This window comes from Vigna unguiculata, chromosome 3, assembly GCF_004118075.2.
Source record: "Vigna unguiculata cultivar IT97K-499-35 chromosome 3, ASM411807v1, whole genome shotgun sequence".
Taxonomy (NCBI): Eukaryota; Viridiplantae; Streptophyta; class Magnoliopsida; order Fabales; family Fabaceae; genus Vigna; species Vigna unguiculata.
The window spans coordinates 5,111,968-5,174,796 of NC_040281.1; the positions used below are offsets into that span (position 1 = coordinate 5,111,968).

General features: G+C 32.4%; 9 protein-coding genes across 14 annotated transcripts; 7 read left to right on the forward strand and 2 right to left on the reverse strand.

The window, feature by feature from the left end:
- Positions 1-3,058: 3,058 nt before the first annotated feature.
- LOC114175903 lies at positions 3,059-8,028 on the forward strand. Of its 2 annotated transcripts, XM_028060750.1 has the most exons (8): positions 3,059-3,200; positions 3,331-3,573; positions 3,906-4,020; positions 5,142-5,309; positions 6,081-6,124; positions 6,927-7,026; positions 7,377-7,443; positions 7,535-8,028. In XM_028060750.1, the coding sequence occupies exons 2-8, from the start codon at positions 3,385-3,387 to the stop codon at positions 7,575-7,577; spliced, it is 726 nt and encodes a 241-aa protein (XP_027916551.1). In that variant the 5' UTR covers positions 3,059-3,200; positions 3,331-3,384; the 3' UTR covers positions 7,578-8,028. The 2 variants fall into 2 exon arrangements, with proteins under 2 accessions (XP_027916551.1, XP_027916550.1); XM_028060749.1 differs by having other exon boundaries at positions 3,059-3,573.
- Positions 8,029-8,544: 516 nt separating this feature from the next.
- On the reverse strand, positions 8,545-10,939 carry LOC114175902 (ABC transporter G family member 5-like). Its single transcript, XM_028060748.1, has one exon. It carries the CDS (start codon positions 10,677-10,679, stop codon positions 8,739-8,741), a length of 1,941 nt encoding a protein of 646 aa, XP_027916549.1. The 5' UTR covers positions 10,680-10,939; the 3' UTR covers positions 8,545-8,738.
- A 3,751-nt stretch (positions 10,940-14,690) lies between these two features.
- On the forward strand, positions 14,691-20,487 carry LOC114179556 (histone deacetylase 14). 2 transcript variants are annotated; one of them, XM_028065937.1, is made up of 9 exons: positions 14,691-14,803; positions 15,038-15,231; positions 15,896-15,970; positions 16,748-16,849; positions 18,090-18,161; positions 18,330-18,386; positions 18,982-19,233; positions 19,634-19,815; positions 19,948-20,487. In XM_028065937.1, exons 1-9 carry the CDS (start codon positions 14,764-14,766, stop codon positions 20,246-20,248), a joined length of 1,275 nt encoding a protein of 424 aa, XP_027921738.1. In that variant the 5' UTR covers positions 14,691-14,763; the 3' UTR covers positions 20,249-20,487. The 2 variants fall into 2 exon arrangements, with proteins under 2 accessions (XP_027921738.1, XP_027921737.1); XM_028065936.1 differs by having other exon boundaries at positions 14,708-14,803; positions 15,035-15,231.
- Positions 20,488-24,387: 3,900 nt separating this feature from the next.
- Positions 24,388-25,885, forward strand: LOC114179297 (NAC domain-containing protein 104-like). The gene is made up of 3 exons (XM_028065585.1): positions 24,388-24,692; positions 24,980-25,248; positions 25,503-25,885. Exons 1-3 carry the CDS (start codon positions 24,530-24,532, stop codon positions 25,680-25,682), a joined length of 612 nt encoding a protein of 203 aa, XP_027921386.1. The 5' UTR covers positions 24,388-24,529; the 3' UTR covers positions 25,683-25,885.
- A 766-nt stretch (positions 25,886-26,651) lies between these two features.
- Positions 26,652-30,671, forward strand: LOC114177806 (50S ribosomal protein L7/L12-like). 4 transcript variants are annotated; one of them, XM_028063351.1, is made up of 4 exons: positions 26,652-26,737; positions 26,962-29,329; positions 29,920-30,087; positions 30,183-30,671. In XM_028063351.1, exon 2 carries the CDS (start codon positions 27,023-27,025, stop codon positions 27,494-27,496), a length of 474 nt encoding a protein of 157 aa, XP_027919152.1. In that variant the 5' UTR covers positions 26,652-26,737; positions 26,962-27,022; the 3' UTR covers positions 27,497-29,329; positions 29,920-30,087; positions 30,183-30,671. The 4 variants fall into 4 exon arrangements, with proteins under 4 accessions (XP_027919152.1, XP_027919154.1, XP_027919153.1 ...); XM_028063353.1 differs by having other exon boundaries at positions 26,993-29,329; XM_028063354.1 differs by having other exon boundaries at positions 26,666-26,737; positions 27,014-29,329.
- A 542-nt stretch (positions 30,672-31,213) lies between these two features.
- Positions 31,214-33,518, forward strand: LOC114177805 (extensin-like). Its single transcript, XM_028063350.1, has 2 exons — positions 31,214-33,146; positions 33,244-33,518. Exons 1-2 carry the CDS (start codon positions 32,022-32,024, stop codon positions 33,328-33,330), a joined length of 1,212 nt encoding a protein of 403 aa, XP_027919151.1. The 5' UTR covers positions 31,214-32,021; the 3' UTR covers positions 33,331-33,518.
- An 850-nt stretch (positions 33,519-34,368) lies between these two features.
- On the forward strand, positions 34,369-36,998 carry LOC114178473 (cation/H(+) antiporter 15-like). The gene is made up of 3 exons (XM_028064402.1): positions 34,369-34,593; positions 34,696-35,694; positions 35,766-36,998. Exons 1-3 carry the CDS (start codon positions 34,369-34,371, stop codon positions 36,996-36,998), a joined length of 2,457 nt encoding a protein of 818 aa, XP_027920203.1.
- A 2,516-nt stretch (positions 36,999-39,514) lies between these two features.
- Positions 39,515-41,988, reverse strand: LOC114175725 (mucin-2-like). The gene is made up of 2 exons (XM_028060511.1): positions 39,845-41,988; positions 39,515-39,752 (listed from the first exon to the last, which is right to left on the reverse strand). Exons 1-2 carry the CDS (start codon positions 41,969-41,971, stop codon positions 39,663-39,665), a joined length of 2,217 nt encoding a protein of 738 aa, XP_027916312.1. The 5' UTR covers positions 41,972-41,988; the 3' UTR covers positions 39,515-39,662.
- Positions 41,989-56,549: 14,561 nt separating this feature from the next.
- LOC114177521 (U-box domain-containing protein 26-like) lies at positions 56,550-58,462 on the forward strand. Its single transcript, XM_028062896.1, has one exon. The coding sequence runs from the start codon at positions 57,043-57,045 to the stop codon at positions 58,213-58,215; it is 1,173 nt and encodes a 390-aa protein (XP_027918697.1). The 5' UTR covers positions 56,550-57,042; the 3' UTR covers positions 58,216-58,462.
- The last annotated feature ends 4,367 nt before the right edge of the window (positions 58,463-62,829 follow it).

Genomic DNA, 62,829 nt, shown 5'->3' on the forward strand with positions numbered 1-62,829 from the left:
TTGGTGATTCAATGTTAAAGCGAGTTGTGTCTATGAGTACCTGAAATCGGAAGAGAAATATGTGAGTGTATTCGGTACCTGAAAGCTTCGTGGAGCGTGTGAGAAGTCATGAGAATGACAGAGTCAGAGCAGAGGATGTAAGAAGTTCATGTCCAAAACTGCAAAGAGATGAAAGGGGTTTGTTGAGGGGTAGGGAATGAAACCTCATCTTGAAACTGTGGAGTTTCAGAATGCCCTTCAACTTCTTTGAGAGATGAGATGTTAGCGTCAATGGTTCATGTGTGGGATCTTGCAACAACAAATGAAGGTTTATGGTTTCACTTAAAATCCTTAATCAGAATTACTTTGATGATGAAGCATTTCTTATAAATATACCTAACAAAAACCAAAATAGTTTTATTAGGTGTGGCTATTATTACGATGGTAATGTTGATGTCTATAAACCTTATGATGAGAATCTTTATGGTTATGATGTGAACTCTTGGTATCCTTATGTTATGAAATCTTACCCTATGCCCTCGGTTGATTTCTTATAACGGTTAATCTCTTCTTCCTTCCATTACTCCAACTATGGTAGCCTGACATGTGAGAGTGAGTGAAGATGAGTAGGGGTGGCAAAATGGGCTGGGCCCAACGGGTCAGCCCGTCAGCCCGTCCAGCCCGTCAACTTGACGGGCCAAAGTATGGGCCAGCCCGTCCTTTCCTGTTGGCCCGTTTTGAAAAAATAAAATAAAATAAAAATAATTAAAAAGATTAATTTTTTAATTATATATTTTAAATGTATAAATATATAATAATATTGTAATTTAAATCATTAACACCTACAAATTAAGTTTGAATTATTAGTTATAATTGAATATGTAAATTTAATAATTATTTTAACTTATCTAATTAAAAACATTAACTAATCAATTAAAAGTTAAAATAATATTTTATTTGATTAAATATGACTTTAATAATAATTTATATGTATATATAAACAAATTTAAAAAATAAAACAAATTAAAAAATTTGAAAACTAATTAAAAAAAAACTAGACGGACCAGCCCGGCCCGGCTCGTTAGCCCGTTCTATACAGAACGGATTGTGACTATTGGCCCGTTTTTGTTTGACGGGTCAGCTCGACCTGACCCATTTTTTGACGGGTCACATACGGCCAGGCCAAAACGGGCTGGACTGGCGGTTTGCCACCCCTAAAGATGAGAAAGAGGAAAACAGAAGGAATGGAATGTGTGAAGATCACAAGACTTTCAGGAAAAAATCAAAATGGTTGTCAATGAAATGTTTAAATCTTACAAAAGAAAATCTTTTACGGAGCATCGGGTATTCTGACATGGTAAGGATGTTAAAAATTAATTTTATATAAAACTAGTTAAATAGGTTCAGATAATATTAAAAAAGGTAATATATATATATATATATATATATATATATATATATATATATATATATATAATAGTGTGAATGTTAAAAAAAAATTATTACAGTTAATATACTAAATAATAATAATAATTATTACTATTAATATAAAATAAAAAATATATATTACTTAATAATAAAAGTTAAAAGAAAATATTATTGATATAAATAACTCTCGTCCAGTATTTCACTAAGAAAATTTAAACTTCACGAAATTATTTACTTAACCCAATCTATCTTTTTACTTAACCCAATCTATCTTTTTAACATGTGTTTATTTGTGGTCATTTTATATAGTTTTGTACATCAAAAAAGTCTAACACATGTAAACGTCATTTTTATACTTCATATTCACTTCATTTTCTCTTTCCATCCCCTTGTTTGATATTCATTTTTCCCTTCTGGTTTTTCCTTCTAGCTGCATATTTAGTTCATTCCTTTTCTTTTGGAAATATTAATTTTGTAGATTCTTTGATATTCTTTCGTTAAAATTTAAGTTTTTCTCAACCTATTTTAAAGTTTAAACTTTTATTAATTTTGTTTGGTCGAAAGCTTCAGTTTCACGCTTATTGTTGTTTTGATTTTCTTTGGGTTTTTTCTTTTTTTTTAACTTCCAAGCTTTTTTTTTATATTTTATTGGTTTAAAGTTAATTTTTCTTTTTTATCATAGTATTTTTTTATCTTTCCTATTTTTTTGTTATTCAATGTTATCGCAGTGAACATTTCTTTATTTATTTTGTATTGAAAGCTTGAACCTTATATTTTGTGATTGCTTTGGTTTTTTTTTTTAAATGTTATTTTGAAGGTGTTTAGTTACGTTTATTTTTTTATTTTAAAGTTAGTTCCTTTATTTTATTATAGTATTTTTATGTTTTAATTTTGAAATTTCAAACTTTCTTGATTTTTTTTATTTAATGCTAAAGTTTTGATGATTTTTTGGTTCAAAGTTTATTTTATTAGTTATATATTATATTTCGTGTTTATATATATATTTTTATTTTTTTATTAGTACTACAATGAAAAAAAAAACACAAAGATTCATATGGTTACTTATTTTTATTTGTGTTTTTTCTCCTTATACAATATATTTATATTTTATTTGAATGTACATATTTATTTTAATATAATATATAATTAAAAAATTCAATTATAAATTTTAATCATATAATAATGTTAATAATGTTATTTCATTAGATGTCACTGATGATGAGTGTGAATTTTATAATTTAAAACAAATAAATTTGTATTAAAATAAATTTTATTAATCTTATTATTATTACTATTTTCATCGTTTGTTAATAATAATAATATTATTAATATAATATATTATTTTTGTTATTATTTACAAGTATTTTTTATAATTTATTATTTTAATTTAAAGAAATTAATATTAAAATAATAATATTTTTTATTTATTTTTTTATAAAAAATGATAAAAAATTATTTTTTTATATTGTCAAATTTATTATTTAAATATCATTATATAAATAAATTATTTATTTAAGTATAATAATAATAATTATTATATTAATTTTTTTAATCTAAATTAAAAAAAAACATGGGTAGTTGAAGATAAAACAATAAAACACACTAAATAAGATATCCAGTAGCACTGTACTGTTATGGATAATAAAAGTTGAATGTTTAACCTGCAAATATGAAACAAAGCCTGTGTTTTTATTTTTTGGTGCTTTCTTCACCAAATTTGGTTTTAATCAATCATTCATCGTTCTGCTCTTTTCCTCCCTGTTGTTTAAATGACACACCTTGGCCCAATCCTAGTAATTCTTTTCCATAACTATTGATGTTATAATTTTAACATCACTCTTCATTTTCAAACCGGAGAGAAACCCTAGTTTTTTTCTTCTAATTATATGATAACAACTCAAGTTATTGTTTTTGTGTGTGAAGCTGGATCCTCAAGTTTGTAGCTTTGTCACCTTTGAAGCATAATCTTGACCTGGGATGGCGTTTGAAGGCTTTGATCCTATCTTTAGCAAACCCAAAGTGGAATGGACTTGTCGAAGTTCTTCTCCCTTGTGTCCCTTTTTCGTCCATGTTTATGCCCCTGATTCTTCTCACCTTGTAATTCATGTCACTAATATCTGTGAGGCCTGGGAAGCTCGTCTTTCACTTTCCATGCTCGAGGACATTGTGAGCATTCTTGATCTCCCTTACTTGCTTGCATCATTATCTGTTTGAGGAAGAGATGTGGGTTGCAGTGTTGGTTCAGAGAAGAACGGTTAAAAATTTAAACATAAAAAGGAAAATTGTTGATTTAGTTTAATAAAGAGGTCAAATAAAACTCAAATGCCTTTTGTTGGTTATTTTTTCTTTATGTTGTGATGTTATTGATCCTGAATATCAAATGTTTTTTTTTTTTTTCTTGCTTTATTAATGTTAGTTTGCTTAAAATTTCTGAAAAAAAAAGTATTCTTATAATTTTATTTATTATAGTGATTGCCATTTTTTGATCTTTTGTGCAGAGGGATATTGTTGGAATAGGGGGATCCTGGTCAGAGTTTGCCAATTATTTTATAACATCCCTTAAGTCACAAGATCTGAAGCTGGTTCTAGAGGCAAATTCAAATTCTGATGCTAGTTAGTATTCTAGCAACATCTACTCTTCGTTTTTTTCTGGAAATTTTAAAAAAAGAAACACCATACAATGTATGATATTTCGAAATAAATTTAACTGCAGAAGTGTGTGAGCACGACCTTACCCATTTTGGATCTCAGTCCTTCCTTGAAGATCTGGATCAATGAAGTTCTGAGGGATTTATGTTTTTTGTGGTCAGGCTATGATTTAGTAAAGACATATATATGTTCTGTTTTATAAGTGTGTATGCATAAACGTCTGTGAAATTTAAATAGGAAATATGGATAGTCTGAATTGAATTAATTAAAATATTTATCACCATCGAAGAAATTTGTGATCTTGTGTTTAAATGTTGTGCCAAATAGGCCCTATTAATTTTATGTAAGCGCAGAAAAGTTTTCCTATAGTTACCATCCCCATTTTTTTTTTAAGAAATTTAATGTTTTAGGTGCATAATTAAACTCTTTGTTGTGGCTGTTCTTTAAGGGAGTACCTATCATTAACCTTCATGATCATTTGTGGTATTAGAGTATGTCATTATACTTAATGAAGATGGTTTTGGTCACTTATAAAAAATGGTGGCTATGTCAAATGTGATTAAATGTTGCATTATGGGGGTAATCGCAAAGTAGATGATTATGGAGTGGACGGTCTAAGTTGAAAGAAAACAAAGAATAGAGTTGTTGCATGTATGTAGTTAAAATTTACTTGATTTTGATATTTAACATGATTTCTTGTTATGTTGCGTAGCACCTTGATATCATTTTCATTTTGATATCTTTCAATTGTGGTATTTTTATTCTATTTGTTGTTCTGCTAATGCTTCTGTTTGTGAAATGGAAGTTGACTTCTTATTGCGGATTACTTTTTGTCCTGCTTCAGTAATCAGTTAATTTATTATTTTTCATTTTCAATTCATATATTGACCAATATTTCAAGAGTTACGTTTGTAATACTTCTATATTACTACATAAATATCCTATCATTTTTGTATGTTCTAATTTATAAGTTCTCTGATGCACCTGATAAAGAATTCCATATTATAATTATTGGTTTTGTGAATAATTTTAACTAAGCATACTCATTGGTCATTGCTCTCTGTTTTCCAATGCTAATATTTCAGGTGTTAGTCATGCAAAATTAGTGGCTCAGAAATCAAAAGGGATGCCCTTGATCACCATTCCCCTTACCAAACTCGTGGACTCCACTGCTACGGAAGTTAAGTTGAATTTTTGCTCAAGCCTCTTTGATGCATTCAAAATGAAAAGTATGGAGTGTTCTCTTGTAAAAGGTGTGTCCAACGCTTTCAAATTTTTTCGATCTTTTGAATCTTAGGTCTTTCTTGTCTTTTGTTCTTTCTAATCATGTTTGTAAATGATCAATATATTATGTTTAATTATGTTGAATTTCTAGGCTATGTTTTTGTCATTGAAAGCTACTTTGTTGTAAAAAATGAAATTTAGTTGCTTAGTTGTCATTCTGAAATTCATTCTTTATGACTGGACCAATAATTGTTGTAGTTCATTCCTTTTATTCTTTGGTAAAAAAGTTTGGATTATTTAGTGGTAATCGGAAGATATGAGTTGCTTTGGATTTTAAGAACGGCCAATTTAAAAAAGTTAAACAATGATTGCCATGATGATAAGTTGGTAGGTCTAGGCTATGATTTTGTCATTGAAAGCTACTTTGTTGTAAAAAATGAAATTTAGTTGCATAGTTGTCATTCTGAATTTCATTCTTTATGACTGGACCAATAATTATTGTAGTTCATTCCTTTTATACTTTGGTAAAAAAGTTTGGATTGTTTAGTGGTAATTGGAAGATATGAGTTGCTTTGGCTTTTAAGAACGGCCAATTTAAAACATTAAACAATGCTTGCCATGATGATAAGCCGGTATGTCTATATTTCTTCTCTGATATTGATAATTTGTTCTTCATGTCTTTGATTCATTGTAACTCATCTAGATTTTCCTTCCAAAGATGTGGAGAAGATATATATAAACTTAGACCTAGACCTATATAGCTTATGTTCTGGAGTTCATTGTTACTTTTGTTCTTTCAGAGCAAGAGCACTCTGCCCGGACAAACATGTTAGCTTCTGAAAAGGTTCGATAGCCAAATTGAGTTGAACTTTTACAGCACAGGCTCTGTATATATTATAATTTTTCTGGTTGATATCTCTTTTGGTTGGGATTGCAAAGGAATTGATTTGCGAGTTCCTCCTTTGTGGCGGTGTTGAAGTTTTATTGGAAACTTTCAGCATGTCATTATTAATAATAGCTGAATATTATAGTGTTCTCTTACGTAGTGTGGAATTCATTGTTATATTATGAATTACAAGTTTAACAGAAAATGTCTTTATTGAAATTAAGTATGGAATCAGTTCACAGAATAAATGAAAGTATCAAGAAGAACTATCAGGCATTCAAGAGGCCCGAACTCTGCACTTTCCACATTTGCGCAGTCAGCCTTATAATGTGTCCCTTCCTTTTTATTCTCCTTAAGTCTACTTCTAACTAACAGTAGTTAGCAGCTATTGATAACTGTTTCAGTTGAAGAGGGGTCTCATCCCATTCTTCCTTTCCATTTCTCCTATTATACACCCTCTCCTAACAGGAGGTTGCAACTCTCCATCACAGTATATGTTTTCTTTCATTTTCATAGGCTAAGCGTGGGCTTTTTCTTTGCTTAAAATGTTATTACGCTTGAATGATTTATATTAAAAACTTAGATTATATTTCACCTTCCTCAACATTTGATTTGAATGGGATTTTGCTTATTCTTAGATTTCTGGGATGAAAGTTTTAAGTTTCACCCATCTGCTGTTAATAGTAAATTGGTAAAATTAGATTTTCCTCCTCTATTATCATTGTAAGTTTAACATGAACATTCTTTTTATACCTATCAGGAAAGAATTGAAACCATTCAGCTGAAACAGAGGCAAAAGTTTCAAAAGATTAGTGACTTAGACAATGGTGTTTCTACTGAGGGATTGCAAAACTCTCCAGGTAAAGGGTCGGTCTTTGTTGATAAAGTGTCATCTGGGTCAAAGCGAAGGGATGCAGGAAGCAATAGCCTTCTATCATTTCCATCTTTTAGTTGTTTAACTATTTCTTTCGGCTAAGAAAACGGTAACAGTATTCTTAGATCTATTCTCTTATGAATAAAGAAGAAAAACAAAACACAGGGAAAAAGAGAAGAAAGGCAACTTCTGGCCCCTCTTTGAATGTTTTCTTATGTTTGGGAGCTTCTGCTTATATTTTGCTGTTGCTTTATTGCAACTGTTTTGGATTGTATTCCATGTCTTGGATTTTAGTGCTTCAAGCATTAATGAAAAGAATTTGTGTTTGACATGCAGACAAGAAAGCAGCTAGGGATGGAGGTTCTACTAAAGTCAAGAATCGTAAGGTGCCAGCATATCGCAGGCAAGTTTTCTTACTAGCTTATTGCCTTAGTTCTAGTCCTAATGTGTACTGCTTTCATCATAGTAACACTCAACCTTTTTTTTCTCGGCAGGACCAAAGTAAGAGGGGCCCTCTTGCATGATAATGGGGAGTGAGTTATACTCGAGTTCTCATTAGACCAGTTGCTTAGTAGGAAGTGAAAGAACGAACAAAACGAAGTAGCATTCCATTGAATTTCAGATGTTTTTGCTTGGCTTAGTACATGGGGAAATGTGATGGGATGGAAGACTGAGACCAGGGAACAGACGAAGCAATAGGATTTGTGTTGTGCTCGTGTATGTTTTCAACTTTTCATGGTAAAAGCTGAAAGACACCTTCAAAAAAAGAAATGTTTTTGGTTGAGAGTTCTCATAGAAAAGATAACATAGTTTGGTTATGATTCACTTGATGACTAAACTCAAGACGGCCAGAGTGAATTTAAACTGATCTGACATTATAGTGGACATGCTTGTATATACTACAATTATTTAAGCGTGCACAATCTTTTTGGTTAGTGCTTTTGGACACCCGTGTTGTGAAAAAAAAATGATTTTTCTTTTCTTAAAATTTGGGAATAGGCAGGAAATTCATGATAAGTTGTCCACCCATATTGTGTGGTTTAGGTGTAGTGTAATGTGCTCAACCTAACTGCAGAACATGGAATGAAATCTTCTGTTGGTTAAAATCGTGGTCCATTGTTAATGATAATAGCTCAACTTGATTGCCAGAACAATGAGCTGAAAAAAGATTAGTGCTACGTTACAGAACAGATGCGTCTTCCATATATATTAGGTGTTAGCATTCGTGAATTTTAGAAATAATGATAAAAATAATCCTGAGACAAGTGACCAGGGGATAGTTCTCGTAATGTTTGCCAATTACTTATGCGCTACTGTTGTAAATGCTCGATAATTTTGCATGAAAAAAGCACCCAGTTCATTCATAATGAATAGTGTAATTGAAATTTGGCCTGCTAAACAAGGGATAGAATAATCCAATTTTGTTTGTTCTTTTTTCAGGACAAAGCCAGTGACATTGGCCAAGCCTGAGATGATTTAAAATGAGGCGAAGAAGGAATATAGATGATAAGAGAAACACAATGTTGTGAATTAAGTAATCATGTAAAGCAAAAACCAACATAATATCCTGTTAGTACAATTCGTTGGCACTGACCAGACCTATAATTCTTTATGCTTTTTTTTTTTTAGAATATCTTCATCGGTTCCTATCAGAAGAAAAATCCAAGACACGTGAACAAGAGAGAGAGTCACCATAGACTAGTTGGTGATAACCTTGCCAAATCTCCTTTGGGAACATCTGTATCTAAGAATGACATAAGAGATGAACCTGTAAACCAAGATGAAGCACACAGTGACCCCAACATTCTTCCATCTGTTACTCTCTCCTCCGTACCCTTCTTCTTCAAGGACATCCTCTCCGCTCTTAAGACATGCCCCAAACATGTGCTCCAAACACTTCCCCGAGTTGGAGAACTCGTTGATCAGGAACCCTTCAAAGGGATATTTGAACAAGGATATATAATGCATGAAAATCCAGTAGTTTGGAATTTCTTCCTTTGATATGAAGTACCCAGAGAACAAGAAGAATGACCCTATAACACCAGCAATCACTGAATTCCCAACAATAAAATTAGGCACCAGAGCACTAAAACACACCACAACTGAATTGGCCGTGTAAAGAATCAGCCATATCAGCAACAAAAAGTGCAAAAAGGCCAAGAAATTCCGGTTGAGACCAACAAGCCAGTACAAGGGCATTGAGAACAAAATGGCTAGGATGAGAAGAAATGGCAAGTAAACTAGGCCATTGGCAATTGCATAGGATGACACACGGTAGCTTCCACTAGATGTTTCCTTCATTAGAATCTCCCTTTCTTGCAGAAAAATGGGCAGAGCTTCTATGCTGCTTGACAACAAAAACGTTAATATGAAAGCAAATAGACCCACCCTTTCATAAGCTCCCTCTAGATCATCCTTAAGGTTACAAAATATGGAACCCACAACCAACCCAGAAACCAGCATCTGAATTGTCCTACAAGCAAATAGCTCTTTTGTGCGAAATATGTTCTTGGAAAACCTATGGGTGAGAATCATAGTTTCTCTCAATCTAGAATTAGCAAAATCACAAGTGAAATCCATTCCAACGAAGATGGTTTCTTCATCGATTACCTTGGATTGCTGAAACAGCTGTTGCAAGGTAAACTTACCGTTCCTAATCTCACCAGCTTCATCATCAATTTTTTTCTGTTGCATTGTCCCTGGCAATAGCCTTGGAGTTTCCACCTGAACTGGCTCACATTTCTGTTGTTGCTGAATGGTATCGATGGACTCAATGGCAAATTCAACTACATTGACATGAAGAGGAAGCTCCAAACCCATCAACCTTAGATTTACACTAAGCAACTCAGCAGTTCCATGGTGCAAAACACTTCCATTGGCCAACAACAACAATGAATTGAACAGCTTCACTATTCTGAACCCGGGTTGATGGATACTAAGGATTATAGTTCTCCCTCTTGTGTCAGCCATGACCTTAAGCATGTCAATTATTTGCAAAGCCGAAGTACTGTCAAGCCCTGAAGTTGGTTCATCAAGAATCAGCACTTTTGGTTCATGTATGACTTCAACACCAATGGAAACTCTGCGCCTCTCACCACCAGATATGCCTCGGACCCTATCATCGCCAATTCTAGTGCCAGCAACGTGGTCAAGTCCAAGCTCCTTAATCAATGACTTGACCCTGGAACAAAGTTCCTCCTGAGAAAGCTTCAGCCTCAGCTTTGCACTAAACATCAGGGTTTCTTCAACTGTAAGCAAAGGAAACAAAGTGTCCTTTTGTGTCACATACCCTGAAAGCTTCCTGAACTGAGCTTTGTCCACAGGCTTGTGGTTCACCAACACAGTACCACTTTGAGGGCTATGTTTGCCAGCCAGAATCTCAAGCAGTGATGATTTGCCAGCTCCACTTGGCCCAACAATTGCTAGGATCTCCCATGGTTTGGCTTGGAAACTCACTTTCTTCAGCACATGTCTTACTCCACTGCAACTTTGTTCAGCTTCTGCTTCCCCTTCTGGCTCTTTACCATCTTGTTCAGTATCAAGTTGTGCAGATTTGCTGAAGATTTTAAAAGGGTGCTCTGATTTGTGTGTGTGGATGGTGTAGTCTATGCCAATGGCCTCAACCTCACAGCCTTGCATCTTCGTTTGAATAGATTGCTATGCCTCCTTTTTCTATATGTTTCTCTCGGTTGTTTCTACTCTCTTCTAGTTCCCCCAACCCATTTTTCTCTCTTCCTCTCTGTTCCTTATTTTTTTTTAAATCAGCGGTTTTGGCCTCTGCTACTGACAGTGAAACAATGTGTGGCTGTAAGGGATTTAGCTGCAAAGACACTCAGCTCCTCGAACTCTGTATAAAAGGTTCACGTGCACTTCTTGCTATTTCTTCACCAATTTACATATTTGGACACCAAGATGCTCGTATAAATTTAAAATAACTAATAATTTAGACGTTACAACTCAACAATATAATAGTGTTTCTCTACAGTTACTAATGTTAGTGGATATAACATGTTTTTGTAAGAATTAATACTTTTTCAGAGATAATAATAAGTTCTTTAACTAAAGATAATCTTTGTTGATTAACTTACCAAATTATTGAATGTCTAACATTTTATCTCTGGTCTAAACGCGGAACATTGAATAATTCACGTGAATCATTTTGGTTTCTCGTTGTTTAATGGACAGCTATGCATTAAACATAACTTGGATGTTGTTGCCAGTTGCCAATGGCAACTGTGAAATGAAGGATGCTAAATCAAAACTGTGAATGGTTTTGGTCTTTTGGTGCATAATTGATAGATATGAGATTAGATTCGTTCATCAACGTGCAGACATATTTTTATTCATTACAATTCAGTTTCTCACACTGTTTATTACATAATACTACACTGTTTTACCTGCACCATGATGTTTGCAAACAATTTTTTTATCACTTTGATCTTGTGTCCACTTACGCAGCGATTAATCTAATTCATGAAATAATAACAACGGAACCTTTTAGCAGTGATGTATATGTAAAAACAAGGGTCAAGTTTTAGTTCTATCACTGCCTCTTTATATTTGTGTTTGCCTTGATCAAATTAACTATATCAAAATTAAGAACACTGTTGAGAGTATAACAGAGTACTGAAAATTTTTGTGTATTTATATGAAGATTGATTTCAGAAGTGATGTTTTTGGAACAAAAACTATGAAGGGATAATCATGGAATTATTGAAAAACACTTAAGTACACATTTGGACTTGCATGAAAGGACAATACGATTTGGCAATTACCAAAGTGGTGGACCCTTGGTCTTCAAATTTGTGGCTGAAATATCATAACGCTCCACAACGAATCAAAATCTTTCATAACTGTGTAATTTGATAAGCTCACAGATTTTCATCTTTGTCATGAAGTTCAAGCAAAGCACTAACTACATACAATTATCTTCTGCCAAACACAGCTTTCTCCAATTCTATCTTGAGCATACCGATAAAAAGTATTCTCTAGAAATGTAAATGCTCATGAGATAATCTTATCTGTCTAATTATTAAAACTAGAAAAGAAAATATCATTTTCTAATCAAATTGCTCCAATACCAACCAACCAACCCTTGTGTGAAGTTTGATGGAGTCATGTGATCACTCAAAAAACATTAAGAATTTGTTGAATGTAATGTGATCATATCTCCTATATATAAATAATTTTGTTATTGCACCTTAGATTTGGGGTTATGTAATATTGAATGTTGTTACCAGAAAAATCTTTGAAACAAATTATGAGTAAGATGAAGTTGTGTATTTGGTTCATCACCAGACAACATCATTTCTATTCTGTTACAGGTCTCTCTTAATTTGGTCTAGTACTGTGACCACTTATACCTATGGAGCTTCTAAAACGTTACCAGAAATCCAACACGAAACTCTTTTGAAGTTTTTCAGATTGCTGTAAGAACTTTTCCACTTTTTTATTTATTTGTTCAAGAAAGTTTGTCTGGATTCGAATATCTAATTCAGTGTCATAGAAGAAGCTGAAGGACCCGTGAACTCTTTCTGTGGTCAATTGGGTACACCCTGTATCTCTCACTTGGCACTTGCCCCACCTACAACAACCATTTTTACTACTTTGGATCAATAACAAGAAATAAAGTCAAGTTTTTAATAAACAAAATAAACTAATTAGTCTAATAAAAAAACACTTAGCTTGCCCGTGAACCCCTTCCCTTTCACTGTTCAATTATTGAAAACATCACTCCTCACCACACAATCAAAATCTGCACCACTAAAGTCCAATTCATTCTATGATGTTGGATTTTGATTTATTTTCCTTTGAACTAGTTAAGGAATAAGGATGTTTGCTTATAATAAAGCTAATGGATTCAATCATTTTCACTATATATTGTTGTGTTATTATTTTGATCATATGTCACTTTTTTTCCTTAGCCTTCATTCATGAGGTGAGAAGATGCTATGTTATGGCCTTTTCTTTTTGTCTTTCCTGAGAACAGTTTTATGCTTTTGGATTCGACTCTGCATATAATACACTGTGATTTTCCTTCCACACAGGATCCGATCTAAATCCCAAGAACAAGAAAATGTTGCAGATTAATGCATATTGTCTTTTGTTGCTTAGTGAAACTTATGTGAATTAGCAGTGCTGCAGTTATAAGAACACAGTAATATATATAATATAACAGTAAATTATATACAGCTTTCATAATCAATCTTCTGAAATTTTCTTAACCCCACTTAACCTACTCTTTTCATCTTACATTTTTCTTTAATTTAAACATAGAGGGCACCAATTCCTCGCTGAAATTCCTTTCTTTAGAGAGATTAGTTAAAGAAGTTATTGGAGGGTAAAGTGTATGGTTCATTTGATAAACTTAATCCATTAATATCCAAAATAATCCTCTAAAATCATGATTATTTCTTTTTTGCTTGTTTATTAATCTGCGTGCTGTGTCAGGTTATTCAGGAGCATGAGGCCTAAAAATTGTGTCAATTGTTTTTGAAATTCAAAATGTAGATCCAAAACCAGCTATATCCAGTAATAAAGCTGTTCTTATTAGCACACTGTTAACTGAACCTGTTGTCACCTGTTGTCGGTTTTAACATTTAAAAATATTAATATATAGTAATCAGATAATTAACTAGCCCTTCAAATAATTCCAGAACTAAATGATGATTGTATTCATTTTCAGGGTATTTAGGTAAATTCATTTGAGTAAAATAAACACATCCTTAGAAATGATAATGTAAGGTTTTTATGTTGAGATAGTTAAATAATTAAAACAAATTTCTATGATTTTTCTTAAAGAATAATTTAAGAAAAATATGAAGCATTTGTTTTCTTAATTTTAAATTCAATTTTCTATCAATTATATAGACCTTTTTTACCATTTTAACTTTTAAGACACATTGACGGTTTCAATGAATATCATAATACATTAAATAAAAATTATTTTAAACAATGAACACATTTTTACTATGATTTTTTAGCTGACAGAAATTCTTGTTATTTTTTATACTTGCCTATTTTTTATGCTTGGCATTAAATTTTTAAAAATAAACTAAAAGTAAATATTTTTTTATCATGTGTAGTTATGAAGTTTAAAATTAGTTAAAATTAAATCATAACATTTATGATATGACTTTAATGTATAAGTGAATACTTTTTACCGGTTCACTGTTAAAAATCGGTGGCCTCTTAAAAAAAATACTTATCATATCATATGTAGTCTTGCCATTCTTAAACTTCCTTTTCTAGCTTTATTTTTACATCTAAATTATTTTGTTTGTAATTTTTAATTAGTGAAATAATGTTATATTACAATTAAAGTTATTCCTTTTAAAATCATAATATAATTTTATATAGCTTTAAAGCTTTACATTTCAAAAAATAATTAAGGTGTTGTTCCAGGAATAATATTTTGTTATCATGTGTATCATTAAGACTTTTAGTGAAAACTTTCTATTTTTAAATTTTATTAGCAAGTGTCTTATGTTCTACTAATTGTTTATTTAAAATAAATTTTAATATATACTAATAAAATAAGAAACAATTATTAATTTTATATTTTCATCCAATAACAAACAATTATGTGAAAAATTCAAAATTGTGACTGCTAGAAATTTGCTAGGGGAAGTATAAGATATGAATTTGTCTTGTTATCCTATGTTTGTGATAACTCAACTGATGAAGTTGTGTTTGTGGTGGCAACATTTTCCAACTCTTCTCCATGCACCTTCACAAGCTTTCTAGCATTCCTTCCTCTTTGGGTACTATTCCTCCTTTCTTTCACAAATGCACCATCACATCAACTTCCACTTCAATTTTCAATACAATTAGTTTCCACTCATTTCAATATGCTAAAGGGAGGATTTTTTTACTTATCATAAGACCATTTTTGCAATCTTTGTGTGAGGCGAATTATGTTGTGGAATTGGGATTTAGGATTATCAAAATTGAAACTTAAATGTTTCCCAGAGCCTAAAACTGTGCTTGTGTAGCAGGGAATGCGTTCTTTTTGGTGGGTCACCGAGTTTTGGACATAAGAACGAGTAATGATTGTTTATTCCGGAAGAATCGGAGGTGGGTCGGAGCATCCATTTCGTGTTCTGGTGTTAGGAACGATTTGCCTTCTATTGAACAGCTTAGTGATGCACGGGTTATATACTCCGTCGCTGCATCTATGGGGCACAACCAGGTATATCATTCCAACTTTGAATCTCTGTTGAAAGGGTTCAACTAGATCCTCGACTCTTTGTGATTCTTATGGTTTGTTTGGAGGAGAGAAAAGAATACAGAAAGGAGACAATATGGATAACAATGAACTTTCTTTTATTTGGTTGGAAAAAATGGGGAGAACTCTAATTTCATTTTCTCTCAAATTCAATTTCAAATTTCAGTCTTTTCCCTTCTTTGGCATAGGGAGTTAGAGCATCTTTAGATAACTCTTTCCATTAGTATGTAAAAGAGAGGGAAAAATAAGTGTATTGGCTTTTGGATTTGGAAATGAAAACAGTTTTTATAAAGTTAGATGCGTAAGTTGATTTTAACTTATACGCTCAATTTATTTTAACTTTTATTCTTTACTTCTACGTGTGCTAATGGAATTAACAAGGTCTTAAAGTTAGTTTGCAATTTTTTCTTCTTCTTTTGAACTTCTTAGTTCGTGCATGTTCTTATTTTAAATTAAACTTTTGTCGGGGGATTGTGTACTTGTATTACAGTGTGATATCTGCTACTGTTGTACTCTAATTCTGTTTTGGTTAGAAATACCAGCAGAGATTATATGTGCTGTCAGTTGCCACTGTGGCTGAATTCATCGCATCTACGTGATTGTAATTTGGATGTACTATTTGTTACAGGAGGCTCATCCAGAATCTCATTTTCGAGTTCCTGCAATTGTGAATGCTCTAGAAGAAATGCAGCTCTCTTCAAAGGTACTAAAAGCTATGGTGCTTTTGAAATTTTGCCTGTCATCTGTTTATGCCTTGGTCATATATTCTTTTGAAAGCTTGATATCATGTAGATATTGACATTTGAAAACTTAGTTGTCTGAAATTCAGAAAATAAACAAAGTGTCTTTTCATTCAAATCGCTTTTGTTCAATGTTCGAAACTTTGATTCAGTTTTTCTTTTTTAGTGTTTAGAGACTATTTTATAATCCGTTCCCAGAAACTAATTTTTGGATAGTAGGAATAAGGGAAGAAGTTGATGAGTATTATAAGAAAGAAGACAAGTACGAGAAAACTGAAATAAGGGTTCTAGATTTTATAAGAGCTGAAAAAAAGGTATTAGTTTTGAAAACAATTTTCAAAGTTTACTCTTAGCAAATGATTTTTTTTTTCTTTAAATAGAACATAGTTCCCAGAAGTAGAAAACAAACAAACAAACACACACTAAACGAATGATGGTCTTTTTCTGGGTACAGAAGTAGGCTGCATTTTATCCTCAATAATATATCACAATCTACTTACGTTAATTTGCAACGTTTTCTATTTGATTGAAAGACAAATCAGCTTCTCGAGGGCCTAGGAAATCTGTGGCTGTAGGGTTTGTGCGGATGTTGTCAGCCACAAAAAGGCTTGCTAATTTAAGAAAGAGACAGGCTCAACTGGATGATAATGTGAATTGTCTTATGATTTGTCATTCTGGTATAGTGGCATTATATAGTATAGTATATTAATGTTAACAAATTCATCTTATGTATGATTCAGTTCCGTGGCTCTGAGTTAATTGAACTTCAAAATTTTGAGCCTGCTTCAGTAGATGATATTGCAAGTGTGCATGCAAGGGCCTATGTTTCTGGACTTGAAAAGGTAATATTTTTTCTTTACTGTTGGGTTTTCAGATAGAATCCTGATATCTTATTATGAAGAAATTGGGATAAACTCACAAGTCCAGAATTACAAAGGATAGAACACTGCAGAACTTTGAGGGTCTGTGTCTCACAATGCCGAAGGCCCTAATTCTCTCGCAAAATTTCAAGATGATCCCTCTTTAGCTCCCTTGTTATTTATTGGTAACTTTTTTTTTTCCAACCAACAAACTAAACTATCTATGTAACTAGCTAACTAATGAGTACTGTATATATCATTTTGTTGGAAATTTGCCTTAATGAAGGTCTCCCCTAGCTCATGTTAGATGCGGCCTCTTTGTGCTGCTAAAATTGCAGCCTCTAGAGTTCATAAAACTAGTGTAATCCTCATGTTACAAGCCAATTTAAAAGCATTGAGTCAGTCACTAAGTCCAAATTTTAAGGTGATATTAAATTCTATCCTAAATCCATTATTGGCCACCGGCATTTGCCCATGTTCGATATATCTTATCTTGGAAGTGAGGGGTGTTGTTGTTGGTCCAATCAGATTTGCCCATGCTCCAAATGTTCAATCGTAGGGATGAGGATGTGTTGAGATTCCTCATCAACAAAGGATATGAACAGTGTAGTCCTTAGAAGACTTGATTAGTCTAACCAATTTCGTGGAGTTAAGTGCCCTTAGCCAAAACTCTTAAAAATTCCTTTGCTTCAATTCTTTTTTTATGAGATGTTGTGCTTTTTAAATTATAATGTTTTCAATTTGACATTGTAATGAAGAATTTGTGATTTGGAAATACGCTAGTTTCTGTTATATTTGTTCCTCTTCTGCTATACATTCATTTATGCTTTGAATTATGTCTCTTAGTCTTGCTGTTGTATTTCAATTAAATATGTTACATCATAAGAATTATTTAGTTGCTGAATTTGTTATCTGCTTTTGCATCACTTTTGCCGATTACTTCCACTTGATGTGTGCTAATGCACAATGTTAATAAAACAACAAATCAAGGATTTCTGCTGCGCACTGAACTGTTCACTGGGTATTTATACTCAATATATGTTTACTAGTGTCTTCTGAATTCTGATCACTCCAATTTCCACCATCCTAGTTTTTAGTTGAAGTGTTCAGCAACACTGACCATGTTGTAGCTTTTCATAACTTGTATTGTATTTGATTTTACCATTGCACTGGAATTTTCTTATCTAAAATTTGTCATATTTACTCTTCTCAATCCTTATAGGTTATGGATCGGGCTGTGGAGAAGGGCCTCATTTTCGTTGAAGGTTCTGGACCAACATATGCCACTGCCACTGTAATTTCTCTGCCAAGAGCTTTATGATTCTTTCCCAAGCTCATTGGTTTTTCTGGAAGTCATTCTATGCTAGAAACATTACATTTTAGTTTACTGTGGTTGCAAATACATGAAAAATATAATGTATATTGTGGTTTCCGCATTCTTATGGTGGTATTCATGATGCAGACCTTTCAGGAGTCAATAATTGCAGCTGGTGCTGGATTAGCCTTAGTGGATTCAGTGGTGATCTCTCAAACTGGCATGTCCATATCTTGGTAATAATTTGTGTGTTTTGGGGAGGGGTAAGTGAGTGGGTATGGATATGTTCATATCTGCTTCTTCAAAAGGACTATTTTGTTCTTCTAGGAAATTTGGGTCTTTCTTTCATCGGAACCTGCTATTGATCGATTTTGCGTATATCTATCTTGTATCATAAATGTTTGGGGAGATAGGGAGTCACAAATATAACAAGTTTTGGAAATACATTGTGTGTCTAATATATTTCAAGTTGTTAGGGATAAAAGAAAAAGCATTCTTGAGTCCCCACTTTCAAGCTTAAGCTTTTAGAAACATGGTATCAAGGACTGTATGACCAAATGATCAATTTTTTTATCTGTCATTCGTCATGATTAAGTTCAATTACTGTACATTTTCTATGCTGCTTGTTGGCTCTTGCATGAGGGGTTTGTCATTGATACGAAAATCGTGGTCCTCCAATTAATACAACTAAGGTGTTTGGAATAGGTAGTCTCGGTCATAAATGTTTAAAGACGTATAGTGAACTGGGTATATATTTCTGATTTGGATAGAAATTTCTTTTGTTCAATTTCATATTCAGGTTGCAGGTTCAAAGATAAAGAGTGATGCACCCACTGGTTTTGCTCTGATAAGACCGCCAGGACATCATGCTGTTCCGCAGGGACCTATGGGCTTCTGCATTTTCAGCAATGTGGCCATTGCAGCCCGTCATGCTCAGCGTGTCCATGGACTGAAGCGTGTGTTTATTATTGATTTTGATGTTCATCATGGGAATGGAACAAATGATGCTTTCTATAATGATCCAGATGTATTTTTCCTTTCGTTTCATCAAGTAAGCTTCTAAATTAGTTTTAGCTCTGGTTATGTTTTCTTGCGTTGTTGTTGATTTTGAAATGCCATTCAATGATTCTCGTTTCTTTTTCCAATGTTACTTACTGATGTTTTAGAAATTAGAAGTCATGACAGTAGAGGTATCTTCAGTGTGAATTTGCTAAGATTCTTGAAAATTTATGTCTCTATTAAATTAAAATTTTAGATTATTGTGCAATTTTGTTTTATTTTACATGAAGATGATGCCTTGTGGTAGAGGGAAAGTGTTATACTTGTATATTGCCGCTGACCATATTTTTACTCACTAAAAGTATTCTTATTCAATTCAACATTTTTATATATTAAAACATTTTACAAATAACTACTTTATATATGCTATTCTAATGCCTTCCGTGACTCAGGATGGAAGCTACCCAGGTACCGGTAAATTTGATGAAGTGGGAAGTGGAGATGGTGAAGGAACCACATTAAATCTGCCTCTTCCTGGAGGCTCAGGTGATACTGCTGTTAGAACCGTTTTCGATGAAGTTATTGTACCATGTGCACAAAGATTTAAACCAGACATCATTCTTGTTTCTGCTGGGTGAGTCTTTCTCTGAATCATGCTCATAAATGGAAAAACACTGATAAACTTTTGAGACAATATTCAAAGCTTCTTCATACAAATTGTCACCAATCTCATTTTTACATGTGGAATTTGTTGTTCATTTGTTAGATATGACGGGCACGTGTTGGATCCACTCGCTAATCTTCAATATACAACTGGAACATATTACATGCTAGCATCCAGTATTAAACAACTAGCGAGGGATTTATGTGGTGGACGATGTGTGTTCTTCTTGGAAGGAGGATATAATCTGAAGTCTCTGTCATATTCAGTGGCAGACACATTCCGTGCTCTTCTTGGTGACAGAAGCTTGGCATCTGAGTTCGATGACCCTAACATTTTGTACGAAGAGCCATCTACAAAAGTTAAGCAAGCAATTCAGAGGATAAAACACATTCATTCCCTTTGATGTCGAAATCAGAAACTGACATGACAAGTATATATATAATCTATCTAACATTAATAATTTCATGTTCTGTGGGTTCCATCCACAAGTGTATGTCGTTACCTCCTTAGGTTGTCTCTGCCCCACTTATCACATAGAAGCAAAACCAATGGTACAGAATTGCTTGTGTTGTGATGATCATGTTGTCATAGCCATGTCACTATATACAAAGGAATAAAACCTTGTTTTATATATTTACATCACTGAGGAGTGCAAGCTATAAAGTTTCTAAACACTCTTCACAAATTAGTCTCACCAAATTGTTTTAAGTGGATTTCACTTTCTATTCAGTGAGCTTATTGTGAGGATCACTATGAACTGACAACATATTACTTGTTTGAGACATTTTTGCATACAGCCACTGGTAGAATTAAGGTGTGTTTGGGAATGTGGTGATTGGGGCCAAAAAGCACGTTGGTGGAAGGAACTGAAGTCATCTTTTTGAGTCAAAAGTAATGAGTTTCCAAACATGCACTTTGTACTAGTGTTGGACTGTGCAACTTTAGCCTATTAGATCAAAAGCTTCCTGTGCCAGGGCTGTAGTGTCGTCGACCTGAATCATAGATTAACATTAATCAGTTTTATAATGTTTTGTTCATGTTTTATTTTAATTTATTAAATGGTCCTCGTTATTTTAAAATTAAATATTAATCAGTTTTATGTTTTTTAATTACTATTTTAAAGATACTAATTAGATGTCTTCATAAAAATATAATCGAAATAATATATCAAAATGGTCCTTTGACCTTTGATATACATTTTTTTTTCAATAAAACTTGTCCTTTTATTCCCAATCCATCTTATTATACGGATTAATTTTTCAAAAAATTGATTCAATTATGTTATTAAAAAAAATACTATAAAGATTATTTTATGATTCATTATCATTCCAGCATATTATATGAAGAACCAACACCATTTTAGAGTACATCTAAATAATACAATATTTTTTAATTAAGAAAGAAGAAAGAGGCTTTCATAGATAGAGAGGTTAGCCGAAGGAGCTTGTTAACCAGAGTTTTTTATTTTCTTCTATAAATTTTAAATAATGATCAAACTTAAAAATTATAAAATTAACAATTTTTTTTTTTTTTGCTTCTGCCAATTTATTCAAGCATTTGTGGGTTTAAATGTTGCATTAATAAATTAAAGGAAACAAAGTTATACCCTTTAAAATATTCACTTTCAAATTGGTTAAAATCCAATATGTTATTTCCACATGTGAAAGTCTCACCCACATAAATACTAAACCATTTTAATCTTCTAAGCAAAAAACTTGAACATCAAGATTTATTGTATTATTAAACACACTGTAAATTGTGTCAATATTCCAAAAGGATATAGATTGATGTATGAGAAAACAACAACCTCTAATTAGTTACCCAAATGGTAGGTTGGAGGTAATAAAATGAAAAAGAATGTGAACACGTAAAAGTGTTTCTAGTGGAAAACAAAGTAAACAACAAATCCTCCTCCTCAAAATTTGAAAAAAAATAAAAATCTAAGCTTTATGCTTTTTATGTTCATATTGCTAAGTAGAATTTCCATTCACACATGTAAGGGGAGTTAAGGTAATAAAATCAGAGTTAAATAAAAACACTTGTTTATTTATGAACGATATAGTGGCAGAAAAAGGTGTGTGACCTACCAACCACTGCATGACGCAAGATCTCATAAACTTTTATCCTTTAGTGAAGCGTAATGATGATTAATGAATCAGATACTAAGAGCAATAAAACCATCCTCCATAATGCAACAAAATTATTTGTGTTTGTTATATTTGCCTCACTAAGTAGCATACCAGAATAACGTTAATTTGATAGAATCAGTGTTGCTAAAAATAGATGAAGAGGACAAGTACCAGGAACCAAAGGTGCTTCTTTTCATAATTAAGAAGCGGAAAATAAGGGGATAAAAATGAAGAAAAGGGACTTTATTTTTCAATGTTCTATGAATATGCAATGCCTCTAATTAAGCATTCAGAGTCTTTAATTAGCACGTAATTTAATCCTCCTCTAACGGTGCAAATTGCAATAATTAAAAATTCAAATGGGTTGCCTTTAACATTTTGAATGATTTTATCTTTTTAGGGTTTGAGTATGAACTATATACCCGTAACACTTGGTCTATCCATGGTTAGGGTTAAAATGATTCATGCCTGGGTGAAGGTGAGCAAGAACACTTATGACACATGCTATTCAAACCATGTAAAGAACACATTTTTAGATGTCATTGCCCCACCATTCACCATATACTAGTGCTTACTAGATAATTATAATTAAAGTTGCAAATTAATAAACATATTCATGCCCATCTTTATCCACTACTTAATTATTTATACCATGTCATATCCATATCATAGTAAGAGTGGATACACATCCAAATTCATCTCATACTTTTATCAATTCAAACCAAATAAAAATCAATTTAGATTGGTTTAGATTTTTTAAACCAATTTAATTTTATAGTATTTAAAAAAATCAGAATTTTAACATCAATTAATTTAAGGGTTAAATATATTTTTGGTCCCTTAAGTTTCAATGAATTTTGGAATTAATTTCTCTTCGAAACTTTATACTAATTTAGTGTTTCATATTTAGAAATGCGTGTATTTAGTCATTCTTACCATATTTTGTTAAGTTTATTTGACATTTTAAACGTATTTTATCATAATATTTGAGTTAACATTGAAGCGAAAATATGTCATATGGTATAAACAATTCAAATACTATCATGAAATGCACTTGAAACATCAGATGAACTTAACAAAATTTGGTTAAAAGGACTAAATTCACGCATTTTTAAAGATGAAAGATTAAATTGGTAAAAAATTTTAAAGAGGAGACTAATTCTAAATGTCACTAAAACTTGAGGGACAAAAACATATTTAACCCTTAATTTAAATATCTTCACTAGTATGAACTCAACCCACTCGTGTCCAACCTTGATTAGATGTGAATAAGTAAGTAATAAAGGTTAGCCAATTTTTTTTTTTTTTGTGCAGTAATAAATTTAAAAATTACTTTCACCATGGTTTAAGTGAGAAGTCAAAAAGTAAAGCCGAAATTATATGCACATGACACTCCAAATTTGACTAGTCCCACTATTTGTGATGAATATCCTCTTTTGAAATTATATTTTCCCTTTTCATTTTACTTTGAGACTAATTTAAATCTTGGAACATCTTTCGAGATGGAGTAATTGTTATCACATATAATCTTGTCATCCATGGAAGTAGCACTAGCAAAACTCTAGATTATTCAAAACCACATTCCCTATGTTCAAATATTATGAATTAATTGAGAATAGATAATTAAGAAAGCGAAATTAAGGTGTTGGTGATGGATTGTGGTAGCAAGTGGGAGGAAACTAGAATTGACAGTTAAAAAAAAAAGGAGGAAACATGCATCATGCAGATAAGGCAGGTCTTAATATTCCCGTAGTGCTTATCCTTGCTAACTCAAATAATTATGCACAATAATGTGATGTTAAATTATGATTCACAGTTGGAAATTCAAAGCCTGAATACGAGTTATACATTGAATAAAGAAAAAAAAGTTGAACATCTACCGCCCTTTTGCCCTTTTCGGCTCTGATACCACTTGTCAGGTTTTACAGGAGTTTCATTGGGGAGAACAACACCACTCTCAACCAAAAATCTTAAAGCATTAGGTTTATGGGTCTTTATTCTTATATAGTGCTCTACTTTCTCATTTCTGATCATTGTGGGACTTAGACTCACACTTAGATTCCTAAGAGTAGTCTTAATCTTCTCGTGAAAGTCAGATGAATCAAGTCAAAATTAAAATATACTATTTGAATTATTACGCTCTTAAGTAAAAAAGTTGTGTCCAGACTAACTGTTATAACTTTTGATCTAACAGTAAACGTTCAATTCTCGATGGACAAATTGTTATGGCAGAAATTGTTACCAGTGACATCAATTATCTTGTGACATATATCAAATAGATGAATCACAATCATATAGTGTGATTTCGGGTGGGTCATTCTCTTTAAAAACCCATAACTCACAATAGAACAGAAAAGAGCTTCCTTTGTTAGCTATTTTTCTTGACCCTACTCAATTTCTTTGCACAACGCCGACTTTGATCTTGCAACTGAATTCTTTTTCTGAATTATAATCACTCAAAATCTCTTTCTTACTTTAATTAACAATATATATAGTATATACTTTGACAAACTTGACCTAATGTTGAAGTCCTCCACACAAACTAAAATAACCAAATGATGGCTTGTGGAAGTGTCAACCTTCCTCCTGGCTTTTGCTTCTCTCCAACTGATGAAGAACTTCTCCTTCACTTTCTTTATCCCAAAACCTCTCTACCATGCCATCCCAACATCATTCCAGACCTTGACCTCTCTCTGCATCATCCATGGCAGCTAAATGGTATCTCTCTACTTCATTTCTACATATCTAATAACTTGTTCAATCATATGCATGCATGTATGGATGGATCCAACTACATGTCTTGTTACTATAAATTCAGATGCCTGAACAACATCATCAACATGTGTCTGAGTTGTGCTAAACTTTTGATATACAAGTTTCACTTGTTCTTTTTAGTCAAAAAAACAAAACTACATGACCCAAATGAAAACAAAAAATCATATATATTTGTTTAGTTTTATGTTTACTATACCTACATATTTGTTGTACATTTTATGTATGTTTAGGTAAAGCGTTGTCAAGTGGAAATCAACACTATTTCTTCACCAGAGTGAAGGAAAACAGATCCACAGAAAATGGGTATTGGAAGGAAATAGGAGTGACAGAAGCAATAGTATCTGCATCTGAAAAAGTGGGGTTTAAGAAGTACCTTGTGTTCAACCATGGTGAAGCTCCACAAGCCACTGCAACCAGTTGGTTCATGCAAGAGTATCATATTTGCTCATCCAGTTTTAGCACTGCATCTTGTGGAAGTACTCGAGGAAGAAGAAAATCTGTAAGTGGTTAATTATTAATCATAGGTTTAATTACTCGGATGATACTCACATAGTAAAACTGTGTTAATATGACATTCGCTTTTAAAAAAAATGTCAAATGTATCCCAACTTTAAAAAAAGTGCTTCGATTAGGTTTATATAATTTAAATTTATTAGTGTTTTGTTTGTTAGATGATTCTTCCTATAGACCCATCAAGATTAAAGAACCGTTCATTAATTGTGCTAATTAGTTTTCTGATATCGTTGAATACAGGATCAGTGTAGGAGTAAATGGGTTTTGTGCAAAGTCTATGAGAAGAAAAGTTGTGAACCCAAACAAGGTGTAAACTGTTACAACGATGAGAATGACAATGGAACTGAGCTTTCATGGCTAGATGAATTTTATATGTCACTAGATGATGACCTTGAAGAAGTTATGAGCCTTCCAAATTAGATTAAATTTTGAATAGCAAATGTTAGGATATTAATCTATATATCTGCATGCTAGAATTTTAATTATATACAATTATACATGTATTTTTAATGGCAGATTACGGATTCTGTAGTTAATTAATTAGGTAATGTCTTTTTTCTTGTCACTTTTCAAACGTCCTTATGCATCATAGAGAATATACTTTGCTTGTGAAATGCAGCTTATACAGAGTTTTCAATTTTTCTTTTATTCTTTCTTTTTTTGTTTTGAAACTTCTTTTATATAATGTTATTTTCATCTTTGTATTATACATACACATACGTACACATATATATATATATATATATATATATATATATATATATATATATATATATACTTACAGTTTATACAGTTTACAGAGAATCAGAACTACGTGGGTCCCACCACTAGCCACTCTGTTATAAATAAGCGTTGTCTTGTCTCGTAACTATTTGAATGCATTTTTCATTGTTACATAAAGACAGAGATAAATGTTGCCAATTAAGAAATTGAAGTGGATAATCCAACTTTTTACAGTAATAAAAGAAAATGTAGTCAAATTATTAAAATTATAATAATTACTAAAGTAAAAATATTATTAACATTTATTTTAAAATAATAAAAATATTAATAAAAAACATAGACAACAACAAACTATGAAAGCAATAAAAGCTTTATTTATACTATTATATATACAAAGAGCATAGGCACTTTTTTTCCTATCATCTTTTAATTAGACAATTTTATGTTTAATAAATAAAAATATGATTTAATTGTTTATATAATAAACAAGTTTTTAAATAATTCTTTTACTGTAAAATAATTAAATAATTATCTTTCTAAAAATAATGATTACACAATTTTAATGTTAATTTTATACAATATTTTATTTATTTATTTATTTAATAAATAAATAACTTCAATATTCATAAAAATAATAAAATTCCTATTATTTATCTGGTAACATAACAATTATTCAATTTCTCACACATAAGCGAACCCAAAAGCGTGGGCGACGCACTGCATAATCGTCCGGCGCCGGAAAATCTCCCATTGTATGCCCTTCCATCTTCCCATTCTCTTTTCTAACTTTCATTATGTTTAATATATTTAATTAATGATGCTTTCCACCACTTGTTTTATTAACAATCTTGTTCTTCATCTCAACACAAAACTTGAACTGTTCTGATCTAGGAGTAAATTGAAGTTCCCTTATATAATTTTTCCGTTAGTTCTTAAACAATATTTTCACTTGTCGTTTGTTGTCTCATATGATTAGGTTGTCGATTTGTGTGTGCATTTGTATTTAGTGAAAATTTGGTGTGGTGAAGGGAAAGGCAATGTCTCACCATGCCGCAAGGTCTGCCACAAGGTTTGTGAACCTGACGCGTGCTCTCTCCACGGAGGCGCGTGCGCAGAAGGTGGAGCGTATTGCCAACGAGCTTCTCCAGCTTAACAGGTTTGAGAGACACGACTTCACCGTCCTCTGGCGGCTCAAGATGGGTCTCCACCGCTATGGCGCTCCGGTGGCCGGTGTTTTGACACCGTCCATGGCGCCTGCCGGGTCTCCTGGGTTGGAGGCCAGTGCTGTGGCGGAGAAGACAGTGTTTGATATGAAGTTGGAAAAGTATGATGCTGCTGCCAAGATCAAGATCATTAAGGAAGTGAGGTCCTTCACTGAGTTGGGGTTAAAGGAAGCCAAGGACTTGGTGGAAAAGGTTCCCTGTGTATTAAAGAAGGGGCTCACCAAGGAGGAGGCTAATCCCATTATGGAGAAGCTCAAGGAGTTGGGGGCTTCTATCGTGTTGGAGTGATTACGAAGTTTTGTTTTAGTACTCCAGATTTTTGTGTTAGCTGTAGAACCATTGGAACCTGTTTACGAGTATAAATGATAACTTACATGTTTCAGTTTATTTTATGTGGCACTGTATCAGTTGAAGTTTGACAGTGGTAACCACTTTTAAAGGGCTAATGTTATGTTTGATCTTTGGAGAGGTGTGTGTGGTCTGTTATTGCTGGAATGGTTGCTGATTGGTGAATATGCGGACTTGGACACTGGGTGAATAAAGTGCTTTGGTACGAGAAAAATGGCCAAATTTCACTGAGGGATGGTTTTATATGATATTTGAAGAAAATATGCCATGGCCGTTCAGATTTGGCGACGCTTCTAGCTGAAATTCAGAAGTTTGAGCACTTTCTTATGTTGTAGAATTTGTTTATTTGATTAGGAAAAAAGAAAGCTTAAAGTATATTAATGATCTAAACATGAAACATGTTTTAAAATAACTGTTTAGAATCCCCATAGAGCACACAAACTTCAGTTCGCTTCAAATCAGAATTCCGAATATAAATGAGATCATTTCTAGTCTTATTGCTTTCCCGATTCCTATCCAAATTTTTCCTTAATTTCTTAACGACTCTGTTGTTGACATAATACTATTTTACGGCTAATTATGTGTTTTGCTGTTATCTGCTTTTCACATGCACTGACAAGACAAGGAAAAGGAAATTGGTTATGTTTGCACGTGTAGTGATATTCTTCTGTTGCAGATGGGTTTATGTAAATCTGAATTTTATAGTCAATTTGTTTTGTTAATCTCACTGGTTCAATCATTAATTTCCTATCCCTAGGGTTGATAAACAGGTTTTGTTTTGTCAAGGATGAACGTATTTTTGTTGTTAAATCCTTGCTAGCACATTATGCGGCTTTTGGCAGGTAGAAAAGGTAATGCTTTAACACTAGCATTGCAAGGTTTTTATACCATTTTCAGTGATCGACATATTTATGCATATGATATATTGTAGTCTTGTTTTTGATGTTTTCCACGCTAAGCTATACGTTTCAGGTTGCTGAACTATCACTTTTTCACATTGGGAGGAAAACAAATCTATTGGAGAGAAATGTGAATTCATCTTATAGACCTAATTTACAAGTCTGTGAGAGGAAAGGAAGGAGATAAGATGGAGGAGAAGTGAAGGAAATAAATGGGCTGCTGGACCCTTCGAAGCTCTTGGGTATATGCAAGTAGAGGGGAGGCAAATGGTAGCAGAATAAGTGATAAGGGAGGAGAGACAACAAAGATAACAGAATGAGCATTCGGTCTAGGTAAATTGGTGGAAGGTATTAAAAGAATCAGGCTGGAAAAGATCGGAAGGAGGTAAGGGATAACTGAGAGGAGAGGGAGGAGAACTAGCAATTGGTCATTGGTTTGGGTTGAGAATAGAGAAGTGGTCTATCTCAGAACTGTTAAATTTATCTGGTTCAATCATTTTACATTAAGCATTGCTTCATTCAATTGTTATTCAATTTCTTCATAGCTACTGATATTACCTTGTAAAGAAAATTTCTCTTTTTCAATCATTTTACTATGAGCATAGCTCCTTTCAACTGTTATTCAATTACTTCACAGGTACTAATATTACCTTGTAAAGAGGACTACTTCTCTGTACAGAGAAGTTATCAATACATATTCTCGTTTTCTTCTATTTTTTTTTATTCTGCCTTTTGTCAATTTAGTGTCGTCAAAGCTCCTCGAAGGAGGTAATGGTATCAGCTCGAATGGAAGCAGCGGAAAAGATTAGAAGATCTGGTTGCTATTATCAGTTGTTCTTCAGAGAAAGACTCAAGTACATCTAGGAACTTGCAGGTATTTGTGGTCACATCTTTGCTTCAAACATTTTTTGAATATTAGGATCACTAGTAGCATGGTGCTGGTGGTGTTCAGAAAATTATTTATAGTTGTTGTGGCTATATCTTGCTCTCAGAAAAAAAGTAAGTTTTATGTAATTGTTTGCGATACCTATATTGGGTGTGGGTGGGGGAGGAGGGTAGTTTCATCTTCTTTCCTCTTTTAACGTTATATCAGTGAAGATATTCTGACAATCCTCTTCAAGGCATATAGATTAGTATCTAAATGATGTCTTTGGCTTTGCATTAGTGCAATCATATTTTAATATCACCTTTTTCCCACTTTGATCTTCGTCAAGATCAAACTTGGTGGAGTCTACCCATTCTTTTTAAGTTGTTATAAACCTTTGACTTTTTTCTGTCTTCTCTGAGCAATGATTCCGGCCATGTTGTAGCTTGAGCCATGTGAACACATTGTGATATCTGCTCTTGCTGCAAGTACACTTAGTCCTTCCATATCCATATACTACTCCTTGTAATGCAGTTTTAGCAGATTGGAATTATTATTCGCATAAATATATTTTCTGATTGGTTTGCCTTGTTTAACAGGTAATACTTCAATAGCCTTCTACTTTAGCTGATTGGTTTCATATTCTGCTATACTTTATAGCCGGGACTCATGATTCACGACTTCATTGCCCGTGCTTGTGCAGTTGTAACGCTAATGTCTAGGTGATGCTTGTTTTCAAATTGTTTGTGAGAAAGTTTTATCAAATGGTAATATTTACAGATTGGGATTTTTTTAAATTTATGTGGTGACATGTATATACGGTGTAATTATTAAATTTATATATACCTTGTGTACCTTTTAGGACAAAATTTGAAGATGGTAAGTTTGAGAAGAGTCCACAAAAAAGGCTTCTAGAAGTACCTCTTCTGCTTCCTTGTGGATATGCTTCAACATTTGCAGTATCTATGGGGACTTGTAGAGGTGTGGTCTTTCTAAACCTTTGGAAAGTTGACTGTGATGATTTGTGATAAACACCCAAAAACCTTAATTCACTGGCAGCTTTTTTTTAACATGTTAATTTCCTTTTCTTTTCATCATGTTTTTAGCTCATTTTATATTCTTATTAAAATAAACTTAGAAAATAGTAACTTAATGTGCTTTTACATAATGGAATATCCCATTGTTTGTAATTTTTTTAATAAATTTCCTTGGCATAAGCTAAGCAGACACTACATAAAAGAAACAATAGAATATTGTTGATTAATTTCAATTAAACCAAACACTATGAAAAAAGAAAATATATAATTAAATATTGTTTATTAACTTCAATTAAACCAAAACTATAATAAAAGAGATATGAAAATAAATTTCATTAGCACTGGTTGCAATGTAATATTAAAAAAATTATAAAAATACATCGTTTGAATTCATATTAAATATAAATAATGATTTATACTTTAAGAGTATAGGGCTAATTATTAGTTTTGTATTGGACACGAGCATGAACCAGAATTAATAAGAGGTTGACTTTTTCAAGACTTCTTCTAACCAAACAAATACATTGCAACTCCTGAATATTTATGATTCAAACCCTGTCCTGCTAGTTTAAAACACAACAAATGACTATTATTTATGATAATTAATTTTGATAATATAGAGTGGTGTTATATTTACAATTTATTTAAATATACAACCATATTTCATTTAAATATATAACCATATGACAATCTGATTTAACATATCAATCATTTTCTTATATTATTATAATCCAGTTGTTAAATGGTTTTATTAGTTATTAAAGTATTAATTTTTATATTTTAAAGAAAAATAATCTTTTAACATCCAAATAACGATTTAATAACCTGTTTTCAAAGATAACGCGATAATTAGAAAAATAAATCTTTATAGAAAAATAGAAAGAAAAGTATAACATAGTGAAAATTAACTAGTTATATAAATTTTTTAGGAAATATCAATGTATCATTGCCCTGTTTCTCATAGCTGAAGAAGGAAAAAAGATGAAAACCTTGAATTAAAATAATGGATGCCTCGACTTGTAAACATGCATTTCGATTTAAGTATAGAAGCAAAACATTTTAAAAATTTCAGTGAGAATAACAAAATGAAATTAACGAACAGAATCATTTCTACTTATAACAGAAAAGTTATGGAAATAATTATGCAGTAAGTTCATCAAACATGTAGTTCTAGAATATGAAACTAGTTGACCCTACATCCTCTATACTATGGTTTTTTATTCCTTAATGAATTCTAAGCAGTATCATCTCCAACATCATGTTGATTTTGTTTCTTTTTCATTCTTCTGAGATTTCCTGTGGGAAAGAGAAAACATCTAAATCACATTGGTATGTTGGTTCATCAGATATTAACAGAAGGCAATGACTCCTACTAACTTAGGTCATGTGTATGGCATTTATAATAGGTAAACTTGTGTTCTCATAGCATGCAACCATGGAAAGTTAAATCCAAAGAGAGAGTTTTGGTTGCGTAGGTCCCTTATTACAAGATATCCTATGCCTTTTCTGTTGTTTACATTAATGTTGTAATCACACGAAGGCTACATCTCCTCTTACATGGTTACTATGTCATCTACATCTCAACCTTCTATCCAATCATAGCCATAATCCACATGCCATAAATAGCAATCTAAGTTTCCCTACCAAATCAGTTCCAACACACAATGGGTGCAGTGTTCTTGGTTTTGGCTTTAGCTAGTCTTACCAACCCTCTACCCACAATCATTGCCCAAACACCAACACCCTCCAAGTTTCAACCTTCAACATTGCCAAACACAACTCCATCTGCACCATCAGTGGCTAAACAACAAGAAGCATCTTCTCCAACTTCAACTAGCAAGCCAACACCAGCAACCACATCTTCACCCTCCAAATTGCCAAATGCAGCTTCCCCCTTTTCTGCTACAAAGCCTCCCATTGTCATAGCAACCCCTCTTCCCTCAAGGAAACCACCACCAGCAACAACCTCTCCCACTTCTAGTAAATCACCACTTCCCAAAGTTTCATCTCCAACTTCATCTGCACCGGTGAAATCACCACTTCCTAAGGTTTCATCTCCAAAATCATCTGTTCCTGTGAGATCACCAGTTCCAAAAGCTACATCTCCAACATCTGCTCCTGTGAAATTACCAGATCCCAAGCCTTTACCCCCAATCTCCTCTCCAGTGAAGCCACCAGTTCCCAAAACAACACCTCCAAAGATAGCTCCTTTGAAACCACCCGTTCCAAAAACAACACCCCCAAAAATAGCACCAGTGAAACCACCTGTTCCCAAGATTACACCAGCATCAAGTCCGAAACCCCCATCCCCCAAAATCCCACCACCACAACCACCCAAAAAAGCTCCTATTTCACCACCACAACCACCCAAAAAAGCCCCTATTTCACCACCACCACTGCCATTATTGCCTACTCCAAAAGTATCCCCAACACCGGCCGAAGCACCAACAGCGCCAGCACCAGCCAAAAAGGCACCAGCACCAGCACCTGCACACAAAAAGAAAGCGCCAAAACCATCACCTGTTCCTTCACCACTAAGTAAGACGCCAACACCTGCACCAACGCCTTCGATTGAAACACCAACCCCAGCACCAGCACGCGAAGATGACACCCCAGAACCTCCTCCCCACAGGCACGGGAGAAGAAGACACAAACACAAGACACATCACTCGCAATCTCTGGCTCCAGCACCAACCATTATTCGGAGGAGTCCACCAGCACCACTTGTTCAAGATATCACCACAACCCAGCCAGAAGAGACGCCTGCACCGGCACCAAATCCCAATGCGGTAAATATATTGTCTTTCAACGCTCAAATTTGATTCACAATTGTACACTTTTCTAACGTAATAGTTTTGTAATCATGTTTTTCATTTTTGTTTACAGAATGGCGCGCAAGCATACAATAGGCAAGGGAACACATGGCCCAGTGTTGGAGTCGCCATTGCCATTTTGTTATCTGTCATCACATGACACTTTCAAAGTTTCATATGAAGAACATGGATTGGTGGTGTGTTTGCAGAACATATAAAATCAGTTAAATGTGTGAAACTGAATAAAGAATTATTATACCCATATATTTTTTTTACATTTTGTTCTTTCTGTGTTTAATTGTATTCTTTGCTAACATGTATAAATACGCTCTTTATCTTTTCTTACTATCATCTTAGTCCTTTGATTCATAGATTATGAATAATATTTTCATAATTTCTTTTTGTATAATTATAACTATTTTTCAATAGAAATTTCTAATTACTTTTGACAATACTAAATTTCTAGCTGTAACCTTTTAATTAACAACTATAATCAAAATTTTGTGAAAAGACTTGAAACATTATATTTGTAAGCTGTATTCTAAATAAAATAAAAATGACCAAGGATGTGATATAAGAATATAGGACATACGTATTATGCATAAAATTTATTATATATATATATATATAAGTGAAATGAAGAAAAAAAAAACGATTTTAATAACATCAGTGATGTAAAAAAACATGTCAAATATCTAAAGTTTATTTATCTATTTTAATAAAGATGTTGGGTGATTTAATCTTATTTTTACTTGGTAGGAGTTATAAAAAATAATTTTAAAAATAGAAATAATGCACAATCCCACACATGTGGCTCAAGTGCTCAAGTGTCTAGCATCATTGATCTTAAAATAGTTACCCCAACATAAGCCATGAAAATTAAGTAGAGCTCCCTCTTGAATGGATAACCATCAAACATACGAACATAACTTCTCTCATTACATTCCTCTCATTTCTGTGTTTCATCCAAAAAGAAAATGAAGAAAAACACCTCTCTTTCATTTTTCATCTTTTGAATTCATCAATCACCCAAACCACACACTCGATTGTATTCGGTTTTTGCATGCAAATTAGGTGATGCATGCTTATATTCTGCTGAGTGAGTGTTGGTAAGACTCAGGCAATGAATGTTTGAGGAAGCAAAGAAGCTAGATCGGTATATATATATATACATTGGGATTGAGTAGAAGAGGGAGTGATGGCAAAGGAAACTGCATTGGCGTTTGATGTAAACGAAACGAAACCTATAATATGCTACGCAGCCACCATGATAACATCAGAAGGGGTTTGGAATAAGCAAAACCCCTTGAACTATTCTCTGCCTCTCTTTCTCTTGCAATTAGTGTTAGTTCTCGTTGTCACCCGTCTATTTGTGTACGTACTCAAGCCCATTCGCCAGCCACGAGTTATTTCTGAACTCATGGTTAGTCCCTTTAACATTTTCTACTATGAATCCGGTAAAAGTTTTACATCATATGTGCTTAATGTTAAGTTGTTAATTACATGCATGCATGTGTGTGTGTAGGGAGGCATAATATTGGGTCCTTCGGTGCTTGGGAAAAACCAAACATTTTCTGATGCAGTTTTTCCTCAAAGAGGTGAGATCTTGCTTGAAACAATGGCAAACGTTGGCATCGTATATTTTATGTTCTTGGTGGGAGTGGGGATGGATGCAGCATCGTTGAGACGCATAGGGAGAAAAGCAGTGACCATAGCAGTTCTAGGCATGATCCTACCTTTCGCAGTTGGAGCTGTGTTCTCTGCGTATTTGATAAAATTCAACGGAGTAGCAGAAAGAAGCACCGCTAACATCCTATTCATTGGTTCAATTCTTTCTGTGGCAGCGTTTCCAGTTCTTGTGAGAATCCTTGCAGAGCTGAAATTCATCAACTCTGAGTTGGGAAGGATTGCTCTTTCATCTGCACTGGTTAATGATCTGCTTTCATGTCTGCTCTTGGTTCTTTCTGTTAATTTGGCACAGCGTAATACGCCTTCTATCACTCTGTTGCCGACTTTCTTGGCAAGTATAGGGTTTATTGTTTTTAATATTTTTGTGGTGAGACCTTTGATGTTGTGGATGGTGAGGAAAACCCCGGAGGGTGAAACCTTCAGTGATTTCTATATGTGCATAATATTAGCAGGTGTGATGCTCTCAGGTTTGATCACAGATGCTATTGGAACACATGCAGTTTTTGGAGCCTTTGTATTTGGTTTGACAATCCCACATGGACCTCTAGGGCTCTCTCTTGTGGAAAGGCTAGAGGACTTTATAACGTTGCTTTTGCTCCCTCTATTTTTCGCCTCCACTGGCCTAAAAACTGATCTTGGACTGCTCGATAACTTCCAAGAATGGGCAACTTTGGTCACTCTTGTTATTTTGGCTTGCGTTGGCAAAATCATTGGCACTGTGATCGCTGCACTCTATTATCAAATATCAGTTCGTGATGGAGCAGTCCTTGGTTTGCTCCTCAACACAAAAGGCGTTGTTGAAATTATTGTCATTAACATTGGCAAGGATCAAAAGGTACACCCACTTCTTCTACTACTGCTACTATTCCTATAATGTTTCTGGGATTGCTGTTGAATTCACTACAGGTTTTGACCAGCGAATCCTTTGCAACCTTGATGCTTATAAGCGTGCTAATGACAGCAATCATTGTACCTGGGATGTCACTTATATACAAACCAGTAAGGGGAGTGATACCTTACAAAAGAAGAACCATTCAATTGTCACAAAAGGAATCAGAGTTCAGAGTCCTAGTTTGTATCCACACTCCTCGAAATGTGCCCACAATGATTAACCTCCTTGACGCCACTAACCCTTCAAAGAAGTCCCCAATATGCATTTACATGGTCCATTTGACCGAACTCAGTGGCCATGCATCTGCATTAATCCTCGTTCAGCATCATACCTCCAAGGATTCAGACCATCCAGCCTGTAACAAGACTCAAGCTCAATCTGAACACATAGTCAATGCCTTTCGAAACTACGAGCTTCAAGCTTCCAACGTCTCAGTGCAGCCCTCGACAGTAATCTCCCCTTACTCCACCATGCACGAGGACGTATGCAACCTGGCTCAGGAAAAGCGTGTGGCCTTCATCATCGTCCCTTTCCACAAACATCAAACGGTTGATGGTGAAATGGAGCCCACCAACATGTCACACCGCAGTGTGAACATCAATATACTAAGCCAAGCACCTTGCTCCGTTGGGATTCTAGTGGATAGAGGCTTTAATACCAGCACCCATCTGGGTCCAGATCAACAAAAGTCTCACAATGTGGCAGTGTTGTTCTTTGGAGGGCCTGATGATAGAGAAGCCCTGAGCTATGCATGGAGGATGTCAGAAAATCCAGGGGTAAACCTTACTCTGATGCGTTTTGTTTATGCGGAAGAAGTATTGCATCAACATAGTGATCACAGCCCTGACGAAAGTACGGTACTGACAGTGAACACGGATAAGGACAATCAGAAAAAACTTGATGACAGGCTTATAAGTTGGTTTAGGACAAGCCGTGAGAATGATGCCTCAGTTGTTTATATGGAGAAAATGGTGAACAATGGAGAGCAGACAGTAGCAGCAATAAGGTCAATGGATGATGTTCACGACCTTTTCATAATTGGGAGAGGCGAAGAAATGAAATCACCACTCATAGCAGGACTCACTGATTGGAGTGAATGTCCTGAGTTAGGGGCAATTGGGGACTTGTTGGCTTCATCAGATTTTGCAGCCACTGCTTCTGTGTTGATAGTGCAACAATATCTTGGGGAAGGAATGGAAGAAGATATTTTGGAAACAGACCAGGATGAGCAGACATTAACACCATGATGACGATCACAAATGAAGAATATGTGAATCATGATAGCCTCCTTCTATGCCATCATTCAATGGATGACATATTCCTCATTCATTGGCATCATTCAAATATATATATGTATATATATATGTATGTATTGATATCCAGTGAAGTCCTACAATAAGAGAAAAGCTTCCACAAACAATTTAAAATTCGCTCAGTGTAAAATTATAGAGTATAAATTTGAGATAGTTCAGAGGTAGATATCCTTTTAAATCATAGAATACACTTATTAATAATATACAAATGTTAAACAACTGAAAATAATAACATTTTTATCATTATATATTTTTTAATACACATAATTATTGTGTTGTATGAGACTGAAATGATATCATCTTCCCAAGGTTAATAGTGGCAACGTACACTAAGACTTTCTCAGTTTCCTAAAACAAGGTTAATAGTTAATCAAAGATTAGATGAACAAGTCACGTTAACACAACCCAAAAGCACCAAGGAGGGGTCCTAACCTATGTAACCTAAGTTCATTTTAGTAAAAGCACACAAAGGTCATTTTGGTAAAAGCAAAAAACAGAACTATAAATGGTACCGTTGACGAAGTAAACTTTATACATTTAGTATAGTATTTATTATTGTCTTACATATATATTTGAGATGTGAGTATAGTGTCTTTGTAAACATTTCAACACTTTGAATCTAGAGGTACTCGGAACCAACATCTCAACCTCCAAAGTAGATAGGTCTAATAGAACTTGAATTGAAGAGAAGTTAGGGATGAATAACCGTTACATGTGACCATATTTTTCGTGTTTTAGGTTAATAAATCATAAAATAATTTAAAACTTCTTTTATAAAGTTAACATCAATTTACTCACCTTAAATATTAAGAAAAGTATATGAGAAAGCTTATCAATTTCTAAGAAATTGGTATATTATTTTAGAGTATCGATAGATGTACATGATCAAAATTGCATACATCAACTTGACATTATTTATTTAGAAGGTTGGCCATAATTATAGGGATTTTAGAAGGTTTTTAAATTGTTATTAAGTGATAATTAATTTCTCATATTACCACAAGGTTGGTGATGATTATAACTAGGAATTTTAAAAGGTTGTTTAATTATTATATAATGATTAGATGTGTTTTTTTTTTTTATCAACAAAATATAAATATATATATTTATATTAGAGCACTTGGGGTATTCCAACCCATTACAAAATTATGTACTTGTTTTTCAAATATATTGTCCCCATGATATAAGATAATACTTTATATTTGCAATCCAAAAACTTCTTTCCTATATATTCCAATCCTAACAATGGTATTTATAATTCTTTATATCAAATTAATTACAAAAGTTATCTTTCTACATAATGTATTTACTCTTCATTGTCCATTGTCTTGTGTTATTAATACCATGTAACCGAACATGGCCTTAGAAATTTGAATTTCTCTCACCAAATTCTTGCACTTCAAACCTCTTTCATGGGATGTTCTGCTCAATCACTATGTATTTGATTAGTTTTGTTTTAACCAGATTTTTCTCTTGGGTAAGCTTTCATTCTCTATTCATTTTCCTACAAAAACAATCATCTAGACTAAATCGTTTGAGATCTGTTAGTCCGGATTAATTATGTTCTTTATGTAATCTTCCATTATATTGTTTTATTATCTAAGTGTCTACTTACAGTTTTTGCAATGTAATTTGTTTAGGCATCTTATAGCAATATTTTAATACAATGCAAAGGACATAAGCATATGCATATTGGTTCAAATAAGAAGATAAATTACTATCATACTAATTTAACCAAAACACTAAACTAGTTTAACCAACATGTGAAAGTGCAAAATAGGTATAGAAGGTGTATAAGTTTATCATTTTCATTATTTTATATGGTTTAAATGTAAAATTCGTTTTAAAATAAAAATTACTTTTTTAATTATAAGTACTACTTGCTTATAAAATGTTCACGCATGATTTCATGTTAAGGGTATTCTTATTGGATTTGATGTAAGTAATGCTTAGTGAGGAAGTGATTTACTTTCAAATCCTATTATGTATGTTGGTTATGGCAAGCACATGGAAGATACAAAACCCATGAGAACCGAGTGTAACTAGTATACATATAAAATTTACACTCTATCCAAAATTTTAAATCAATAAATTTAAAAATCTTCATTTTTATATATTTATTTCATTTATTTTAATATAAAATTTAGATTCATACTTATATTCCAACCTTATGAAATATTAATTTTGTTAGGGTTGGATGCATGATATCCGAAATTGGGATAGTGTTTTCATAAACATGATAATGTTATTGTAAAAGGTTAACGTATCTGTATGTTATATATATATATATATATATATATATATATATATATATATATATATATATATATATATATATATATATAGGTTGATAAATTTGTTCTTGTTAAGTACAAGATTTTGGATTCAGAAATTCATCAAATTAAATGGGAAATATATAACACTTTTGCATTCTGCTTAGCAGTGTCTGGTTGTTTTAACAATTCAAAAACTCGTATCATTAATATTATTCGGCAAAGATCACAACACAAAGAAAGAAAGTAAAAAATAATATAATTTCTGCAAACCACACCACCGCTTAGAGTGAATCAATGTTCTTCATATAGGATTTTGAAAGTGTCATGTGATGACAGATAATAACAAAATGGCAATGGCGACTCCAACGCTTGGCCATGTATTCCCTTGCTTATAGTAGGCTTGCGCACCATTCTGTAAACAAAATGGAAAATATGAGATGAATGAGACGTGATTAAAAGTGTTTAGGACTTCAAATCTAAGAGTTGAAAGATAGTATATATTACCGCATTGGGACTTGGTGCTGGTGCAGGCGTCTCTTCTGAGTCGGTTGTGGTAATATCTTCAATTAGTGGTGCTGGGGGACTCCTCCGAATTATGGCTGGTGCTGGAGCCAGAGATTGCGAGTGATGTCTCCTGTGCTTGTGTCTGTGTCTTCTTCTCCTGTGTTTGTGGGGAGGAGGTTCTGGCGTGTCTTCTTCGGGTGCTGGTGCTGGGGTTGGTGTTTCAATCGAAGGCGTTGGTGCAGGTGTTGGGGTGCTACTTAATGGGGAAGGAACAGGTGATGGTTTTGGCGCTTTCTTTTTGTGTGCAGGTGCTGGTGCTGGTGCTTTTTTGGCTGGTGCTGGCGCTGTTGGTGCTTCGGCTGGTGTGGGGGATGCGGTTGGAGTAGGCAACAGTGGTGAGTCAGCTGGCGGTAATGGCAGTGGTGGAGGTGAAATAGGTGCTTCTTTGGGTGGGAGTTTTGGAGATGGGGATTTTGGACTTAATGCTGGTGTGATCTTGGGAACAGGTGGTTTTACAGGTGCTATTTTTGGAGGTGCTGTTTTGGGGACGGGTGGTTTCACCGGAGTGGCGGTTGGTGGTAAATCCTTGGGAACTGGTAATTTCGCAGGAGCAGATGATGGTGGTAAAGGCTTCGGATCAGGTAATTTTGCAGGAGCAGATGTTGGAGAAGTGTCTTTTGGAATTGGTGATTTCACAGGAGCAGATGTTGGAGATGTAGTTTTTGGAACTGGTAATTTCGCAGGAGCAGATGATGTTGGGGATATAGCTTTGGGGACTGGCGATTTCACGGGAGATGATGTTGGAGATGAAACCTTAGGAACCGGTGATTTCACAGGTGCAGATGATGTTGGAGATGAAACCTTGGGGAGTGGTGATTTCACAGGTGCGGATGATGTTGGAGATGAAACCTTAGGAATGGGTGATTTCGCTGGTGCAGATGATGTAGGAGATGAAACTTTGGGAACTGGTGATTTAGAAGAAGTGGGAGAAGTTGCGACTGGTGGTTTTATTGAGGGGAGAGGGGTTGCAATGACAATAGGTGGCTTGGTGACAGAAGTGGGGGAAGCTGCAGATGTGGTTGCTGGTGTTGGCTTGATAGTTGAAGTTGGAGAAGTTTCTGCTGGTGGTTTCTGTGAAATGGCAGGGGTTGCAGCCACAACAGGTGGTTGTTTGGCTACTGATGGTGCGATTGGAGTTGTTGTTGGCAATGTTGAAGGTGCATTTGGTGTTGCTGTAGGCAATGTTGAAGGTACATTCGGTGTTGTTGTTGGCAACGTTGAGGGTGCACTTGGTGTTGTAGAAGGCAATGCAGAGGGTGCATTTGAAGTTGGCCATGTAGAAGGTGTATTAGGGGTTGTAGTTGGCCATGTAGAAGGCGTATTAGGGGTTGTAGTTGGCCATGTATTTGGAGTCGTAGTTGGCCATGTAGAAGGTGTATTTGGAGTTGTAGTTGGCCATGTAGAAGGCGTATTTGGTGTTGTAGTTGGCCATGTTGAAGGTGTATTTGGGGTCGTAGTTGGCCATGTATTTGGGGTTGTAGTTTGCCATGTAGAAGGTGTATTTGGGGTTGTAGTTTGCCATGTAGAAGGTGTGTTTGGAGTTGTAGTTTGCCATGTAGAAGGTGTGTTTGGGGTTGTAGTTTCCCATGTAGAAGGGGTGTTTGGGGTTGTAGTTGGCCATGTATTTGGAGTTGTAGTTGGCCATGTAGAAGGGGTGTTTGGGGTTGTAGTTTGCCATGTAGAAGGTGTATTAGGGGTTGTAGTTTGCCATGTGGAAGGTGTATTTGGGGTTGTAGTTTCCCATGTAGAAGGTGTGTTTGGAGTTGTAGTTGGCCATGTAGAAGGTGTATTTGGGGTTGTAGTTTGCCATGTAGAAGGTGTATTAGGGGTTGTACTTTGCCATGTGGAAGGTGTGTTTGGGGTTGTAGTTGGCCATGTAGAAGGTGTATTTGGGGTTGTTGTTTGCCATGTAGAAGGTGTATTTGGAGTGGTAGTTGGCCATGTAGAAGGTGTATTTGGGGTTGCAGGTTGCCAATTGGAAGGGGTACCTTCTGGTGCTTGGGCATTGATTGTGGCTAGCGGATGGCTGAGGCTAGCGAAAAGCAGTACCCAGAACACCACAGCCATGGTTGAAGATGGTTTGAAAGTGAAAATTAGGTTGTTATTTATAGAGGCGTTAGAAGGTTGAGACGTAAATGACATAGGATGTTATGTCATGCATTTTCGGACCTTGGAAATCAGAACTCTTTCTCTTTGGATATAAGTGGCCATGGTTGATAATACAATTTTACCTATTATATCTACATACAACCTATATAAGTAGTGGGTCGTAAGCTTCTGTTAAAATCTGATGAACCCCGTACCAATGTGATTGAGATGTTTTTTCTTTCCCACAAATTTTATAAAAAGGTAAGACTTAAGCTTTGTCCCAAAAGAAACCAGCTAAACTGGATGATAGGGAGTTCACAACCCTACTCAGTTCACAACGATGAAAAACCCTACTCACTTACTTTGCTTCAATATTATGTTAATTGTTGCAATAAAAAATTGTTTACATGATATAAAGTGATAAAAATAGTTATCTATTATATCCAAATAACAGCACAACTGTTCGAATAGTCCAAATGAATTAAAAGTCTCACATCGAATAGAATCAACAAAGTTAAATTTTATATAAGAAAAAAGACCTATAACTACATTATCTTAAGATTTTTGGTTAAAAGTCATGTCAAATACCTTATATATATAAAACTAATATCATATACATAAAACCAAAATCTCTAACCGAAAGTTTTGGGTGAAAAATAATATTAAATACCTTATATGTATAAGATCAATGTTATATACATATAATGTTAATTTCTTAATGGTTATAACAAATGGCTATAAGACATATATCATAAAATATAATCCCAACACTAGCTTTCAAAAGGTAAAGTCATTTTGTTAGGAAAGAAAAAAGTTGTTAGATGAAAATAAAGCAGGAAACTCTTTGATGATGGTTGCACATATATTAACTTTGTTTGTGGAGACATATCATAGCCAAATATGAAACATCAAATTAAGTTTTGTAGTTTATGTTTGAAGCAGGCTTTATATCAAACCAAGTACAACATGTAACCAGTTATATGCGCGTAGCTTACGCATAACAACTGTTTAAAGCACTGATAAACAATAACAAAGTATCTGCCATATATTATTAGCTTAACTTGCCAAATTACCATTATATTATACTCATGCGCAAAGACGCAACCAGATTTATGCATTGTGGCTGCTGAATTTAAACAATTCGGATGGAAGATCAAAGTAGGAACTTATGGAGTTGTCTCCTTCATTTTCATGCATTCTTGCTTGTGAAACCAGGCAACTACGTTCAAACTTTTCCAAAGAGCTTGGCTTTGATAATGATAGCACAGGGTTCACTGCATGCATTTGGGTTTCTTCTTTTCTTGCTTTAACTGGCTTTGTTTTCCCAAACCCTGGAAGAGGCATGCAAAGTGCACTGCATTTGAATCCCTCTTCCCTAACCTTATAACTTTTTGGAATTTCTTGTAGCTTGTAGTTGTAGGTCGTGTTTCTGACCTCACTTGATGATGGTTCAAGGCTCTTAGTTTCTTCCTTCCTTGAAAATGCTCCACGCGATGAGTTGGTTGAATTTGGATGATTAATTGCCAAGAATTTGAAGGAAGGTTGAAGTAAAGGTAGAGTGTACAAACCAGAAGCATTTGAATGTGTGACAGAAGGTTTTCTCAGTGGCAGTGGATGCACAACGATCTGCTTCTCTTTTTGTAAACTCTTCTTGATCAAGCTTTTGGGCTTATCCATCATGTGATCAAGTTTCAAATTACAGTCACAATTGTGGTTTCTTCACGTTTTATAATATTGTAGACACTCCAAAAATCTTGATATCGTGGCTAACTATTTTTTAAAACTTTGACATTATGACCACACCACACCTTATGCATAGTTTGCAATGGGTGCAATTGCATACTTGGGCCTATTTTTTTTACTTTCATCCTTCCTTTATTTTTTAATGTGATTTACTATAAATTATTAATTATTGTACTAGTATTTCTTTTTTAAAAATTTGAAAAAATCAATAACTCACATTAATTCACTTCAAGAAATAAAAATTAAAAGTCAAAAAATAATAATTATAGTATAGTTTTGTTATGTTATATCCACCAGAAATAAAATAAATTTGTAATATATAAACTAATGTAAATTTAATTAAATAATTATGGTTTAGTTAAATTTAAAATTTACTCTTATATTATAATTACGGTTAAAATCTATCCTAAAAAAAATTTGTGTGATTAGTATTAAATTATTTATAAGTAAACAGAAAGTAAGACATGGCTTTATTTTTTTTAGAAGTAGTTGACTTCCATGCCATAAACAATTGAGAAACCTATTGAAGATTCCAAGTTTTCCCTGCCGGCGTTTATATTTATGAAATTGTGATCGTGAAATATAACGTGCATTCACAACATCGCAAATTAGAGAACCCAGAAACATGACGGCATAAAATAAAATCTGTTGAATTGAAACTACATATAATCTAAGATCAATCAATAATGTATTAGCAAAATAATTAAGAGTTAAACCTTAAACAAAATGGAACCAACTCCTTCGGATTAACATGTTTTATACTTGATATAGAAACTGATAGATTCGCAATTCAAGAATGGTATTTGACTAACTGCAAATTTTCTCTCTATATATGAGAAAAAAAGAAGCTATTAATTATTGTGTGGGGTGAAATTAATTTGGTTAAAGATTTTCACGAAAGATATCGACCCCATGATACTATATAAATTTTCCTAGTTCAAAATTAATGGTAACTTCTTTTAACTCATTATGGTTGACTTTTTTAATCATATTAAGTTAATTGAAATACACCTATTCCCTAATATTAATAACATTGGATCAATTCTATGTTGGATGTCCACGAAAATTGTATCATCGTGGGCACTGCTGCAGGCCAGGCTTGACTTTCATTCAGCAAATTTTCAAACAGGTTATTGGCATATATATATATATATATATATATATATATATATATATATATATATATATATATATATATATATATATATATATATAATTTTTTTGCAAAATATTTTGTATAAAACACTTTTCGCAACAAATTTTGTAAGAAATACTTGCGAATTTTATAATTTTGTAGGAAATAATTACTCACGAAGGAATTACCTGCCAATTAAATTTCTTAGAAAAAATAGCAGGAAAAAGCCTTTTCTTGCAAATTTTTTTAACAAATTTGTAAAAAAATTCTCATGTAATATGAGAATTTGTAGTTATGTATGTCTATATCATATTAAATTGATTTGATTTATTTGAATTTTGAAGAATTTTATGGTTAATCCAGGCTGACCCATTCGATTAATATTAGATTTCTTTGGTTAATATCCATGTGTTATAATTAAACATAAAATTATTATAGAATAATCATAATTTTAAAACAATGGAAATTTATTTATCACATGGTTAATTAAAAAACTTTAGGAGAATATTGAAAAAATATTTTAAGATCTAACTAAAATTTACTTGTTAAAGATATATGTATGTATTTTTTAAATTATTTCAATATTACGGTATATATGTTTTTGTAACTCACGAAAACGAAAATAAATCAAATTGAACTTATTTATTTTTACTCAACGTATGATCAACCGGCCTATATGAATTGTGTTTGTTCATCTATGACATTGTATAAATGTAAGACTTAATATAGATAAATTTAATGGACAATAAGAATAGAAAGTATATTACTTAGAAATTTAGTTTTTCTAAAAGTTTCTCATCGTATAAAACTAAAATATTGTTGTGAGGTTAGATTTTATTTGTAAAGAGTTAATAAGACAAAGAACAAGTTAAATCAATTATAATTGACTCGAGTAATTGATTCAATTTCTATTAAGAAATTCATTTTTTTTTCATTTTGTGATTAAGATCAAATATTATTAATAATGTAGAAATTTATATTTTAAATTACTCAAAAATAGCTTGAAAAATTCTAATAGGTTGGGAAAGAAAAGCTAATTTATTATATATTCAATTGATAATGAAAATAGATATGTGAATCGTAAGATGATAAAAATGAATGTATAAATGATTATGATTAGTGATGGTTATGTATATGTGGATATATTTAAAGTATGATTTTTAAGTATAATAGTCTAATATATTTTTGTAAATGATTTTTTTTATAGACAAAATTGCTATGTACCGAATGCAATCTATAGGTAATTGAATATTATCTATGAATATATATGAAAAAAAATTGTATATAAAAAATGTATAGGTAAATTTACATATGAAACAAGATTTGTAGGTAATGTTACATACAAAATTATCAGGAGATAATGAAATGCAAGAAAATTACATGCAGATTATTTCGTATATAAAATTAGGTAAATAAGTTACATATGAAATAATTTGTATATAATGTTGGATAAATACGAAATAATCTGTAAGTAAATAAAAATAAAAAAATGTATAAGTAATGCTGGTGAGTAATATATGAAATAATCTGTTGGTAAAATTGTGTGAATTACATACATATTATTCCATAGGTAAATTTGTTTGTAATATATTTTTCAAATCAAACAAAATATTTTTGTTTTATTTTATTTTTTATATTTTGTGTCAATTGAATGAAATTTAAATTAAATAAAATAAAATTTTACCAACATATCATTAACACTAAAATTTGATAACTTAATTCAAATTCAAGTTATGAACAATATAAAATTCAAATTAAAAAGTAATAACATATAATCTAAAAAGAAACAAATGACGACAACTCATAATCCAAATTAAAGTTCTAAGAAGATATAATACAAATTAAGTTTCTAAAAGTGCTACAGAATTGCAAAATTCTAAATGTCTAACATTTAGAGTAGTCATGTTCGTGTTGGTGTTGGTGTTGGTCTTGGTGACTTTGTTGGTGGTTGTTTTGTTGTGGTTGCTCCCAATCTTGTTGAGGTTGGTCTTGCTCAAGCTGGTTTTGTTACTCTTGTTGTTGTTACTGTTGTAATGTAGTTTGCGTATCAAGTGGAAAGAAAGGGAGGATAACACTAAAAATTAATTGTAATTGTCGTTGTTATTGTTGTTATTGTAATTGTCGACTTAACCTCTTACTATCATCTCTATAATTCAAAAGTTGTTGATTTAGTTGGACAATATCCTTTGAATCATAGGAATGACTTGAACTTCCATGATACCTGAGTTTTTTCTTATGTTTTGTACGGGTGACCTCTCCAATACCATAGATCCAACTTTTGTTCTTTCCATATGTAGCAAGAACTCAACTATCAATCTTTATTCTCTCTTCTTTTGTAGGGTCTATAAGGGATGATTTAGATTGTTCAACATAAGATGCAACTTTTGATCTAGCTTGAGAATATTTGCTCCTAAATTCCCTTGTCATTCAAAAATATAAATTATATCATATATACAATACACAACCTAAAAAAGAAATAACAAAAAAAAAAATAGTAGACTTACATGTCTTTTCCTAAATCGTTCCATCCACAAATTCACCAATAATCTTTCGTAAATAAGCTTGCTTAAAAACTTCATCTATATGTGGTCGATGACCCAATTTCTTATTCTATAAACATGATTAATATAGAATGTTATAAAAAAAATAAAAACAAACTATGTTTGGCTTACTTACCATGAGAATTACATGCTTATGTATATTAATGGATCCACATGTGTGTAAATTGTGACTTATTTCAAATGCTTAGTTTTGTTACGCTTGTGAGCATTTTGCAATATATGAAGGAGAATTCCAAATCTCTAGTAGTGAGTTTCAAATCTCATCAAAAGTCCACTCAAGCTTTTTTTTTTCGTTATATCTAAACATCTTTGATAGTCTATGTGAGGTATTTGAATGAAAACTCTTTTTTATGATTTCCTCATCCTCAGGTCTCCAATTGACCTTCCTCTATGTAAAAACAATTTCAAAATACAACAACAATGTAACAACTGTAAGTTAAAGTATTAAAAATGAGAAAATTCACTTTAAAACACTAAAACCTCTTTTTTCCATTCATTAGTTAGTGAACCCCATGTAGGCCACAATGAGTATATTGCTACTTAGTGGTCAATGTGATGGCATTTGATGCAATCCTACATGGATAAAACCTTAAGAAAAGAAATTTATGAAAAAAAAATAATATACAGTCAATTGATAAAACAAATAATGTAAAAAACTTGTTATATTAACCATTACCCATGACCATAATGTGAAATCATAGAAGATCAACACAACATGTGGGATCCTCTTGAATGTGATTGCACATCACCTTGATTAGTAGATATTTCAGGACCTTTCTCAATAAGTGAATGATGGACTCTAAAAGACACTGACAATGGTGAAGGAGCTCGTAATGGTGATGTATTGATGATGTTGAGGGTGTTGTAGGTAATGGGGAAGGTGTCAATGCAACAAAATGGGAATGGAGAGCATCCAACACCTAATTAAGTAGGTATTTTAAGAGAAGTTAGGGATGGGGAGGAAGGTATAGGCATAGGAGTTAGGGGTGGGACATTTATTTTAAGTACACGGTATTATCTTTCCCTTTTCATTGCCTTTTTTTCCAATATCATTATCATATATTTGTTTTTTAAGATGGATTTGATAGAGTGGATTTGAGGGGAAAGAGATGTGAAAGTGAGGTTGTTTTGAGTAAGGGAAAGATGGTGAGAAATGAAGAGATTGAAGATGAAAGTTGATCAAAGTTATTGAGTGGTGTGATAGGTTTGATAGATTAAAAAATGTTTTATTTTATAAAAATAAAAGATTATCATTTTGTTTTTGGTCATAAAAGTAATTTAAAATAAAATATAATTATTTGTTGTATTAAGTATTTTTAGAATCGGAAATACTTCACAACAACCATGGACCAAACAAACTCATCAGTTCAACACCAAGCCAAACCAATAGGTGCACCATTAGGCCACACCACTAAGGACACTAGCCCACAACACCTTGAGCATGAGACCAAGACCACCACCATGTCACTAGCATCACAAGCAAGAGATCATAACTACCACCTCCACAATACAACACCAATGTGACCACAAAAGACGTGCCCACCACCAACAACGTTAATAATAACAACCTACATACCATTCAAAAGAAAAAAAAATGGAAATGGCACTTGTGTAATAACACGAGACAAAGTGTTTTTTCCTACAAATCTCTTCACGTAAAATAAATAAATAGAAACATACACGGTCTAAATAAAATCAATAACACATCAATTCAACATCAGTTATCTAACCTGAACTTTTACTTACACTTTCAACATATAATTTCTTTATTATAATTTCTAGAGATGTCAAAATGGGTTTTAACTCGTGAGCTAACTCGGCTCACCACGGGTTCGAGTCAGGTTGGGTTGAGAAAAATTTAACTTTTTCAAAAGTGGATTGAACTCAACCCGGCTCACTTAACCCACGGGTTAAACGGGTTCGAGCTGGGTTGAAGGTGGGTTGGCCCACTTAACCCACCAACATTTTTTACAATTTTTTTTTATTTTTTTTTAAATTTTCTTTTAATTTTTTTAATTATTTACTGCTCCAATTATATTTGTTCACAATTTCATATTTTTAAATGCTAGAATGTTGCTTAATTATATTTGAATTATTTGAATGTTTAATTAATTTGATTGTCAAGTTATATATATGTTGATACTTTAATCTTTAACTATAATCTTTATAGTAAATTACTCAAGTAACCGTCTTATAAACAATTTTTTCTAAATTAATAGTTTTTTTTATTTATATTTTGTTGAATAACATGACAGAAAATTTGTAATATTAGTCATGCTTTCTTAGACTAATGAATACTTTTTTGGAAATAATTCTTCATATATTGGTGGTGAGCATGATCAAAACATTGATTTTTGATTTTACTATGATTGTCATCTCATGGGTTACTTAAAAATTTATTTAAATATTTGAATAATAAAAAAAAAAATTAGGTGGGTTGGTGAGCCAACCCACTTAACCCACCAACCCATGGTGGGTTGAGCCGGACTACAAAATTTCTGGCTCACCAGAAAGTGAGCCGGGTTGGGTTCACTCATTTTGAACCCGGCTCGTGGTGAGCCAACCCATGTGAGCCGGGTTGGCTCACTTTGACATGTCTAATAATTTCAATATACTAAAACATCTCCTCTTATCTATAAAAAAGTTTTGATTTTGAAACAACCATATCTATTGTTTCAGAATACATAATTTAGAAACAACATATCATTACAATTATAGGTTAACGAAAATGTCTTCTTTTTTCGAGCCAAATCACATGTGACATCACAACGTCCATCCATATAATGAGCACACAAAATAGAGAGATTTTAAAATTTAAAAATAAAGGAAATTTAAATTCTATTTAAATTAAAATTAAACTCTTCTCGTTCATCTTTTGTTTAAAGAAGAATGGCATAAGTTAAAGAGAAAATATGAAACTTTTTAAAAAAAAATACTTCTACATAATTAAAAAATGAATAATAAATATTTTATTATATATAATCTTATAATTTACAATAAAATATTCATTATTACAAATTCTTACAAGCATCACGAAATATTATATGTAAACAAGTACACCATAATTATTTTCTTAGAAGAGTGTATTCCTATTACACATTACTTTCTTACAAATATTTATACTAATTTTGTAAAATTTTAAGAAAAGAAATAAACGAGAAGAAAAAACGATTGGTTATAAAAATATTATTTTATTTATATTATTGATTTTCTTTATTATTTATTAGTTATTAATAATTTTATTTATTATTACTATTACAACAATAAATATTTTTCGTATTATAAAACTTTTTGCATTTCTTCACTATTTTTGAAAATTTGAAAAGAAAAAGTAATTATTTTTCTTTATTATTTCTACATTTTTCTTCTCAAGTCCCTTATCTAACAACCATTATAATTCTTCCATTTCTCATCCTTTCCATAATTTTCTTTCTTTCATCTTGGCATTCAAACTAAATAAGTAATGAGAATACTTTAATTTTCTAACCCTTATCTCGTGATAGATACATCCTTAATAAATTAGTTCCCGGAAAATGCGCTAAAATTATAATACCTTTTATGAATTAGAAAAAAAACAAATTAGTCAATAGTCATATCCTTTTCCATTCTTTGATTTTGTGGACCCTGCCTTTTATATCTTTATAAAATTAATTCACTGTTGTGTTTTGTAGCTTACCTATACATCACGTTTAATTGGTAATTTTTATTTTAAACTTAAAATAAGAAATCTAAGTTAAATATATATATATATATATATATATATATATATATATATATAAAAAATTTCAAAAAGGATAACTTATTTTCGATAATGATAAATGTAAAAGTATCAGTAGTCTAAAATGCTTTTATAGAAACAATAGTCCACAAAAAGAAAAAAGTCACTGTGCAGTCGCTTGATATAAATCTGGAATTATTGGATGGAAAAGGAATATATAATTCAAATTTCAAAACTGGATATTTTATGTGTTTCTAGAAGTTCAAAATGTTGGATATTTTATATGATTTATTCGTATGTGTTTCTAGAAGTTCAAAACATTTGATATTTTATATGTTTTTCTTTTTTGGATTTATATCAGTCAGACTATTACGAAAAGAATGAAGTGAAAACCACCGCTCTACGATGCAAGAACAAAAAAAATAATGGACAAGGAATAATCTAAACTAAAATTTAGATAACAGAAAAATACATCACTAAAAATTATTTTTAATAACAAAAATTATTAGTCTGATCAATTTATATACTACTTTATAATTAAAAAATTATTGATTACCAGTTATTATTACGAATAAAAAGTTATAATTAATTATTAAATTAGTTATTAATTAACTAAAAATTAATTTAGAAATTAATTTTTTTTAATAAAAATCTTGATAATTAATGTTCAATAATCAATTTTTTAAGTTAAAATTTTGGTAATTAAATTTTAGAAACTAATTTAGAAAATAATTATATTTTTTTATTTATGATAATGATTTAATAATTAATAATTTTTTATTTTATAAATTGGTATCTAAATTGGTTATTATCACTAATAACTTTTGATAGTTATTAATAAAAAAAATTTTGTAATGACACATAAAGAAAAAAATGAAAAATATATTATTGTAAAATAAAATATAAAATTTTAGTGTAATAGAAAAATTTTCTTAAACAAATGACTTATAATAATACATTAATTTTATAATATAGAATTACTTTATATAAAACAATATTCATATATATATATATATATATATATATATATATATATATAATATAATATAATATAATATAATATAATAATGTACATAGAAAAAAATATATGTACAATCCAATAAAAAAATTCATATAATTTAACTGCTACTAGAATTTACATCAATATTGATATATTGAAAACAATTATAATAAGAAATCAAACAATCACAACAATAACTAACTTATTTAAAATTAAATCAAGCTGAATATAAAATGTATATTGTATCGGAGATTAACATATGACTTTAATCAATAATGGAGTTAAGGATCATAACCAACAATGAGTTTTAGGTGTATAAACAATATTTATTGGATTATCTCATATTATATGACTTAATTCCAATTAATTAGTCAAAGTTCAAAATAAATACCAAAAAACCAAGTACTAATATATTCAAAGTTTTGCTATATAATTTTGTTAGTTTTTACTTGACAACATCAATTTAATAACCATATCTCAAGGTATACTTTCCAAATTGATTTTCTAACTCAAGGAAATGTTAACGTTTTAGACCAAAAATCTTTAATCAAACATAAATTCAACTTCATCAGTTAAAAGTATCAACTCTTATTTCAACAACTAATTCTATACTAAATTTTCATTGTCTTAACTCCCGTCAAAATTTCAACTCAACTTGAGAAAAATATCATTATCAAAATTAAACGAGAATATATAGCTCACAAAAAAAAAATTGTTTATTTATATCAAATTTTCACATAGCTCATTCAAGATTTAATTTTGAACTATTACACAACAGAAATTGAAATATTGATTTTGGCTCACCGTGATAGAGATAGAAAAAAATAATATTTTAATAGTTTATCATTACAAAAATAATTGTTTTTAGTGGGAGTTTAACCTTTCACTAATGATTTTACCAGGAGTTTACAATTTTTCTAGAAGAACAAGCGTGGCTAACAGATTATCGGATGTTTTTAACAATTCCTAATATTAGCGCAACTTACTGAAGGTTTCAAAAACCCCGTTAATACTCGGGGTTCCAAAAACCCTCATTAATACCAGGGGTTTTGAAAACTCCCGCTAATGTCTGAAGTTTTGAAAACCCCATATATGGATTAGTTAAATAAATCTCGTAATTAATGAGAATAAAAAAGTATTTTATATTTATAGTAATTTAATTAATAGTTTATATATTAAAAGATAATTATTTTTCTATCGATAATATCATAAAAACTTAAAATCCTTTACTTATTCGAGGAATATATAAATTAGAAATTTGTTTATTTTGATAGTTTTAATAGATAATAAATTATTCTTTGTTACTTTTTTTTTATTACAACAAAATCAAATGATGACTTCTACCACGTCAGGGTGATACTTTACTATTGAGCTGTATCCCTTTCACTGCCTTCATCATGAAATGAATTTGACTAATCTTGGGACAAAGGGCAAGAAACTCAACATGATTATTCTTAAACAACTTATTGGAGTTAAGTTTTCTTTTCCCACTATTACAGATACAAAAATCATGGGAAATTGTATTTAATTGTCACCTCCTACTATTAGAAAAATAATTGACCGCGTATTCGATAAAATATGATTTTATAAAACCAAATGATTTTCTCAATCTAAATAAAGCAGGATTTATGAAAAGAAGATTTGTCTAAGCATGTTCCATATGGGTAAGAGAAGAGTCAGACTCGATTTAAAAAAAATAGAGAAATCAGAGTCGAGCTAAGATGATACGGATCAACCCCTCCTCTTGTGTTCTTGTGTCATAGATCTTAGCATTTTAGAAATAACTGGAGTTTTATCTACTTTTTTCATTTAAATTCAAGAAACCTTTTTATGTGAGGAAAAGACATAACAAACACATTAGCTTATAAAAAAGTGTTTGTCTTTTAAAACATTTATGTTCATAAGATTCAAATATCTTTTATTGCACTCGATGGATCTAATGCGTTGTTGTGTCTTGGGAGAGGATATCATATAATTTTGTTTTACCCTATGTAGTAGGAACGTTTTTTTTTCTATAAGGACAATGCTTTGGGTACCTCAACCCAAACTCTTTATAATCTTCCTTTATTTATAATTTGATGTTATATTGTATTGTTTGTTATAAGAATGGTTTGGTATGATCAATATTCTTTTATACATACCACTAAAAAAAATCTCATTAATAACCAGTTCTAATGACCAAAAGTTGTTAGTCATTATAGTGACCAATTTACAAAATAAAAAATTACCAGTTTCTAAAATAGTCATTATATGAATAAAAAATTATAATTGGATTTTAAATTGATTTATAAAATTTAGCTACCAAGGAAAACAAATTGATCACTAAACATTAATTATCAAGATTTTCGCTACCAAAGTAATTAATTAGTGATCAATTTAGAAACCATGATCATACTCATAAACAACTTATTTCATTTGCAACTTTAAAAATAAGATTGATAAATAATTGAAATTTAAAAATAAATACGTGATTGATTTAAAAATAAATTTAGAGCTGTCAAAACGGGTAACCCGGCCCGACACAGCTCGACCCACCACGGGTTGATAATTTAGTGAGTCAACCCAACCCGGCTCACTTGTTAGCGAGCCAATAAAATTCGAACCCGACTCGGCCCATCACGGGTTAGCGGGTTAAACGGGTTGGCTCACGGGTTCACTTAATTAAAAAAATTATTTTTTATTTTTTTTTAGTCAAACTAAATTGTAATTCTAATTAAAATCTAAATAAACTTTAATACAATCCAAATACAAACCAAAATAAAAAAAATACAAATTATTTATGTGTTGGATAAATAAACAACCTAACCTATCCCAAATGTAAAGTCCAACTTAATAAAAAAATAAAAAATACTTGTGTGACCCTTTTATCTGCGAGTTGGTGAGCCAACCCGGCTCACCACGGGTTCAACCCGGATGTCGGATTCTAAATGAGCTGGGTCAAAAATCAACCCGTATTAAAATTTGTAAAAAAATTTCAACCCAACCTGGCCTGAACCCGTGATGAGCCGGGTTGGCTCGCAGGTTCCAACCCATTTTGACAGCTCTAAATAAATTTAATTAAACTTATATATAAATGGCCTAAATTTTAATGAGTTACTTGGGGCGCCTAATTTTAACTGTAACATGTGTTTCTTATTACGAAAACACTTTAATTGCATGGTCATGTCTTTCTTTACCTAATCTATTATAGATAGAAATGTCAAAAAATTTTGTACCCATGGTATTCGCGGATAAAACCTGCAACAAGTAGGAAATAAATATTGAAAATGGATATCCACGAATAATGGTACGGATATTTTTTATACCCCCACGTTAACGGGGCGGGTACGGGTATCATAGTATTCATACCCGTGGATACCCATACCCGTTATACTCTAATTTAAATTAAAATAATTAAGAAAAATAATTAAAATATTAACACATTGATTTTGAATGAGTTATTTTTTATCAATTGGTTTTAAAAAATGTTCATTTATTTGTAAACTATCATTCAACACTATTTAAATAGATTATTTGTACTTTGTTTGAAATTTATAAAATATTATGCATTATATTTTTATTTGAATTTATAGTTACAATTTGTTATCAAATATTAATTTCTTCTTTTTGTAAATATTCGCGGGTATCCGTGGATATTCATGAATTTTAACAAAATATGTAGGTACCCTCATATCAGATATCTACACAAATATAGATACAGATACGGGACGAATATTTATCCAACGATTAAAATACGAGAAAACTATTATCCGTATCGTTCTTACCCGTTTGACATCCCTTATGGTATTTATCAGATACAATCAGTCTAAAATTTATTTATCAAAAATTTATATGCAACAATACATACAAGAATCATGAGGAGGAGATTTTTTTATTTAATTATTAAATTTTAATTTGAAATCACGTGAGAGGTGACATTATGAATTTATTTAGAAGTAATATTTGCAGCCATATTGACCATTGAGCAGTGCATAATTATTTAAAATGAAACCCTAAAGAGGAAATCAAGCATACTGATTACTGTGTAATGTCTTCTAAATAACCTCTGTGAACTGTGATATATTCTCCGAACAATTTGACCCAAACAAAAAAATCATCACAAAAAGCTTTCTCCTTCTTTGTATTCCATTATTTCAAACAAGAAAACTGTGCTCCATAAAAGCATGAAAACATGAAAGACAGAATTTTCCTCCATTAGGTGGTGACGAAGGTGGATTCAAACTTCAAAGGTATTAACAATATTTTTGACTCTTGATTGTCCAGTTTGACTGGACAAAAGCAAAAGAGTGTTTTGGTTTGACTGGATTGATAAAGAAGATGCCTGGGGTGGGGACCACACTCACCATTATTCTATAATATCAGTTCCTATTCCACTTTCTTTCTTCAAATATTCTATATTTTTCCCACACACTCTGTGCCTGTTCCTTTCTGTTTTTGCCATCAAATATTTGTACTTTTCTGCTTTCCCTTTCTCCACACCTGCACAAACTTCCCACTACTCTTTTGTGCTGCCAATGTGGAATTAATCTCATTCCTCAACTATGCAACTTTTTTTCCTCTCATTATCCATCACTTCCTTCCACTCTATGCAATGTTGTTTGGTCATCTCTCACTTCTCACTTCTCATTTATAATGCACACTCCACTTCCAGGCTTCTTGCATCTAATTCTTCTTCTTCTTCTTCTTTTCTCTCACTCAAGGCTTTTACAAGCTAAAAGAGGAAATAAAAAAAGTTTCTCACTTTCTGACACCATCTTTGTGTCTGCTTTAGAATGCATGTCTTCCAGTCTAAAGCCTCACATGAAACATCATATTTGAGAATCCACTTTGATGTTTTTGTCTCTTTGAAGTTCCACTGGTGTTCTTGACAATCTTCAGTTTCTTCTTCTTTCCATGAACCACTCTCAAAACACCATTCCCCCCCTATTCAGATGCCCCATAAGTTTAGACTTGTTGGAAGATCCTGTAACCTTGTGCACAGGCCAAACCTATGACAGGTCCAACATAGAAAAATGGCTTGCTGCTGGTAACCTCACTTGTCCGGTCACAATGCAAAAGCTTCACGATCCTTCCATTGTTCCCAACCACACTCTTCGTCACTTGATCGATCAGTGGCTTCAACTGGGTCCCTTGTTCGACCCTTCCAACCCTGAAACTTCAACTTCTGACTCCTTGGCTTCTCTCAAGCGCAACCTTGAATCCCATGAAAGCAGCTTAGATACCAAGCTCCAAGCACTCACCAAAATCAGTCTCTTATCCGATGAGTATTGCTCCTTCAACAAATCATGCTTTCTCCAATTGAACTTCTTACCACTGCTTTTGGAACTGGTTTTTGGAACTCCAGTATCAATAGATCACATGAACTTCATAGAGCTCGCACTTTGCTGCATTCAGAAATTGCTGCCACTCGGTAGTTTGGAGCCTCTAAATATTATCAAAGATGGGTCTAAATTAGCCATGTTTGTGGTACTAATTGAAAAGGGTAGTAACTCGGTTAAGACTAGCTTGTGCCGTGTTATAGAGTCAGCATCATGGTCATCTGAGACAGAAGAATTATGCTATATTCTTGGAAACTCTCCCAAACTAGTACACGAGATTGTTCAAATTGTTAACCAAAACTATGAAGTTTCTGGGGATGCAATTAAAGCCATGTCAGCACTGTGTTCGTTGCAATCCAATAGAGAGAGTTTGGTGAGAGGAAGAGCAATAGATGGAATCATGAGATACATCTCATCAGGAAGAAGAAACATGGCCCCACTGGCAGTGAGAACAGTTGAGAAACTTATGGAGCTGGAAAGTGGTAGAGTGGCATTGGTGAATCACCCTAATGGTGTTCGAACTTTGGTTAATATGGTTTTCAAGGTATCTGATCAAGAATGCAGTGAGAGTGCTGTTGAGGTGCTTTTAGTTGTTTGTGGTGAGTTTGAGCGTGCACGAGAGACAGCCATTGAAAGTGGAGTTTTGACTAGGTTGTTGTTGCTCCTGCAGAGTCAGAGTAGTAACACAACAAAATCAAAGGCAAGAATGCTACTCAAATTGCTAAGATCAGAGTCAAGGCAGAATTAGATTGTGAATAATGATGTTAATAACACAAGTATGTTTATGATAAAATGATCAATAATGTTCATGAAGACTAAAAAGTGTATATGCAAACATGAATTTATGAATTTGTGGTCTCCTTGTTCCCCTGTAATCTTTTTGAATAATATGGGAATAGTTGAATCCCATTAGGAGTTTAAAAGTCAGTTTTGTCCTCATTGTTGCCCACTCACATCACAACACAAGCATAAATTAAATTCCAGTCAATCTTTGAATCTACTACCTCCCACCATCATTAACGAGTATAAAACAAATCCCATTTTCTTTCTCAAATTACTGATGATCTCTATATTTATTTAAATATATATATATATATATATATATATATATATATATATATATTTATGAGAAGTACACTTCAAAGATAATTATTATAAAAAAATTTAAATTATTAATAGACAAAATTTGTCAATAATTATAAATATTTGTTGGTAAAATAAAATTATCGATGACCTAAGCTAAAAAAAATCTTCAATAAAACACTTATCAATACATTTTATTGACAGATAAAAATCGACAATGACAAAGTTGTTAGTAATTATCTGTCGACAATTATAAGATATTCACCAATAAATTTTATTAACAGATAAAAATCGATGATCACAAATTTATCGATAATTATATGTTAATAACTATAAACAGAAAAAATACAAGTAATATTCCATAAAAAAAATGCATCAGTAATTAATATCTCTGTAATAGTAGAATTAATTATTTTTATTATATCATGAAATTATTTATAAGTCGGATCATATAAAATGTATACTTAAAGGAATTATTAAGATAAATTGAGATCGTAAAAAATTCAATTCAACCCTTCTCGATAAAACAAAAAATAATGAAAGGCTAAAGAATAATTAAAAAGTTAAAAAATAAAAATAAAAAATATTAAAAGGAAGAATTTTTGTTCTGAAAATAAATAAAAAATTGGAAAAATTGGCTTCACGATATAATCACGGTTGGTCTCATATTGATATCTTTATTTAGTTTTCTGATATTTTTGTGATTTTATTTTATAATTTTTGTTTTTTCTTTCTTATATTTAAAAATATTTCACTTCTATAAAACTATTTTGCTTTTTTGGATGGACAAAATTAATCTAACTACACTAAATTATAATTATTTGCGTTAAATTAAAGGGAAAAAAGAACTAAACTATTTAAAATATAAATTAAACAGCATGGTTTTATTTTATAGTTCAGTTTTAAAAAACTGAATTTTTATCATTTAACTGATCATTAATTGAATTGTGTCTTTTATTTTTTTCTTTCTTTTCAATGGCCTCATATCTTAAACATTGTACACACTTCATTTTTAATTCAATCAGCATCATCGAGACAATGATTGAAAGCTTCTCATTGCTGCCTTCTTCTTTTGTCGTCCCACCTTACCACCTTCACTACAATTCTAACACTCCACACCCCATCTAACTGGTATGTCTTTTTTTGAATTCTAACCCTAACATTTTATCCTTCTCTTATCTATCTTATACATTTTCTCCTTCTCTTATCTATCTTTTGCATTCTCTCATTTGTTTATTCTCAATGCTTCATCTCCCATTTCACTTTTTTTTTCTCATCTTTTTTTAATATTTTTCTTCAATATTTACATTTTTACCATTTTTGGAACTCTATGTTTTTTGCTTTGACAAAATAAATATTTTTGTGAAAGGTGAATAGAGATCAATTTAAGTTTTTCCTTTGGATGTTTTTTTGTTGGAAGTATACAATTTATTTATGTTGTTTTTTTATGAACTTGTTATATTTAATTTTGAAAATAACATGATGTTTCATTTGTTTAACAGAGATTTATGATTGTAAAGTTGGTGCTAAAAAGACTTTTGGATGTGACATTTTTTACACAAGTTACAAAGCGACTTTCCTATGACACTAAGCCAATAAAGGTTAATATTTTCTCTCACCTAGGGTCAAGTTATTTGTTCCACGATATTGATTCCAATTTGAAAAAAAAATTAATTCTTATCAAAGTGTAAAATTTCCCTTCAAATGGATCATTGTGTGTTAATTTTTCTCTTTTTCTAAAGGTGTTAAAATTCAAAACCATTCAATAGTAGTTCTCACTTCGGTTCGGTTCAGTTCAATTCGGTCTGGTCTGGTTTGATTCGATTCAGTCCGGACTGATTCGATCTGGTCTGGTTCGGTCCGGTCTGGTTCAGTTCGGTCTAGTCCGGTTTGGTCTGGTTCGATTCGGTCTGATCCAGTCTGGTTCGATTCAGTCAGGTTCGGTCCAGTCTGGTCCGATTCAGTTTGGTTTGGTTTGGTTTGGATTGATTCGGTTCGGTCTGGTTCAGTTTAGTTTGTTTCGGTCCGATTTGGTTCAGTTCGGTCTGGTTTGGTTCAGTTCGATCTGGTTTGGTTCAGTTTGATTCGCTCTGGTCCGGTTCAATTCGCTCAGGTCTGGTTCGATTCGCTCCAATTTGGTGTGGTCAAGTCCGGTTCGGTCTGGTTCAATTCAGTGCGGTTCGATTTGGTTCGGTCTGGTTTAGTTCGGTTCGGTTCGGTCTGGTTCAGTTTAGTCTGGTTCGGTTTGGTTTGGTCCGGTTTGGTTCGGTTTGGTCCAGTTTAGTTCGCTCTGGTTCGGTTTGGTCCGATCCAATCTGGTTAGGTCTGGTTTTGTTTGGTTCAGTTCGATTTGGTTTGGTCTCGTTCGATTCGGTTCGGTTCGGTCTGGTTTGGTTTGGTTCGGTCCGGTCTGATCCGGTTCGGTTCAGCTCGATTTGGTTCGATTTGGTTTAGTTCAAATCGGATTGGTTCAGTTCGGTTCGATTCAATTCGGTCCGGTTCGATTCAATTCGAATCGGTCTGGTTCGGTCCAATTCTATCCGGTTCGGTTCGGTTCGATCCAGTGCGGTCCAGTTTTAGTTTGCTGACAGTGCAGTTTAGATTCGTTGATGGTTTAATCAAGGTTATAATTTTTTCCCAGTTAAGCTCAAGTTATTTGTTCCATGATATTGACTCCAATTAGAAGAAGAAAAAAACTGTTGATTATGAAAGTGTATAATTTCTCTTTCAATTGACAATTGGGTGTTAAATTTTTTCTCTTTTCTTCAAGGTCTTTTAAAATTTAGCACAATTTTAAAGTAGTTCAATTCGATTCGGTTCTATTCAATTTTTTTTCAATTCAATGTGATTCAGGTTTGCTGATAGTTCGGTTCGATTCAGTGATGATTCGTTTCACTGACGATCTGATTAAGGTTCCTGATGCTGCAATCAAGGTTAACATTTTCTACCACTTAGGGTCAAGTTATTTGTTCTACGATACTTACTCCAATTTGAAAAAAAAAATGTTTACTATGAAAGTATATAATTTCTCTTTAAATTGACCCTTGGGTGTTAATTTTTCTCTTTTCTTAAAGGTCTCCTAAATTCAACATATTTCACAAATAGTTCGATTCATTTGGATTCAATTCTGTTTAATTTGGTCTGATTCGATCCGGATAGGTTTGGTATGTTGGCGGTCCAGTTCAGTTTGGTTCACTGTGAGTCTGATTTGCTGACGGTATGATTCAAGTTCACTGACAGTTCAATCAAGGATAACATTTTCTCCGGCTTAAGGTTAACAAAAGTACTGTGGCATATATTTTCCTGAGAATAACGTTGATTAGGTTAAGAAAAGGGCTACCACTTTCAAAGTAGTGGCATCATGGATTAGTTGTAATATGCAAAAGACATATCTGGGCATTACTATACGCTGAATATGAGGATAGGATGATGATGTGTGCTGAAGCTCTCTTGATAAAATACCAGAAGGGTGAAGTGCTCTAAGAAGCTATGTAAGGAACATGGTAATGGTGGGTATAAGGCTCGAAAAGTATGCTTAATTTATGTACGAATTTTAATCCGTATGTAATTATTTATATATAATTCTCAACTTTTTTGTAGTATTAACCATTGGAAACACGTTGGTGTTTTAATTTAATTTGGACAAGAAAAACAAAGGCATGAACTAGACATGCGCACTTCAAACAATGAATTTGAGGAGATTCTTCCATAGGATAAAAAATGAAAAGGATGTGAGTGTAATATTACCTAAACAAAGGAGCTCCAAATATGGTTGTCACTTTCAAAATCTTTGGCAAAGTTTTAGGAAACACTTTCATACATTTTAATTTTAATTTCAATGACAAGACAAATGCATCAAACAGACGTCAACACCTCACATGCATTCATGGTGTCAAAAATGAAAAGGCTGAGAGTTTATATTAATTAAATAGAAGATGTCCTAACATGACACTTTTGAGATTTCTTCCACAAAGATTGGAAACATATTACATTTTAATTTAATTTCAATAAAAAAAGAGAGTAAAATATCAAAGAAATACATGCACCTCAGATAAATACAGGTGTGCTTGTTATAATTTCATAACATTTTTTTATAGATAAAATTCAAGTTGTAAAACTTTGTTATATAGATAAATTTTACATTTTGAAATTGATCTATAAATAGTTATGACCTGTATAAAAAAATGTTAATAATTTTATTTTAATATATATTTTTACAAATTTGTTAAAATCATATATAATTATTAGACATGTGAAGGGAACATAATAACAGGGGATA

What these genes read in the sequence shown, in the direction of transcription:
- LOC114177805 (XM_028063350.1), top strand. Translation starts at nt 32,022, where the DNA reads ATGGGTGCAGTGTTCTTGGTTTTGGCTTTAGCTAGTCTTACCAACCCT. An exon ending in CGGCACCAAATCCCAATGCG is followed by an intron (nt 33,147 to 33,243) that starts GTAAATATATTG and finishes TTTTGTTTACAG; the next exon opens with AATGGCGCGCAAGCATACAA.
- LOC114175902 (XM_028060748.1), bottom strand. Translation starts at nt 10,679, where the DNA reads ATGCAAGGCTGTGAGGTTGAGGCCATTGGCATAGACTACACCATCCAC.
- LOC114179556 (XM_028065936.1), top strand. Translation starts at nt 14,764, where the DNA reads ATGCACCTTCACAAGCTTTCTAGCATTCCTTCCTCTTTGG. An exon ending in AAATGCAGCTCTCTTCAAAG is followed by an intron (nt 15,971 to 16,747) that starts GTACTAAAAGCT and finishes TGTATGATTCAG; the next exon opens with TTCCGTGGCTCTGAGTTAAT. An exon ending in TTTTCCTTTCGTTTCATCAA is followed by an intron (nt 19,234 to 19,633) that starts GTAAGCTTCTAA and finishes TCCGTGACTCAG; the next exon opens with GATGGAAGCTACCCAGGTAC.
- LOC114177806 (XM_028063351.1), top strand. Translation starts at nt 27,023, where the DNA reads ATGTCTCACCATGCCGCAAGGTCTGCCACAAGGTTTGTGAACCTGACG.
- LOC114179297 (XM_028065585.1), top strand. Translation starts at nt 24,530, where the DNA reads ATGATGGCTTGTGGAAGTGTCAACCTTCCTCCTGGCTTTTGCTTCTCT. An exon ending in TCATCCATGGCAGCTAAATG is followed by an intron (nt 24,693 to 24,979) that starts GTATCTCTCTAC and finishes ATGTATGTTTAG; the next exon opens with GTAAAGCGTTGTCAAGTGGA. An exon ending in CTCGAGGAAGAAGAAAATCT is followed by an intron (nt 25,249 to 25,502) that starts GTAAGTGGTTAA and finishes CGTTGAATACAG; the next exon opens with GATCAGTGTAGGAGTAAATG.
- LOC114177521 (XM_028062896.1), top strand. Translation starts at nt 57,043, where the DNA reads ATGAACCACTCTCAAAACACCATTCCCCCCCTATTCAGATGCCCCATA.
- LOC114175725 (XM_028060511.1), bottom strand. Translation starts at nt 41,971, where the DNA reads ATGGCTGTGGTGTTCTGGGTACTGCTTTTCGCTAGCCTCAGCCATCCG. An exon ending in CAGCACCAAGTCCCAATGCG is followed by an intron (nt 39,753 to 39,844) that starts GTAATATATACT and finishes TTTTGTTTACAG; the next exon opens with AATGGTGCGCAAGCCTACTA.
- LOC114175903 (XM_028060749.1), top strand. Translation starts at nt 3,385, where the DNA reads ATGGCGTTTGAAGGCTTTGATCCTATCTTTAGCAAACCCAAAGTGGAA. An exon ending in TTTCCATGCTCGAGGACATT is followed by an intron (nt 3,574 to 3,905) that starts GTGAGCATTCTT and finishes TCTTTTGTGCAG; the next exon opens with AGGGATATTGTTGGAATAGG. An exon ending in GGGATTGCAAAACTCTCCAG is followed by an intron (nt 7,027 to 7,376) that starts GTAAAGGGTCGG and finishes TTTGACATGCAG; the next exon opens with ACAAGAAAGCAGCTAGGGAT.
- LOC114178473 (XM_028064402.1), top strand. Translation starts at nt 34,369, where the DNA reads ATGGCAAAGGAAACTGCATTGGCGTTTGATGTAAACGAAACGAAACCT. An exon ending in GAGTTATTTCTGAACTCATG is followed by an intron (nt 34,594 to 34,695) that starts GTTAGTCCCTTT and finishes GTGTGTGTGTAG; the next exon opens with GGAGGCATAATATTGGGTCC. An exon ending in ACATTGGCAAGGATCAAAAG is followed by an intron (nt 35,695 to 35,765) that starts GTACACCCACTT and finishes AATTCACTACAG; the next exon opens with GTTTTGACCAGCGAATCCTT.